We start from the raw sequence: 60,948 nt of genomic DNA, 5'->3' as shown, positions 1-60,948 counted from the left end.
GGCAAAATTAATTGATGGATTAAAAATTAGCAAATTTCGGCCTCTGCTGCATCGATTTTGATCATTCTTTTAATAGGTTTTGTTTCTCAAAATCCCCCAACTTAATGGAAATACAATATACATTTCTAGAGTACATATCTTATCTGAATGTAATCGTTGTAGGGTGATTGTCTGACAATGGATGTACATATTTACTCATCTTATCTCATAATTCACCACTAAATCAGCAGCTGCAGGCTTTTTGTCTGACTGAGGGACGCGCTGCTCTGGATGCTTTGTTTACGTCCAGCACACAGACGGTTAACGGAGACTGACAAGCCAAGGACAGTTGCGCATGCGCAGTGGGCGCCGACAGAGGAAAGAGCCGGGGAGTAGTCAAACAGTCCTCGACCAGAGAGACGGAGCGAGGAGAGCGAGAACAGACCGACCACACGGCTCCAGCTGGGGTTTCTCCCCCTCAAACCAACTATGCTCGTCTCGCCGCTGTCGCTTCATCTCTGGTGTCCGCTTCCCGGTCGCTGAATGGCGCTGGTTACCGTGCAGCGATCACCGACCCCCAGCACCAGCTCCAGCCCCTGCGTGTCGGTAAGAGTCGCCTTTATTCAGCCCTCTTCCGTGACCGCTGCCATTCACTACCAAACTCAGACGTCTCTGCCATCGGAGGGTTTTTTTTTTTTTTTTTTTTTTTTTTTAAGGCTCCATTTCCGCTGTCTTTCGTCGGCTGCTGACTGTCATAAAGTGCCTTGCCTTTGTACTTCTGCGCATGCGTGAACTATAGCCGCTCATCGTTTCCAGAGACATTATCAGTGTTGTTACTGCTAAGCTCACCTGCTCGGAGATGTTTTGTTACCGCAGTTTGACGAGGCAGTGCCTTTTAGCAAGGCAAAATGCACAGCTTCCCCTTGTGTTATTATATTTTATTGTACTGTACTGTTGACATGGTTCCTGTATGCACACTTCCGCCAGCTCAAAGGTCTCTGATCTTGCTACGAGAAAACCCAGACTTTCATCGACAGGATGGTGGGATTTGTTATGTTTTGCTGTACAATATAACAGCAAATAATACTGCTTTAGTTTAGATATCTAAAAAGAAATATGTCATGCACTTCCGCTCCTAATTAGCGCCTTGTGACCCGCATAAGTGCGGGTATTTACCCTTGAATTGTTGTTGTGTGTTGTCTGTCTCAGTCTGTCTCTTCCCCAGACTATCTATCAGTCTTTTTCTGCCAGTCTGCCTCGCTCTTCCTGTCTCTTTCTCTGTTGTCTGTCTGTCTGTCTGTCTGTCTGTGTGTGTGTGTGTGTGTGTGTGTGTGTGTGTGTGTGTGTGTGTGTGTGTGTGTGTGTGTGCAGGTGTTGTTGTCTTGTTTCTACAGAAGCAGGGAATCCCGTCAGACAATCAGGAAGTAACACTCTCTCAGTTTACCATTCAAGCCGTGTTCTCTGTCTGTTTCACACAACTTCACATACTTCCTGTGTTTGTTGTTGACTGCGTGTCTTTGGCCATCCTTGTTTTTGTCAGAGACATTATGTGATAAATGATATGAATTATTTCCCAAAGCTGGTTAATTGGGCAGTGTTACTGTTTGTAACCTCTATATGGGTATATTACCAATAAGATATAGACCAGAAGAGTGGCCGATATTGATACAATTCAGTATTAAGGTCTATGTATACCTATCATTTTAAATTGGGACATTGATATGGATGTATTTGTAATGAAATAAACGGACTGTGGTGTTTGTTTTTGAATTAAATACATGACAAATGAAGTTCAAAAATCATATAAAAAAATCTAATTTTGTCGTAAACCAGTCTTGCTAATTGATTTGCAAGTTGGCCCAGAGATAGCTTCCATGGAATAAGTGAAAACTTTATAGCAACATATTTAATTGCTGACAACTTTATCTTGCGTCACAGCAGGCATTAGCATATTATTGCCCGACCCTACAGTAAAATCAGAACTTTGTCGTCCGTTTCCTTGTGAGTTGGACCCAGTAGAAGATTACAGTTTCTGTGTGAAAATGAGTTACTTTCTACACCTCCACGATGTCCCAAATCACAAACTGTAGTCAAGTAATTCTTTTAGCCAAGAATTTCAGTCACAAAGAATCCTGTGACCTTGAAAGGGAACCCATCCTAGACACATTTTACGTTATTTGTTCTGTCATCCAAAGCGACTCAAAATATAAACAAGAATAGATGAAACAAGGATATTAAGGATTGTCAAGAAATAAGTATAAAGGATTAGAGAATCTTAAGTTACTCTGTTTTCACTATAGTTTCTCCTTTGACTCGTCATGTATGTTAGAGATGTGATGGTGAGCCAGGAAGTCTCTCATCACGACAGGAGCTGTAAAAGTAGAGGAAGAAGATATGCATATGTGTAATTTAGCAAGGTGAGCCAGTCTGGGGTGGTGAAGGATGTGAAGCATTTTCTTCTGGAAATATGCTTTCAAGTTGCAACCCGCACACACATACAGTGATAACGCATTGCACAGACATGTCTGGTTTCCTGTGTTTGCTGTTATGTGGTGTGTTTGTGTGTGTGTGTAAAGTCTCTCTGACATGCAAGCTAGTTGTTTTTCTTCCACCATCTTTACTTGAACCATATGTTAAACCTGTCCAGCCTCACTGGTGTGTGTCTGCCTTATAATAAGGTTGTTTGCAGTAAAAACACACAGTGTACAACACAGTTTGCCTTGAAGGGAGAAGCCTATACTAGTTTTAACCTTGTGACTCTCGATGCTGTAACTTGTGACTTCCAGTGCAGCACTGACGTGTCTCCTCTCCTTCAGATCCCTGCCCAGCCTGCGCATTCAGGCTACACATTTCCATAAGCTTTGTGGAAAAGCCTCTCACATTTTCATACATGTAAAATCTCAGTGTGTTTTACCATCTAAACAAAGTTTGTTGATCTAGGACACAACCGCTTAAACCCTTTCCAGTCTAGTAAACTTAAATAAAAACTCCACTAAAATGTATTTTACAGTAGACACAAGAGATACCCCTTACTTATTCTCAGTGTTGCCTCACATAATGATGTACAATCAAGATTCTGAATGAAGAAACCTTTTGGTCACATCGACTCCAGAGTCACATACTTTACATGAGGTGTTCAACGATCCACAAGATCTGTTTTAAGTATCTCTTGTGTGTTTGCGTAAGAGAGCCCACAATGGAAACCTGCTTTGAATAATGTGGCCGAGAGTGGTTCTGCAACAGAGTCACAAGATCCGGTTGTAAAATCTGGTAGACCCTTTCCTACTTTGCTTCAACAATGACTAGGCCAAAAATTAGCCATTCTATACCATGTCACATTCATACTGGAAGTTAAATACACCAGCAGCCCTGCAAGTTCATCCTTTTGTCTGGGCTCATCAACCTGTAATCCACTTCTTTATTTTATGAAGCTGGTAATGGTTTTATAATATTGTTAGGTTAGTAAAGCCTAAAGTGTAAACAAGATAAGAACCAGGCCCTGCAAGATAAGTGCCAGGTGTTAATCTGCCACTAATCCTTCTCATTTAGCAAAGCTTCATATTCCACAATGTGATTTGAATTTGTCTTTATTATTCTCTCTTCCTCATCTCCCTGTTTGTTTTTGTATGTGAATGTGTTATTCTCTGACCGGCCACACCTTAAAAACAGACTGAGGTCATTTTCCTGGAGAGTGCACAAATTGAGTTGAAGCTGAACTCTTCTTTCCCTCCTGTTCCTCTGCACTGTTTCTCTTTGCTCAGATAGTGTACTGAATACTGTGTTGGATGCTACTTGCACTTTTAATGTGTTTGTGTCTGTATGTGTGCTGGCTAGTAAACACAAACGACTTGATTTTTTTTTCCTTACAGTAGGATTGTATTAATTTCCCCATTTTGTCTCACTTGTTTTGTTCAAGTGGAAGCTTATTTAATGTTGCTAAAACATTTACTATATATATCTTTTTAAATAATGTCTCTTATTTGAAGGTCGGCTTTGCCACAATAGTGATAGCTTTACTGTTTCAGCACTTTTTCTAAATGTGAGTCCTTTACAGAGCATTATAAAATAAATTGAATTTGGTAAGACCAACATTATGCTTATACTAACAGTTATTATTCTCAATCTATATCAACATATTAATACTTTTTTAATAATAGCTGCACATAGTATCAGCTATTTCCTGCTATAGCTAAAAGAGTTCTGAGAGGAATTATTTCACATTGCTGATGAGAGCTTGTGTGTAATCTTTTTAAAAAAAACATTGTGATAAATAGTGGCTACACAATGAAGTGATCTTTATTTATTATAAAAATAAATTAAAAGGAAAAATTCTCAATAACATAGAAAAAGACTGTTGAAAGTTTATAATTATGTAATTATTATAATTAATGAATATACAAATAATAATGTGTTGATTTAATGTGTCTCTATCACCAAGCTCAGTTGTTTAAAGTCCAATATTGTACTAAACTTATGCATTATTAAGAGTCATTTTCTTGTTTTATCTCTTTAGGAGTCCGGTAGTGGGGAGGATGACCGTCGCTCTCAGCCGAGGAGGTAAGATTTGTCCCCTATTTGACCTCAGTGCAATTTTTTTTTCCCAGTTTCCACTCAAAAAGGATGTGCAGTGAGATTTTTTATATAAAACAGTGAAATTGTATTGCCAGGTCATGTGGTTAATAAGACAAGGAGCCTCTTCTGAGGTGACTGAACAGAGGGCCTGTTATGTTTCTGCCCCTGACCTTGATATGGTCCTATCTAACGAAAGGCAAAGAAAATAGACTTTACGTGAAGAAGCACTCGATGATGAATCACTAAATGTGTCTGACCCCGCAGAACTTCCTTCCCCTACTGATACAGTGAGCTGCTGTGCTTTTGTGGTCTTACAATCGGCTTCTGTCCTTTGTTGCCTCTGGCATTGAACTGGAGTTGGAATCTGGTTTATCCTGTTTCACTCGACCACATTTGCAACTTGTTTTTTTTTAGTCCACCAGCAATCAACAATTTCCTTTGTGCCTACTGTGTTTATTTGTTCTAGACTCACATGATATCCGCGAACTTAAGTTTCAGTAACACTCTTACTTACAGCTTTGTTTTATTTGGCCCTTTTAATAACAGATGAATTCTTGAAATCCTCTCATGTTTGAGATAATTAACTTCGGTTTGCTAGCTGTCCAATAGAGGGCAGTAGGCTCCATGAGAGTCAGGTCTGTGTATGTGGGTCAAGAGATCCAGGGGCAGATTGGTAGCCCCTCCCAAAGTCAGAGCGCCTCTGTGTCTGTCTGGTCATTGGAGCTCAGTGCCATCCAACTGAAAAGGGCTTTCTGTATTTGTGCAGCTGGGAGTGAAATCTATATTCACACAGTGAGGCTGTGTGTGAGTTTGCACAGAGATAAGTATGGGATCAGATGATATTTTCATTTACTGTATTTTGTAAACTAATATTGTTTAAATGTCTTGTTCAAAATTCTAAGACTATTCGACCATTGATGCTCCCCTTTCATACAGACATACACATTTGGCTAAATGTATTGATTTCAATCATAAACAGGGGTACTTTACGGTATATGCATCGCCATGACCTTGTTACTTCTATGGACATGATTAAATGTTTCAAAAGAGCACATACCAATATATGAGTGTCAAGTTCCTAGGAGCTGGGCCTTGTCTTTGCTTCAGAATAGCTGTGTATATTATAACAGGCTGCAGAGGCCAGGAGATATAGTATTCAGTTGAGGGAGTATTGTTAGACGCTACGATTGGTTCATCTACATTAATGTGCTGCAAGTCATTTGTATCGCTCTGGTTAGTGACTCTCTGCTTCTCTAGTGTGAAACTTGATTTCGGGATTACCTACTAGGTAACTGAATACTATGCTACTTTTGCTGTGGTTCCAACCAACAATGCACAGAAAGTAATGGATTTCAGTTTTGTTCCTCAAGATATTTAAGCTAATTTAATCAGTTTTACAGTTTGTCAAGAGCCATTACCATCACGTAATATGGGAGCATCACAAGAGAAGAGCATTGGTGTCGTGTCAAATATAATAATTACATATAACCAACATAGGAACACAGGATTTAAGTAGTTAAGTATTATACTTGTTTTAATGAAGTCCAAGCTGTATCTGTAGTGTATTCACATCCTGATAGTCTGAGGTGCTTGCAAAGAGACAAAAAAGGATTAAATATAAGTGAGCCTGCCCTCTGAAATACTGAATTAATGTTCCCATATGATGACGTCCTTGCTTGTCGTGCCTTGGAAGCCAGCAACTGCTGCAGAGCTCATCTTTGACACAGGCAGTAACATTCATTCAGACTGTAATACGACTTTAATAAGGCTTTAGTGATGCAGCGTGTTTGTCTGCACAAGCAAGGCTGCAGTGCTGCTGATTAAAGTCAGTGACATCAGTAGAATAGTGTCATCAGCTGAAGCAGCAACGTCATTGGTTGAACTACGTAGGGGAAATCAGGGAGAGAAAGAGGAAATGACTATGACGCAGTTTATGTCTTGTCTTTTATAATCCACTTGTGATGTGGTAATCACTAAGGTAACTGCTTGTCTGTTTGTTTACATGGAGACATAAGAGTAACAGAGGAGTGTTCGGTGTCTGTCTGCATGTACGTAACAACCACACAAGCCTTCACTGCTTCACTGTCATTGAACAGTGTGAATTTCAGCTGTCAAGTAAAAGAACTGTAAGTTGGACCTTGGGAGATGGGTCCAACACCTCAAACATAAGCATGTAGGTTGTTAAGAGTCCATGGATGGGATTGGAGAACAGGACTATGAACCAGGACTGTTCCTTGCTAGACTTTTATAACAGTTGTAACAGATATTTCCTTAATTGATAAATCCAACTAAAGAAAGAGGATCGGGAGATGGAAGGGATTAGTGGGGGTCCATGTCCAAAGAAAGTCAGTCAGAAGAGGAGACTTATGACATGAAAAGGAAAGCTAAACTCAGAGAGTTGAACAGGAAGCGTCGGTGTTGATTGTGTAACTGTCAGATTAAGCAGCATATATCAGTCATTGATGAGTATCTCCTGAGATTAAGTCTGATCGGGTATCTTTCATCGTGTTTATGCCTCCACTGAACTCTTGACCTTCTGCTGCATATTCCTTGTCTCCTTTAATGCTTGACTGTGTTGCTACAACATTTAGAATACATACTTTGATATGTTAAACCACTGAGAGGAGGTCAACGTCTGTAACATCATGGAGCAAATCAACCTACCTCATCTCGCTACTGAATCACAGCACCTGGCTGATTGATCAAGCAGGGTCAAGGGCCGCAGATTATTGTACAAAAGACACACACAGCTCAGACGCACTTATGCAGTATCACACAGGCCACCTATGGACCTAACAGAAAAATACCACCGCAGTTGTTGTTTATCCAGTTCTATGAGTGGTCAGTCAGGTGGTAGCAACACATTTTCCCCCAATTTGTAATCTATCTCATGAATTTAAGGGATCAACAAGCAGCGTTACCAAGTCTAAGGTCAAGTTTCTCCTCAGTTCACAGGACCCCTGATGACTCTTTTTTGATTTCTCAATCCTTTTTCCGTTGATGTTGTTGTTGTTGTTGCTGGAAGCAACAGCACATTTAGGTGTCAGGTGTCTCCTACTCTGGTGAGAATGTTCCGTAAAGGCTACAGACCTACAGAGTTGTGTAACCTAGTAGGTTACACAACTTCTAGGCAGGAAACCTAAGTGTTATCAGTGTGTAGCCCACACTCTCCAGAGGATGCCCCTCTGTTTATGGGGAGTCATTAATGCTTTATCATGAGAAGTGTTGTCATGGAAGCTAAATTACTTGGTTACTTTTGCTTGTTGTTCAAAGCACTTTTTTGTGCTTTGACAGACTTCTCTGTTTTTAAAGGTGCTATATAAATAAAGTTGTTATTATTATTATTATTATTATTATTATTATTATTATTATTATTATTATTATAAGTTATTAATACAGAGGCTGCCGTAGCCAAGAGAAGATAGTAAATTGTCAGTAATTGACAAAAATGACACTAGTCTGTACCAAGAAGACCCTCTGAACTAGTTAAGAGTGTAGGGAAGGGAAGGCCTGCTAAATATGAGGAAAATCTGCTACGTGCAATGATATTGTTCAATATTCCAATAACGATATGAATTGCGAGAAATAAACAAATATTGAAGAGTGCTTATCAGCTTTACATTTCCTTTGATGATCACGAAATCCCCTGTTCAATCCTGGTCAGAGTCAATTCAATGCTAATTATCTCAATTCAACTCAATGTGGCTTTATTGGCATGGAAGTTTCAGAAAAAACAATGTTGCCAAAGCGTCAAAATAAAAAAACTACACAATAATATTAATATGAATCTCTCTTGACTTGTCATTTGAAAAAAACATCTGATCTACTCATGCAGTGAGCATGTCCTGCTGCATGGTATGTGGTAATATGTTCTACATTAGGAACAGCTGGGACTGAAGGTGCAAAGAAACCTTCATGAATTGCAGTAAAACCTTGATCCTATTATCTATTGTATCTTAATACATTTAGTCACATTAATAAATTCAATGATTGCCAGTAAAATAATTCATTTCTATTCGTTTTCAAAAGAATCAATTTACTTTTTTATATCTTGCTCAAGAGTTGTTTATGTTAGGAGTCATGTTTTCTTTGTCATTGTTACCCCAGTGTTCACTGTGGCACTAATAATCCCTGATACAGGCATCGGCAGACTGCTGTTTTTCACCGATTGGATCTCGTGAGTCTCCTCCCCTCTCGCGACAGTGTTTTTTTTTACCGCAGCCTGCTGCAGACCACTGACACAGCATCACACTGAGCAGATGAAGAGACACCTGCGCTGCTACCACATGTGCTAGACGTGTCAATGTTGTTGTTTTTTTTTTTTTTTTTTTTACCGTTTGACGGATTTTCCCCCTAAATCCTGAATGTCCACTTAAAGCAAAATATCAAAGTGAGACTTCACCAGAGCTTCTGCGTTTTCACAATTAAGTGCGGAGTGGCGTCCTCCTCCACACCACAGCAGCGACTATCCATCACTACAGTCCGCTTCTGTGCGACCCTGCCCCCGCCCCCCCGCCACCAGAGCACCGATGCCTCCGGGTGTTGTGACCGCGCCACGGAGCTCATCGGGCTGCTGCTGCTTCTGCGCGAGCTGCGGGGTGAAGATGAGACCTTATTTCACCGAGAACTCCGTGATCTCTCGGGGGGAAATTTATCAGCTGTAAGTTAACACTGTGCCCACAGCCGCAGCCTCTCTGTGGACTAATAATTGGCTATGAGTTGCAGTTTTGAGGCTATTGCTTTCTCATTAGTCAGATGCTTAATGAAGCCAGCTGGAGTCTGATTTAGTGAATGGTTTGACATTATCTTCTGACTTGAGACTTACTTATACTGCCCCCTTTTATATTCCATCTTGGAACACACTCTATGGGCACAGGTCATATTCTCATTTACCCAGCTTTCCAATATTTGAAAACAGTGATCTAGCATGACAAAGACGTGGTTTTTCCCATGATGACTTAAACGGAAGGATGTGACGGCACATAAACAGCACAATCAGGGCTGCAGGAAGAGGTTTTACTTCCCTTTGCTCCATGTGAATGTCTGCCACATGCCATACTCGCATCTGCTCAGATGTATGCTCTTCCACCTACATTTTTTTTTTTCTGATGAGACTAAAATGCATCTTGAGGGGGCACAGCAGGAAAGGCTCACTGTGTACCTGCTACAGATTGTTAATGCATCAGAGGATGTGATTGATCTGCCAGCCAAGTGTCTTTACAGAACAAACAGGAATAAACCTAGATCAACCAAGTCAAGCAATAGTTTTGTGGTTAAAAAAAACATTTGTCTAGTACTGCTGTGTGTTGATTTATACTTTGCGAAAGAGTGCAAACTCAACCGTCAGCCTCTGTCCTGAAAGGACCTAGGATGGAACACAACTCAGTGTTTGTTGCTGTTTATCCCTCTGTTGTCCTGAGGAGGGTGTAGAGGCTTTTTGCGCTTGAATGAAAAGTATCACTGGGAGACAATTATTATATGATAATCATTAATGAAATTCATGCCATGTGCCACAGATCCATTTTTTCTTTTTCTTTTTTACTTAAATGTGAGTAATATGTGGGCTGTGACTGTGTTCAGAAAAAATTGTATCAAATATGAACATGTCACAAATCTTTAACTAAATTTACTTACTCTGAAATCAAAGTGGATACTTTCAAAGCTGATGTTTAGAAGTCATGGATTGCCTAACTATAACTTTTGTAATTACTGCTGTCCCTTTCCCCTTTGTCTAAACAGCAGAAGGTGACAGAATAGGACTTCCTGTTTCTTATAGTCCTTCCTTAGTCTATGCCTATATTTACCGCTAGCCCTTAGTATGGAGCGACAAGTATGGACAGGATAACTGCTGTTAGTGGTGCATTCAATCCATTGTTTCATAACACAATGGTGTCATTTTAATGCCAAGTATAGAAAACTCTTTGTCAAACATCGGATGTATTGTTGCATGCTATGATTTTGGCTGTGATTTAAAAAAAAAAAAAAAAAAAAAAAAAAAAAAAAAAAAGCCAGAGCAACATTAATATCATTGGACTGCATTGTTATTTTTAGCCCCTAAGTTTAACTTAGCTGGGAATGCCAATTTCATGCCAGGTAGTTGTTTAGTTTTGTGCCATAAAGTACTTAAGTCTTAGCCCCAGCCAGTTAAGTTGTAATTGCCTATAAAGCACAAAGATAACAACTGCAGGTATGTCTGCTCGTTCATCTGAAAAAAGTAATTGGATAGTTGGATGGGTGACCGGTCTGTCTGTTTTCTTCCACTGTGACTCAGTGTCTTTGTGTGTTGTGCCTTCTGTCATTTTATGAACATGTCCATTTCAGTTAAGCCGTACGTTATTGGAACCAGCTGCAGTTTGAAGTGTCACAGTGAAGTGTTTTGAAAGGCTCACAAAGGCACTTTATCTCTCCCATTATTGTCTCGTGTATATATTGTTTGTAGGGGTTGTCATGTGTGTTCTCTAAGAAAACAAAAGATGAATTCACTAATATTGAAACTCATTCAACCTTTAGACAAAAAAATCCCTTACTCAATATTCAGCGGATGTTTTCATGATGAAGAACATAAACTTCTGCTTCATTAATTTGGGGAATACAGAGACATCATCCCCAACAACACCAGCAACCCTGTTTGCTTTACATGTCTCCACTGTAGCATTATAGGACAATACATACAATTAGTTGAATCTATCAATTGTCAGTAAATGGTGACAAATTCCCATCTGTGTGTTTTATATTGGAGGATTGTCTGAGCAATGGCCCCAAACCGAAAGACTTTGAGTTTACTATGATGTAAGATGGAGAAAGGCAGAAAATCCTCACATTTGAGAAGATGTTGCAGGGGAATATTTGCCTTTTTTTACATGGAAAAACTATTTAAAAGATTTGTCGTTTATATTTGCTGATTATATTTGTTTTGATGATCTAATTTATTTATCCACTAATTGTTTCAGCTCTACAAACTAAACATTTGCACACAAACTCCTCTCTTCTTAAGTTGGAGCCAATAGTGTTTGATTGTTGGGTAAACTTAACTGTGAAAAAAAATAAAAAAAATAAGGCTCTCTCCATGAGGAATCTTATTACTATTTATCATTTATCACTGATTTTGTTTTTTTCTCTCCATCCGTCCAGCCTCAGTGAAAGTTTCCTGACAGTTAAAGGGGCTGCTCTCTTCTTACCTCGAGGAAATGGCTCCTCTCCTTCGTCTGCCTCTCGCTTCTCACAGCTGCGAAGCAAACATGCAGGTAAGGCAGAAATGTCTTCCTCAAGAACAATCAATGTTCAACTATTGATAGTGCTGCTGGTTAAAACGAAAAGCTATAATTTATGCATAGCTGCAGATTTTGACTCTGATCAAAGATGTGTTTTATCACTCGTATCTTACCAGGAGACATCCAGCAGCATCTACAAACCATGTTCACTCTCCTCAGACCAGAGGACAACATCAAACTGGTGGGTAAACACTACAGCGCAGACACACAATGCAGTCTTAAGGTTGCCAACCAGCTGCCAAGACATCAACTGTGTTTTTCCTGCTCCAGGCGGTTCGTTTGGAGAGTGTTCACACTCAGATCACCCGCTACATGGTGGTGGTCTCAACCAATGGCCGCCAAGACACGGAGGAGAGCGTGGTGCTCGGAATGGATTTCAGTCCTGTAGATAGGTGAGACAGAAACATACACACATGTATATGTACCTGCTTGTATTATTTAGTGCATAAAATTTTAACATTGAGTTTTTTTTCTCCTCCCAGCTCATGTTCTGTAGGGATGGTTTTGCCCTTATGGAGCGACACATTGATACATCTTGACGGAGATGGGTAAGAAAATATCCAGCATGTTTCAATCACAGAGCAATCGCACACTAAACACCAGGATGCTGAGATGTCTGACTGTGTCTTTTTTTTATTTTTTATAACTGTGTTCCCTCTCTTCTTGCTCCCAGGGGTTTCAGTGTGTCAACTGATAACAAAGTGCATGTATTCAAGCCGGTTTCTGTGCAGGCCATGTGGTGAGTTGTTTACAAGCGTGCATCTTAGTATCTAAAGCGTGTCCCTGGGATTTACTTGATCTGTCGAACTCTCCCCTTCATCTCCTGTCACTCAATCTAATTTTTCACTCACAATTACTTACTCGCAGGTCGGCCCTCCAGTCACTCCATAAAGCATGCGAGGTGGCTCGTTGTCACAACTACTTTCCAGGCAGCTTGTTCCTCACCTGGGTTAGCTACTATCAAAGCAGAGTCTGCTCCGACCAGGCACGCATCAACGAGTGGAACGCCATGCAGGACGTGCAGTCGCACCGTGCCGATTCGCCCGTGCTCTTCTCTAATGCGTAAGTATCAAGATCATGTGAAATGTGTTTTTCACTTTTTTATTTTCTCCCTTGAATTTAAATATTTTTCTAGACAATATGACAATAATTATTTCTTGTTTCTGCAGACCTACAGAGAGGGAGCTGACAGAGCGTCGGATCAAAACCAGTTTGAGGGAGGTTATGATGCAAAAAGACCTTGAGAATGTCACCTGCAAAGAAGTGAGTCAGTGCTTCAGATGTTGGATTTGAAAATGCTACAAACGAATGCACCCATCCCTGAAAATTTAGTCCCTCTCAAAAAATGATTTTTTTTGAAAAAGGGAAATGTTTCACCAGTATTTAACTTTTGTTTTCAGATTTTAACGTTTTTTTGTCTGAATGTTTTTCGTAGATCCGAACAGCGCTGGAAATGCACATGACATGCAACCTGCGAGAGTTCAAAGAGTTCATTGACAATGAGATGATTATCATTCTGGGCCAGATGGACAGTCCTACTGAGATCTTTGATCACGTCTTCTTGGTAGGTTATATCAAAACACTTCTAGAGTAACAATGCTGCTTTTGGCAACAGTGTTAATTACATTGAAGTCCACAGGATGAAAAACTCCAAGAACAGCTAGATTACAAAGCAATTGATAAGAAGACTTAAAAGTCAAAAGTATGAACATTGGTTTTATGTCAGGATTAGTCCATGTGTGGGGAACCTGGCAAAATACGAGATTCTTTTGTGTAGTTCAAATTTTGAGGAACTTGAGGTTTGTGTTTGGTTTGGAGTGCACATTGGATGTCTGGCAAGCTTTGCAACAGAATTCAAGCTAAATCAGTGGAAGGCTCTGAACTAGTCTGAATATTGCTTTTGTTTCCTAAAGGGATCTGAGTGGAATGCATCCAATTTGGAGGAGCTGCAGAAGAGCGGGTAAGGGGGGGGCAAAAACAACAACACAAGCTGTACTGAAGTCAATAAAGACAACGTATTATATAATAAGACCTTAGCAATCATTTTGTTAGAATTAAATTAAATGTTTTGTGTCGATATTCAGACTGTATATACACTCATCTGTCTCACCTTCTTCTGATCTGTCCTCTCATTCATGTCTCATTCTCACTCAGGGTTCAGTACATCCTGAATGTAACAAGGGAGATTGATAACTTCTTCCCCGGTGTGTTTGAGTACCACAACATCCGTGTTTACGATGAGGAGGCCACGGACCTGCTTGCTTATTGGAATGAAACCTACAAGTTTATAACTAGAGCCAGGTGAGTTTCTGAAGTTTGCATGTTCTCTTTTTCTTCTCTCATCTTGTCAGAGCAGTGTCTTTTTCACGTCAGTCGCTCTTTCAGGAGTTTGCTCCTTTCAAAAAACTGCCTTACAAAACTGTTGACAATGATAGACTGATATGTCTGCTTGATTCTTCAAATCTACTCCAGGAAAGCCGGAGCAAAGTGCCTGGTGCACTGTAAAATGGGCATTAGTCGCTCTGCAGCCACAGTGATTGCATACGCCATGAAGGAGCACGGCTGGGATCTGAAAAAAGCCTTTGATTACGTCAAGGAGCGTCGAGCTGTGACCAAACCTAACCCGTCTTTCATGAGACAGCTGGAGGAGTATCAGGGCATACTGCTGGCAAGGTACCCACATAAACACCCACAAGTATATATTAAATGTGAATTTGAGTGTGTAGCAAATGCATGTACTGCATGATTTCCTAAGGCTACTGAAATATAACCATCCACCAGGATGAGACTGGGGTCGGAAGATCAAGCTGTTAACACAACATTGACAAATTGTCACAAGTGACATAACAAATGTAAATGGATGTAATATCCGTTAACATTCGAGCTCTGGTCTGTTCTCCATTGATTGAAGAAAAATATATATCTTTACGGAAGCTATTGAATGAACCACTGTGCTCATCAGCTAGTCGTTAACTTTGTCTGTCTGCCTTTCCATACCGGCAGGTAGCGTTCACTTGTTTTTTTTCACTGAAATTAGCTGTAAACACGGTTGATCAAAGCTTAGTTTGCAGGCTCAAAAACCAAAGCAATTAGTGACCTCTTTCACATTGAACATAGTCATTTTACCCATTGTTAATAAAAAATATTGATTAGTGCACCCTTTTTAAAGTGCATTTCATATCAACATAATATTTATTTGTGACATATTTAGCACTATTATTCAACCTTATTAAATGACATAAACAGTATTTATTTGCACGTTTATATGTTTGCATCAAGAGGATAGTATTGATGTGAAAACATTTTTGTTGTGCCATGTTTCTTCCCACCCTCCTACAGCAAGCAGAGGCACAACAAACTGTGGCGTTCTCACTCTGATAGCGACCTGTCTGACCACCATGAGCCACTGTCTAAATCTTACGCCCAACCGCACAGCCTGGGTCGCTCCGACCCCCATAACCAGGCCAGCAGCGCGCCTGGTCCCTCTGTGAAAGAACTGCTGGATTCACTGGGAACTTCAGCCATCACTGGCAAAGCAACGCACTCCACCAGCCAGCCTGATACTGGCATCCATTCCAATCAGTACAGCTCGTCATCCTTTCAGGGGGTGGCGGCCCTGTCAGGCGATACTGAAGCTCGAAGCCTTGAAGCCCCTTCTCATTCTGCTGAAGTCCAAATCAGCCAGTTGGACTCCCCTTGTCCCGAGTCCACAGCTGGCTCTGTGTCTCTGTTATCTCCTCCACTCTCCAACGGCTTATGTGACTCTGAGGAGCAGCCTTCATCGCCTCCTCTCTCCCAGCCGAGGGCCGCCACTGTGCTGCCTGAACCTCAAAACACAGCCGCGGTGACCCCATCCTTTCAGCTCCCCCTCTCCCCTGCTCCATCCCCAACTCCAGACTGCGTGGATGAGGTTATCAAACCCCTGGTGGTGTCCTGCTCTCTGCCTGTGATGAAACCAATGCTAGTGCTGTTGCCTGAGCCAATGACAACACAAAGCACACAACAGGCTGGACCCCAGTGTTTGTCTGCACCGGTGCCTGTCAAAAACACAGACTTTGACCAACACATGTGTGGCTTGTCTTTGGACGGTTTAACAGCACATTCTCCTTCCACTAGTGATTTTATCAGCCACCCCAGTGCCATTCCACATGACAACGTGTTGTTGTTCGGCCACAGCCCTGATCACATAAACTTTTTCAGTGCCAGAGAAAAGTTCAAGGGAATGAGTCAAGATGGTAAAACTCACTGTGCTGCAGTGCAGCAGTCACCCCAGCTGAAGACTTGTGGCAAGGAACAACAGCCGCTGCCTCAGGAGGTCCCCATTAGTGAGGGGAAGGTGGAGGAGAAAAGACAAGTAAGGCTACTACACATTGCAAAACTTTACATAACTACTGCACAGTTATTTTCATTGCAAACACCAACATTATTTTCTAAACTTTGGGTCAGATAGATATTTATCAGAGTATCTCTCATGCTCTTTTTATGTTATGTCTCATTTTGGATTATTAAATGCGTGGATGTTTTGGTTCTTTTTTCATGGCTACACTTGTTTAAGATGCACATTGTAATAAAGATTATTCAAATAATTCTCAGATAAAATTAGATTTTTTTTTGCCACATTTGGTAGTGAATTGAGCAAGTCAATTTGGTCTCAAATTAGTATGTTGTTTGCTTGCTTGTGTTTTCTTTAGTTCAAGGCGCCATCTAGTGGTGTAACATCAGAATCCATTTTACTTGAATGTTTTTTTTTAAATAACTCTATGGGTACAAGTTTTGTTTGGCCTTGAAACCCAATTATGTTTTATATTATCTCTCTTGTCTTTGTAGGAAATGATCATCCCTGTGCAGGTCACAGGACTGAAGGCTGCAGTGCACACAGAGCCACAGGGCCCCCAGGACCAGGAAGTGAGGAAGTCGATGCAGGAAATAGATGATGGAGATGTTTTATCACAGAAGGAAGCTGAGAATGTTAAAGAGGAAGTGAGAAACAAAGAAGAAGAAGAGGAGGCGGCTCCTGGTCGTCTGTGCAGCGATTGGACGAGGGGGTCTGTGCGGCGTGTCACGCGACAGCTGGAGCAAAGAATGAAACAAGAGCATGAGACTCCGTCACCTTCCTCATCTCCTCCGTCCCTCTCCCGCAGCATGTCCTGCCCTCAGCGGCGTCCACACAGCGTCCATGCTGTGACAATGTCGAATCCACACAACACATCGGTTGGACTGCAAGTGTCAGAAGTTAGCACCGTGCAGGACGAGCATGCGGACGACGGTGATAAGTTTGGACCAGTTAAAAGAGAGGGTGGAGATGTAGCTGATGTGGGTGCACTAGGAAATAATGACAAAAGCACAAAAGGACACAAATTCCAACCTGCTGATATTAGATTGCTCTCTACCTCTTCTCCTTTCCAACGCTCTGCCCATTCTCCTTTTGCCTCTGTGAACTTCCTGTGTTTGGAGGGCGTGACAGATTTGGAGTCAGGCACCGACTGGGACTGCCCCACAGAGGGACCTCACAGTGACATTATCATGAGGGAGACGTGGGAGACTTTGTGCGAGCTGGGTGCCTTCCTGCAGCAGGTGAGCATGGACAGCGCCTGCAAGTCAAGATGTGTGGGCCAGGTTTTTGGCCTCGGTCTTGGAACCACTCAGAATCGAGGTAGCGGTATCCAGAAGAGGGTCAGAGAGGTGGAAGCGAGGATTCGCCAGGCTGGACTGACCCCGCCATCCCTGATGAAGCGCTCGGCCTCCCTGGCCAAGCTGGGCTGTCTGGAGCTGCTCGCCAATGACCTGAGTGAGTGGGAGCTCAGCCGCTCTTCTGTAGCTCCATCGTCAGCAGAACCTCTGATCCACACAGCTAGCGATGAGTCCAAGAAGCAACGGGTCCACAACTCTCCTTCCTCAGCCGGCCAGCAGCCAGAAGTCCTCGGGACTGGGGTGAGGAGGCTTTCTGAAGCTGGAGAAACCTCACCAGGAGCCTCTCCACCGTCCAGTCCGCAAACAGGAGAATTCCCTAACTCTGACCAAGACTCTCTGCATGTGTCTGGGCTGACACTTATGGCAACAAGGCAGCAATATGGAAGGACTCACCCCCTGCGGCGGCTTAGGAAAAAAACTGCTAGTACCCTTTACCACACCATGTAACCCTCACCGTGTGTGTGTGTGTGTTGTGTGTGTGTGTGTGTGTATGTGTGTGTGTGAGAGAGAAAGAGGGATAGTGCACACCTGTGAGAATTGTAAATCAAGTGCATAATGTTGGATTCATTCAGCAAAACAAACCAATGCCTCTTGCCTTAAAGAATATGTTAAGATGTTTCTGTACATGTTTTCCTCACTGTGAAATCCAAGATATGAGATACTTTTCTCAGTGCAGGAACAGTGACATGGCTATGAAGGTTTTCAATTGAAACTAAACCTATGAATCAAACTGGAAGAAGCGCTGTGTAGTTGGAACCCTTCCAGAAGAAGTCCTACAGAAAGCAGCAAAAACAATCTTCAAAGGTTAATAATAACTTTGTTTCTAATGTTAAAATGCCTGAGCCTGCACATATTCATTCTCTACATCATCGCTGTTTTTTCCATAGTGAACTTGATATTTACTTGATCGCTGTTTGTTTATTGAAAAGTTCGACATGATGTTAGGTGGAATGTAGCATCTGTTTTCCTCTTCTTTTGCGTCCATGTCTCTTCTTCAATATTTGCCAGTTGTGCTGGGTAGCTGCCAAGAAAATCAAACGGCAGGTACAATCTCACAGGTAAATGTATCAACTCAACATTCAGACTTCTCAAACCTGCAGACATTATACTGACAAATAATTCCAATCAAAGTTACTTTTGTTGCCTGGAGACTGACTTAAACATGGGTTATTCTAACAGCAGATCATCTTCATTCAGGTTTTTTTTTTAAAAACACAATGCAAAGAGAAGAGGCCTGATGTGGGTTGTTAATGTTTGTTTTGACTTCTCGATACCTCAGTAAGTGTGAACCAAATCTGACCTGCATAAACGTCTGGATTCCTGGAATGTTTCAGTCGGAAACTTCACTTGATGACTTAAGTAAACAGTTTGTCTCTCTCATGTCCTCTCACAGTTCATATGCCACTCAAACTAGACATTTTATGTATGTATTGCTGTGTGGGAGAAAGGTTAGGGGATTGGGAGTTCAAGGCACAGTGTATATTTGTGAGGTTTCTGCTATGTTCTCTTCGGGATGTAAAGGTCTATATTGTGATTGTTAACATTTTAGGAACCGTACATGTTTTTATATCTGGATTTTGTCAGTGTGTGACTGTGTAGCACAACATTACTATGTGGGTGTGAACTTTTCTTTTTAAAAATTTTAATAATCGTTATCTATTTTGTACAAATTTTAGGAGTGTGCCTGTCACTGGCAAGTGAAGCTTCTCTGCAGTCTATCAGAAATGTCTGTACAGGGAGGCCTGTCATACATGCACTTTACTCCCTTTTACTTTTAATGTGGCTTTTTTAATGTATGGTTGCTACTTTTGGGGAGCATGCTTGGGTAGTAGCAGCTGTTGGGTATGCGTGTGTATTGTCAGAAACCTGATTTTATTTGTGTTTTATTTTAAACTATCAGTGTAAATATTCTTTTATATAATGTGCTTCAACTGTGACCATTAAACAATGGAAATTATTGAGTCTGTTTTGCTGTGAGACTGTGTACAGTGATGCTAAGGTCATGGCAAGATATGTTTTTAACAATCTTGCTAAGTTTTTGGCATTTAGCCATTATTTTGACCATCGTTATGTCGAAAAATAGCAAAAAATGTCCATAGTTTCCTGTTAACACCACAAGGTCACATCTTCAACTTGCTTCTTTTGTTCGACTTACCAATCAAAACCCAAAGATATTTAGTTAACTATGATATTAAATTAAAAAAGCAGAAAATCCTTACTATATATGGATGGAACCAATGCTATCCTGCATACCAATGACCGAGAATGTGTTAACATTTCCTGTTTTCTTCTTTGGTTAATTTATTTTTCCAACACGTCGGGATGGGTTTTTATTTTATGAGGTGAGTATTCTCTCTGTTACTTTAAACAAATGTAAGTTTTCCCTTTGGTGAGGTTAAAGGTGTCACTGTTACTCTTGATCATCCTCAGAACACATTGTCAGTCTTTGATAGAAAGTAGTTTAATGGAAAACTATTTACTTTAATACACTGTTGTGGAAAATAGCACGTGAAGCCTGTAGGTACGTTTTTAATATATTCAAATGTTTAACCTGATATCTAGTCATAGTGAAGAAAGTTATTCAGTCTGTCACATTTAATATCAACCAAAAGTATGCTTTTTAGCTATAATAAGTAGCTGCAATAGTGTGAGTAAAATGGAAAAGAAACGGTTCAAGGTTATTTCAGTTTGGAAACTCAGAGCTGATGTATACTGCAGGGTTTGATAATTGACATGTCTACTGTACATGTACAATATTTTGCAAACAGTGCAGAATAACTGCTGTTTTCCTTTTCACTTTAATCTAAACATTGTCATAACACACCAGTGGAAATGCCTTAAACCATAAATAGAGAAATATATATATTTCAGTAGTTCAGTCAGCTCAGTGATGTGGTTTGTGACTTGCTGTGAATATGTATCTTCACTCACTTCTGACAAATATAATATGACAGAAACAACCACTGCTACATTTTTCACTTTGATATTCTGTGTTCTTGTTAGTCAAAATTATTGTGGTTCACTACTTGTTTATAGCATAGATGTCCTGTCGTATAAAACCCAGTGAGTACAGTAATCCTGTTGCAAGGTAATTCCTCTGATTTTCTGTTCATATTTCTCTTTTTGCAGTGAAGAGTTTGACCTCTTTCTTGATTCACAGCAACAAGGGAGCACATCATGACCCCAGTTCTGCCTTCAGGTATCCAAGTATGTTTAATGTGTAGTATGCAAGACTCCCTATCGCTAACTACAAAACCAGCCTTTGGACCACCAACTAGGACAACAACTGCAAAGTGAGAGTTTGTCCCCTGTGAATACATGGTGGCTACTCTCTGATACTTTCTGTATATTTTGTGAGGCAAACGTCAGATGTGAATAAAGGGTTGTGGTTGCATTTGTTCATTTTGGATTACGGCATTATAATGCTGAGCTGAGTTGGCACAGAGAACTGTGTTAAGAGTTTTATAATATTTAAAATGTACAACCCACTGTTTGAAATAAGAATCACAAACTTGGATATTTTAACTGTCTTTTTTCTTTTCTTTTAATAACTCATGTTCATTGACATTTCCATCCTGCCCTATTCAAACCATTACGCTTCTGGAGGTGCTTCTTCTGCAGGTCAACTTCAGCTGTGTATTTTTTTTTTTCTTGACCATAAAAGAAACCTTGGTTGCAGAAGTCAACATGGAGCACTTGTTGTCAGCAAGGAGAGATCAGGTCATATGTGTGTCTTTTATTTAGGTCTTATTACACTCGCTTGTTAATTGTCCCACAGATCCACCATAGTTGTGACTCTGCCCCCCCCTGGGGACGCGCTGGCCCCCTGTAACCGGCGCGCGTCACGTTCCCCTGTACTGAGAGAGCCGGTTCCAAAATAGATGGCACCCACCCATCCTCCCACACCCTCTCCCTTCTCTGCCCCGGTACTCTCCCCCTCTCTTTCCCTGCCGAGGAGCGTCACGCAGTTGTCCAGTGCGTCTCCTCAGCAACTCTAGTAAACCGGATCACAGGGAATATTATTCAAAGGAATAAGAAGCAGCAGAAGGCGGAGGAGTAGATCCAACAACAGAAATACTGAAAGTTGTCCAGGGAAGAGGGGTCTCCCCATAACCTCAGGTGAGCTGTCCTGTGGACTGTCTTTCCTAATATGTGTGTGTGTGTGTGTGTGTGTGTGTGTGTGTGTGTGTGTGTGTGTGTGTGTGTGTGTGTGTGTGTGTGTGTGTGTGTGTGTGTGTGTGTGTGTGTGTGTGTGTGTGTGTGTGTGTGTGTGTGTGTGTGTGTGTCGGTGCTGCGGTGTGTGGGGTAAGAGGTACGTCAGCTTCAGTACTGCACTGCTGGAGAGGAGTGAGTGCGTCCCCACCTTTGGATATCTAAAAAAAAAAAAAAAAAGAAATCTTCGTCGTGCATGGCGTCTGTGGGCTACTTTAAGGAGCACGTTGTAGCCTGCAGCCCACACACACACACACACACACACACACACACACACACACACACACACACACACACACTTTCTCTCCCTGGCCCCCCTGACGGCCCATGTCCCCCCTGTTTATGTGTGTTTGTATAAGCTGTGTTTTAGTTTACGGTCCTGTTCATTAACGATAAAGCGCCAAAGGGTGCACTGCCTTCTTTCTGGGACTATTTAGGACCAGGCTGGCTGGTGGGAGGAGCGACTGGCCCGGGTGGGACAGCGCAGTTTGTCATGGCTATATTAGGAAAGTGGCAGTGTCATTCTTTCGCTCTGTGTCGACTCTCCAGAGCCGTGCCATGCGCAACAGAGGAGGGCTATCTCATTAACCTGAGGCAGAATTAAAGGAGCATGTAGGAGTTTTTTTAAGTTTTTTTTACCCTGTGCAATTTAAAGAGGAACACCGTCGAATTTAATAATCCCAATATGTTATTTGTGTATTTGTGAATATGAGCTACTCTTTCTCAAAACCAGAAAAGAAGCTCAGACATGTATCATCAAGTAGGCTATCAACTCTGGAGCTGCTGCATTGTTAATGAATGGGAGACTGATTTTGTGGACCCACAGAATGTTTGTTTGCTTTTTTAAATACCCAAATTAGCTTTATTCTGTTGTGCTCCAGTCTGAAACAGAAAAGGAGCCTATATACTTGAACAACCCATTGCTTTCAGTGTCATCTAAAACATATTTCCCAATTCATAGTCTATGGAGCAGCTCCATCGTAATTTTTGCTTTTGGCACACTGGTTTATGGATTTGGAATAGTGCTGTTCATATTTACTTCTTTTTTTTTTAGTATTGTAGACCAAAGGAATAAGATGTATGAATTTTTGAAATTTTCCTTTAAATTAGGCTTATTATAAATCACATCACATATTCCAAAATCAAACAAAGTTTTAGATCGTTGAATGATTAGATTCGTACCATTTCAAAAAGACAGCCTGCTGGTTACAGACAATATTAGTGGTATGAAAAGTCAACCTTGAGAGAGTGTAAGCTCTCTTGAGATAGTAATCAATTCTTATGACCTTTAAGATATATTTATTATATTGTTCTGTTAGATTTTTGACTTTTCCAAACCCTCTATTTAAAGCAGACCACAATAAAGGCATTTTCACTTTCAAATGAGATGATAACGTTTACTACTAATTTACTTTTTTGTCAAGTTTTTGTAACAAACTATGAAAATTAAGAGAAGTGTGTTTTTGTCGCGGAGCATCTCATCTTGACAGCTATGTTTAGAAAAAAAGATAAAATGAAAACCATTGTTACAAGTCCCATGACACAGTATATGTAACATATTCAGCCCGCCCTGAAAAGCCTCACCGCTGGCCTGACTGAAGTGGTCGCTGGAATGTAAATCTTTTGATAAGCGAGAGCTTCCAGGAAAGAAACGAGAGCCTCTGTCTTCTCATCAGGGGGGTGGTCAGGTATTCCACAGTCTTTAGACAAAATGTTGTATTCTAGTGTGACAGTCAAATATCATCACTGATGACAGCAGGGTTTGGGTCACTTTATGTTTACTTTTTCAGAGGCCTGAACCAAAAATGGACTTCATATGGTTTCCATTTTGATTGTTTATAGACAGAGTATTTGATTTGATAATTTGAGTTATGATCATCCATTAAAAAGAGGAAGAACTCTGCTGCATTTATCAGACGCCAATTACCAGATTTTGGTTTTTAGTTTTGGCCTTATGTAAGCTAGTGCAGTCTGGGAGTGTATGTTAGATAAGTGATACACTAAATATTCTCATAAGGATTGTAGCACATGGGTGTGATTGAATGTAACTGATGTGCTGTGTATTGTTGTTATATCAGTCATATATTGGTTCACTCCCTGCTTTTTATAGATTCTCCGTGTCCTCTTAGTGTTTGTCTTTGATGTTCAGCCATCACATAGTGTTTGGTGGGACAATCAACTATTAATATCTGCACTGATGGCAGGCACTGTTATAGAATATCTCCTGAGTTTTGGAGGATTACAGGCCGTCTGGCCGGGTGCCTGGGACAGCCGCAGAACAGCAAGTTGTCAGTAAACAAACACATAACAGAGTTCATCATTCAGAGAAAAACAGAAGGTTATTTAAAGTCACTGAAACCTTGGCTTCCATAAAGTATGTATTTTCAACATAAAATGTTCAAGACTAAAGAAACCAACATCAGTGAACACTCAAAATCTTGGCTAATAATGAACTGTGTGGGTGGGATTTGATCAGATTTTATTGACAGTGACGACCCAACAACTGTCTTCAGATTCTCATTCATCAAATGTTGCTAGATACTGATTGGGAGCAAATATAGAAAAAATGGTGTTCATTTGGACCCCAATACTTATAGTAAGATTGATGAAAGTGATTGAGAAAATAAGATTTTCTTTACAATGTATTGATGGACATAGAGTATGATTGGACAACAGGCCTGTATTACTCAGTTGGTTTAACAGCACTTGTGCAGTGAATATAAGAAGTAGAAAACGAAAGAAGAGCTTCAGTCATCGCTAGCATCACATATATTGTATCTGTTTTATGTGACTATCAATCTGAATAAAATACATATAAAAGGTTAACTGCCCTGTCAATTTTCAAAATAAAAGGATTGAAAGTACCACAAAGTTCCAAGTCATGATCTTCACCCTTGAAAACAATTTACGTAACAACAGCGGAAGGCTGCTAGAAACAACACATTGAGATTTACTGTTCGGCAAAAAAGCAGTTACAGCACTTTTCAACGGCCTGCCTCAATGACAGGGACAGGCTAAATACTGTAGAATGAGATTTAAAGCATGAAAAGTACAGATTACAAAGGGTGTAATATTGTGAAATCAAGCTCTACCATAGGCTTTAGTCAGTTCTGTGTTCACGGACAGCATTTGTTTGGTTGATATCTGAACAAACTCTTTTCCTGAAAGTCTTGTTCCAATATGAGACGCAGGGCTAAAAGTTTTGGTGAATGTTAATAAACTTTTTTACCACCTTTTTACATTTCCTTTTGAATGTCTTTGTTTCTGACCCTCTTCTGACATCTCTTTATCTCTTCTTTCCACCATTTTCTCACTCCCTCATCCCTCTTCGCTCATACTCTCTCATGTCTTGTTTCTTCATCTTTATATCCTCCTGCCTTCCTCCTCTTGCCTCAGCCATGAGTCGCAGCATTGTGCGGCAGAGTAAGTTTCGCCACGTGTTTGGCCAGACAGTCAAGGCGGAGCAGGGTTACGATGACATTCGTGTTTCCAAGGTGACGTGGGACAGCTCCTTCTGCGCCGTCAACCCAAAGTTCCTGGCAGTCATCGTTGAATCCAGCGGAGGAGGAGCTTTCCTGGTACTGCCCCTCTCTAAGGTCAGTAAGGTCAAAGGGGAAACAATGGTTGGTGGCCAGTTGGGAACACAACAGAGTGTCTGAGTTCAGTTTTAAGGTGACCCTAACTTCCACTGAAGATGAGACGAAATGCTGATTATCCAAAAACTGCCCCAAAAAAGTATTAAATCTGCACATCAAATAAGGTTTCTACATGCTTCAATTGGTAGTGCATGTGCTCATTGTGCTTAATATGTAAATCAGCCTTACCGTTACCTATATTTTTATAAACCTTTTTTGGGGGGTTACTTAATGTGCTACAACAAGTTATATTAAAAAATATTATTTTTCCTATTAGAGAAAAACATCATAGAATAAAAAAACCCAAATGAAATTATTTTGCTGCAGTGTGCATGTGGTTAAGATTGTAAATGAAACAGTGACAGTAATATGTTGGATTTTAGGGAAGATTACACCACTAAAATATCTCAGCTAATAATGGATGAATAACATTTTAATTTGTACAGATATCCATCCCTCTAGGACTATCACTCAGTCAAAACTGCATTTCATTCCAAAATAACCAAAAACTAGAAAACTAATGACATTCTTAGTTGTACTTTGTGTTCAGTGCTAATTGGCAAATGTTAACATTCTAACAAGCTAACCTAATATAGTGAACATGAAAAAATGATGCCTGCTAAACATTAGCATGTTAGCATTGCCATTGCGAGAATGTTTGTGCACTGATGTTAGCATTTAGCTCAAGCATCAAAGTAAAGCCTCAGAAGCCACTAACATGTCTGTATGTAAAGATATATTGTCTGAAGACTCTTATTGGTTCACTGCTGGCTCAGGGCAACAGATGAAGATCACCAAGGACATATAATCCTCTCGTTCTATAATTTCAGGCTACAAGCTGTTCCTACCTGTTTGGATGGGATTTGTGTGAGGTTCTTGGTTGTGAATGCTGCTAACAAATGTTTTTTTAAATTCACTGTTTATTATGTGTTCAACTTCCAGGGTCCTTCATCTCTGATGCTATCAGCATGGGTTTTGTGTGTCATACATGAGTTAGGTAAAGTAACGAGCGAGAAGAGAGGTAGAACTTGACAGCGAAAGAAGAAGAAAAGAAAGAGAAATAAAGATAATTTGCTTGTTTGTTTTACCTTAAGTGACAGTCTGTAACCTTTTGTATCTCAGTGTTTATGAGCTGACTTTATTGCTGAGCTCATCAAGGTCAGCCAAGGAAATGCCATGTTGAGTACTGAAACCAGTTTGGCATCTTTAGTTTAAGATCTTTGTACCAAAATAAGGTTTCTACTTTAAGAAATATGGTATATGTTATCCACCTTATAAATAGGTAACACTAAGGTTGAGCTTATCATATACGCACATTAGACAGACCTTAAGAATAATCATATATCTGTGACATTTTACGTTATATTTTTTTCCAAACTACAAACACCTTCCACTCATGTCTGAATATTGGCCAGGCATGGCATCAGATTCCTTGACTAAGCTTTAGTCCTGTTAAGAGCTATGACAGGATGGATGTTGCATGACATAATCAGCAGGCTGTAATGGGGAAGGTGAAGAAGCTCTGAACTGAGGTCTAATAATTCCTGTGATCCCAGATATTTAAAATACACAGAAAAGCCTATATCTCAGTCTTCTGTGTTATAAATGTAATTCTAAAGTTGGCAAAAAGACAGAAGACAAGCTGCTTTTCAAAAATGACCAGTGCCACTTCATGGTTATCAGCATTGCAATGGTTATTTTTCTATAATAGTTTTTTCTAGCTTGATCTTTGTATGATTTCTTCTAATAGTAAAATATATAATATTTGCTTTAGCTGTCATGTTGGGGAAGCCTTGGGAAGGACATCATTATTGTTGACACAGAAATACATCGCAAGAAAAAGCCACAGATCAGACATTTAAAAAATGTGATACTTGGACATTAGAAAGACAAAACTAACAATATGTCAATATTTTAATGTGGAGGGAGACAATATTTCAATCCATTATCTTGTTAGAAATGCCACTCCAGTGATCCAAAGGGAAATAGCCTGCTGGTACTACATAACATTTTATGGTGATCTAAAAATCCATATTTCACTGCTGTAGTTGAGTCAATAAACCTTCAGTTAAAGTTATTAGTTAAGTTATTATGTATTCAAAAAATGATTAATTTTCACAGTCTGTTCAGCTCATGGTGTTAGTCAACAAATCCCTATTGACACCACTATAATCAGCCAAGTCTGCAGCAATTTAGTTGCCCTGTGAGATTCCTCCACTCACTCGACAGGTCTCATTTGAGCCGGGCTGCTAACACCAACTGCCAATCACAGTCCAGCATTACGAGAACTGAGAAGTTAATCAACTACTAGCCATGACTAGCTTAGTCATTTTTGAAATATTAGTACAGTATTTGGGGCTTGAAAATAATGTTTATGTTTTAAATGTCTTGAGTCCACATGAGAAGTATGGTAGAGTTATAATTGGACTATAAAGAGGGGAATGGACATTTTTTTTACTTTTTGAGATAGATAATTTAGAAATGTCATAAATGTAACAAGGTCATCACTGCTGGGATTCATCAGTATGTCAGCAGTGATAATTAGTTAGAAAGAGCTTTTTGGAGGCACAGGGAAATGGATGTGATTATATACTGAAGTCATGGTGAACAGACATGCTATTAATAAACACCAACGTGCTCTCCGTCCTCCATCTCCCCCCTCTGAGTCCCCAACAGGCCACAAGAAAAAACTCCCCTTTCAACGCCTCGTCGCTCAGCTATAAATACACCTCTCTTGGGGTGTGTGTTGTATGTGTGCGGAGGGAGTGATATCTCAAAAGTTGATACATGTGTTCACACAATCGAAACAGGGCAACATGGAATGAAAAATTTAGTTTACATCATATTAATATCATGGTTTTGTCTGTTTTCTGGAAGTCCACCACAATACTGCAAGTTTTTAAAAGGTTTTAGTTGCATGTTGAATGTTTTGATGCCATTTTTTAGCCGTCTTGACTAATACAGGACACCATTACAGTTTAGTACCTACTTATGTGGCCCCTGCATTGTTATGTAGTCTCTTTTAAAGAGGAACCCTGTGTCAAAATGTGATTTCTAACACTTATTGTATAGTGAGCTAGAAGTGGGGGGTCCAACAGTAATTTAACTCTATAACTTGCTAACAACAGAATTTCAGTTACTCTATTTCAGTGTTTGACTATTATAATGTATGTAGTTTGGACCAATAATATCACAGCAAGGTCAATTTTTGGGGCATATCACATGACCTTTATGAGCAGTGTTAGTTTGCCCAGTTGTTGGGGCATTGTAGCTTCTCAAATTTCTTTTTTTCTGAGAACTTTAGGGACTTTTCCTCCATTGAAAGTTCATTCTTGCATTGGAATTAGTAGTTTTCATCACAAGAAGTCCTTAAAATATTCGAAAAATAAATGGAAATTCAAACCTCTTCAATTTAATGACAACTTGGCAAACTTCATCAGCTTAAGAAGACGTGTGATATGATCAAAAGCCAAGGAACAAACTTCTAAATTAAACTTGAAAACTGAGATTGCTTTTTACTAAAGGCATGAATAAACTTTCAATCTGAACTAGTTTGGATCTGTTTCACATTGAAATAAAGTCACTGTAACTTTAGATGATTAAATAACCTTTTTGCTTGCAGCTTGGTTTTAACCCACATTTCTAGACATTTCTTGACCTGCAAATCACCAAATCAACTCCTACTCAAGTTTTTCACTTTGTTATGAGAAATGTATGAATATTAATGGTAGGATATTGTACATACACAGTCCCAACTCAGTCCTGTGTGTCTCTGCTGTTGTGTGTTGCAGTCAGGTCGTGTGGATAAGAACTACCCACTTGTGATTGGGCACTCTGGACCTGTCCTCGATATCGACTGGTGCCCTCATGACGACAACATCCTGGCCAGCTGCTCGGAGGACTGTACTGCGATGGTAACAACACTCTTGTGTGTGGGTGTTTGTTAGAATGTGTGTGTGTGTGTGTGTGTGTGTGAAAAAAGTTCTGAGTGGCAGAGAGAAGTTGCAAATGTATGTGGAGGAGTTTGTTGTTCGATGACTCAGATAACAGCATTAGAGGTCAGCCCAGGCTGAGTTTGTCACATCAGGCGGGCTGTTAAAAGAGCAAAGTGAGTCAGTCAAGGCATCATTGTGTCTACCTGTCTGACTGTCCACCCACCTGCTTAGTCTCATTTTTTGGCACGGTGGGATGTTTTTCAATACTTTCCTATGCCTACATGAAGTGTTTTGATAATCATTCAGTTTCCTTTTATCAGATCAGAAAATGTTGGAGAAAGCAGGGTATGTAGACACAGGAGGACATGGAGAAACATTTGAATATCAACAATAGACTGTGGTGATTATGTTTTGCTCTACCTGCTGTCAATAACCTCACACATAGGAAACGACCTGTTAAAATCATGTCACTGACGCCTTGTCACCAACTATGTTGTGGCATCCAAGTCTTCTTTTGTTTAACTTGGACAGCTTTTAATTAGTTTAAGTTAGTTCTGACAGTAGGAGAGCACAGCAACAAATTCTAAGACATACACACATTGCAGAATAGGTGAGAGGGATTGTAGACAGACCTTTTAGCTCCATCCTAAACATACAACGTTTTTAACTGAAGACAGAGAACAGAGGCTCTGGTAGTTCTTTCAAACCTGCTGTGATACACTGAATCTGTGGCCCTGAAGCTCATTACTGAGTGCAGTCAGCAGGGGGTAATGTGAGACCTGTACTACAGGAGATAAATAGAGATCGATACAATGTTATAACTTTGTATTATTATTTATTCAAATAACTTTGACCCTGAATTACATTTTAACCGATTGTAAAATTTCATAATGGCATCTAGGAGGTTATAAAGGGGGTTATAATCCCCCTTTATTTCCCAATTTTTATGCAATCTCTCACATCCTGCCATTATCAACACAATTTCATTCCATATTGTTTAGTGTGTTTGACAGTTATATAATTGCAGAAATTGTCATGACAGTGATGAGTTACAACATAAAATCAAACTGTTCAAAAACAGGAAAGGAGAACCAGGTTTAGCTCCACTGACACAAAAAAAGATACAAGAGTCACATACTATGACAACTCCAAGGAAAGTTGTTTTTGTGATCCAGATTAGGGTTGCAACCAATAATAACCACAATAATAATTTTCTGGATTAATCAATCAGTTGTTTGGTCTATAAAATGTCCGAAAATGAACCATCACAGTTTATGTAGTCTCAAGATGACATCTTCAAATGTCTCGTTTTGCCGGATTAAAGGTACAAAACACAAAGATATTCAGTTTCCAATGATCTAAAACAGAAAATCCTCACATTGGAGGAGCGGTAGCATTTTTTTTTGCATTTGGCATTTTTTTATTTAAAAATAACTTGTTATGATAGGTTCTGATTCATTTTTCTGTCGACAGACTAATCAATGAATTGATTACATCAATGTTTCAGCTTTAATATAGATACCTTTCCTTCTTCTCTTGTAATAGTAGCACAAATAAATTAGTACTTGATGGAAAATATAACTTAAATATGTTACATTTTATGATAACATTTTAGCTTCTCATCAGTTACTCTAATACTCAATATTAAAATCAAATGTCCCAGTAAAGGTATCAATACACTATACATATTGAAATCTTACATTTTTTCAGCTCAGTAGACAGATGAAGTGTTCATGTTGGTTTAAAGAATTGATATGCTCCTTAAGTCGCATTACATTACATTACTGTGTGTGTGTGCACTCAAATGTGCAGTATGTTAGCATGTGTCAACTATAAAAAAGAAAAAAAATTGTATTATGACAACATGTCTTTTGACTCAGCATGTATCTGTACATCAGCACAGTTGTCACTGAGGACAGATTTGCCCACACTTGTTCACAATGACATCGCAGGAATCTTTGTGCAATCGCAGGATTGAATCGCTGCTTCTCCTATGGCAACAGCTGCTGGGACGCTGTGTGTGTGTGTGTGTGTGTGTGTGTGTGTGTGTGTGTGTGTGTGTGTGTGTGTGTGTGTGTGTGTGTGTGTGTGTGTGTGTGTGTGTGTGTGTGTGTGTGTGTGTGTGTGTGTGTGTGTGTGTGTGAGTTCCAGCTGTCCAGTCTTGGCGGTGTTGCCGCTGTGGAGTAGAAAAGTTCTTTTCATTCATTCTCTTTAGTTCACAAAGATGGCTCATTGTGTCATCTGAAAAGGCTCATTAGAGAGTGTGTTTGAGTGTGTGTGTGAGAGCATATATGGATTGACCAATCACCTACTGAGTGGTGTAATTTAAAAGGACACATTTTAAAAAATCAGAAATTATACAGAAATTACAAATGGTATCTTTTTTAAAGGGGGATTCTGGTATGTCTTAATCCCAATATCTTTACATTAACCCTTTTCAGACAATACACAGGTAAAAACAAAAAAAATAAACATGGCATTGTATTTGTGAATGTAAAGTTAAAAAGTACTTGTGACCAGGAGGATTAAATGGGTTGAATGGATTAAACATTAAAATACCAATGTACTATAATTTACATACATGGATTACTGGATAAAAAAACACTTCTTGGGTAACATCAGACACAGAATCCATCTGATTTTCCTTCATCCCTCTTCTCCAGGTGTGGCAGATCCCAGATCACTCACTGACCCGCCCCCTCTCCGACCCCGTTGTGGTCCTGGAGGGACACTCCAAACGTGTCGGTATTGTCACCTGGCACCCCACCGCACGCAACATACTACTCACTGCGGGTAGGACAGACACACACAAACACAAACAAACTTGTTTCCCTGAAAGTTTTATAAACTATAACTTTATATAAACAGTGAGGACTGTAAGTACATTCAAATGTCCATCCTTTGCTCACCCCAGGCAGTGATAATCTGATTATAATCTGGAACGTGGGGACAGGCGAGCCCCTCATCTCCATGGACGACCACCCTGACCTCATCTACAGCATCAGCTGGAACCGAAACGGCAGCTTGTTTTGCACCACCTGTAAGGACCGACGTCTGCGTGTCTGCGACCCCCGCAAGAGGGAGGTGGTTGCGGTGAGTGAGTAGAAAATACTAATAAATACATGTCTCACAGTATAATTCATCCCAATACAATAGCACCACGATCCGAGCTTAACATTTTAGGAGTATATTATTTGTACACCTGCTGAACACTGATACTTGAAAGGACCCTTTCAAGTAATAGTATAAATATACAGTACCAGTCAAAAGTTTGGACACACCTTCTCATTCAACTACTTTGAAGAATTTAAAATATAAAACATATTCTGGTTTGTTGAGCATTTGTTTGTTTACCACATAATTCCATATGTGTTCCTTCATAGTTTGGATGTCTTCAATATTAATCTACAATGTAGAAAAAAATAAAATAAAAAATAAAGAAAAACCATTGAATGATAAGGTGTGTCCAAACTTTTGACTGGTACTGTATATTTGTATATTTGTCCATTAAATATACAGCTTTAGCCAGCAGCCTGTTAGCTCAGCACAAAGACTGGAAACGGGGAAACAGCTCGTCTAGCTCTGTCAAACTGTAACAGAATCAGCGTACCAGCAACTTTTAAAGCTCAGCGGTTAACATGTTATACCTCCTTTCGTTTTATCTGGACGGTGTAAAATTTGCCGTTTTTTAGTGGTTTTGACTGTTTCCTGGCTAGAAGAAGTAACTTCCTTCAGTTTTTGTAGAAATGTAATGAAAAGCAATAACATGTCTTAATATCTGGGCGATGGTAGGGCGATTTTGATAACTTAAGACAGAGCCAGGCACGGTTTTAACCTGTTTCCAGTCTTTATGCTAAGCTAAGCTAGATAGCTGCGTACCTTCACGTTGACAACACATACAAGAGAACTGATCAGTACTAATTCAACTGACTCAACCAAATAAGCGTATTTCCACAAATGTTGAACTATTCCTTGAATACATAAAACACAGCGTTAATATTATAGATCATTCAATTATCAATTAAACGGTTATGTACAGGTTTGCTGATCTAAAGCCAATGACATTGGAGTACGCACATACAGTCCAACACCTAGAAGGTTTGGAAGGATTAACAAGTGATTAACTCTTGTCTGTCCCTCGTTCATTTGACAGGAACGTCTGGCTCCACATGAGGGTATCCGGCCAATGAGAGCCATCTTCACCAGAGATGGAAACATTTTCACTACAGGATTCACCAGGATGAGCCAGAGAGAGCTCGGACTCTGGGACCCGGTAACAAACAATTCAATTTCATGTGCTGTTCATGCACATCAAAAGGTGTAGAAATATACATGCACTTACATGCAAATAGTAGGCTTTCTTCACTGTTTTTACTCTCCACAGACAAATTTTGAGGAGCCCATTGCACTGTTGGAATTGGACACAAGTAACGGTGTGTTGTTACCATATTATGACGCAGACGCAAACATGGTCTACCTCTGTGGAAAGGTACAGAGACATTGGTTTATTGGCTCAAATCATGTTGGTAAATGTTCTGTGTAATATATACAGAAATGTGTGCATAGCCATTTTATTTCCAGCCTTAATAATGATACGTTTTTGAAATGTTGTGTTTTCTGTGTTTGTCTGTAGGGGGACAGCAGTATCCGTTACTTTGAGATCACAGAAGAGCCGCCATATGTCCACTACCTCAGCACCTTCAGCAGTAAGGAGCCCCAGAGAGGGATGGGCTTCATGCCCAAGAGAGGTGTGGACGTCAGCAAATGTGAAATTGCTAGGTAAGACACTTATCGGCATTGTTTCATGAGATTGTATTTCTTTGATGCGATGTAAAGGCTGCAGATGTTGCATGAGAGTGGTGACGCTCAAAGTGCTGACCATTTGCCCTCTTAACAACCATTTGTCGTTATTGTTTTTGTGTTTTAGGCATTCCATTGTTTTACTGGATTTGACAATATATTACCATCGAGAGTATAGGTTAAAGAAATTTACAAATATCTTAAAGTTATTGCAATGTCCATCACTGAAGATATGGATCATTAATTGCCTATTGGACACAAGCCTAGTCTACATATTTGACACTGCAGTTATATCCAGTTTCACTATTTTCAGTTATTCTCTCATCATCACTGAACTGTGACCCCTGATCTCAGAGTTTATGAGATCATTTCAGACTTACAAATGCAAAGTATAAACTGATACACTCACGAGTAACAAAAGCACAACTGATAGGTCTCTTTTCTCTCTGTTCTTTCTCATCTCTTACCGTCCTCTTAGGTTATTCAAGCTCCTTGACAAGAAGTGTGAACCCATTACAATGACAGTGCCCAGAAAAGTAAGGTCCTTCTCTTCAAGCTTTTTTACTTTGACAGTGATGGAGGATTAATGAATACATTTACACAAATCATGTACTTTTGTACAATTTTGAGATACTTTTGTTTTATTTCCATCTTATGCTTCTTAATATTCTTCCACTGCATTTCCTAGGGACATTTTGTACTGCAACAGTGTTTTCCAAACTTACAGCTACTAGTTAGCTTCCAGTCAATATTTTCATACAAAACATGCAATTTATGATGAATTGCTAAAGATTAAACTCCCAAAAAGTATGTTTAGCAATTCAAATTAGCCACACCATAACCAGCTACAACAATAAAGTACTGCTTGTTTCATGCTTTGATATCATTTTTTGTTGTTTCAAATAATTTCTGTTATTTTACTTAAAGACTTTTTTACTTTTTTTTTTTACTTTTACACAGTGGAGCAATTCTATAGTGTGGTATTTCTACTTTTACTAAAGCAAAGGATCTGAATACTTCCCACAAATATGCTCTCTGAGTCTTATTTACGTTCCCCTGCTTTATTATTTTTCCTCCTCTGCTGTGTTTTAATCTTCTCTTCCACCCATCTTCCAAGACAGACAGACAGACAGAAATAAATAAATCATTTTTATTAACCCTGCAAAAACAACCACTGTACAGTACATCCCAAAACAAAAACAAAAAACCCACATCTCTCTCTCTTTATTCATTTCGCCAACTCCCTTCCACAGTCGGATCTCTTCCAAGATGACCTATACCCTGACACAGCGGGGCCCGACCCCGCTATGGAGGCTGAAGAGTGGCTTGATGGCCGCGATGAAGATCCAATTCTGGTGTCCATGAGGGGGGGCTATGTGCCGCCCAAGAGCCGAGAGCTTAAAGTGGCAAAGAAGAACATGCTGGACTCTAGACCCACAACCCGCCGAAGCGTGTCTACTTTGGACACTAACAGTCTGCCGGTAAGTTATGGCATGCATTGTACTACCTTCAGGTACCTTCAGTTACCTACTACTACATTTTCAATTAAAGAAAAGACTCACTTTAGCTTTGCACCCTGTAATCTGAATGCACCGTTACTCCTGAAAATCGGTCTCTCTGTTTAACACATTTCTGTTTATTTCTTCTCTATTTTTACCTGTCCTCAACTTTCTTTCTCCGGAAGCTCCCTTCTTTGTTTTGGTTTATTTCTCGTAGTTGTTCACTGTCCTTGACCTATTTTTCATCTTTTTTTCTTTATCTTTAATTTCCCCCTCCCTGTCACTGTCTTTTTTTCCTCTCTTCTTCTCTGTTTTCCTTTTTTCCTTCATTCCACCCTCTTCCCCTTCCAGCCTGAGCTGCTTGAGAGGCTGTTGGAGGAAATTCATAATCTGAAGGCCACAGTTTTGTCTCAGGAGAAGCGAATCTGTGATTTGGAGAATAAGCTTTCCCAGTACACCAATGGCACTGACTGACGTGTATGAAACACACCTTCTGAAGAACTGGTCTAAATTTCACAATATTTATGACTATTAAAGAGAAAAAATTCCCTTGTCTTGACAAAGAACCACTCACCTAAGAAACGAACAGTGTTGCATCAAACCATTTTTTTTAGAATATGAACGTGGACAATCTAAGTGTAAATTGACAGTCGAACAAATTTGAACAAATTCTATCAGTACTAATACAATACTGTCAGAGAAGAATAGTCATACAAAAAGTAGCAAAACTCAAATGACAGAAAAATACTTTTCTGTATGAAATTGTAGGAGTCTCTTTTGGTAAGTTCATCTACAATCTTCTAAGACGCACACACCACCATTAAAGACTCGAGCAAGCACACACACTCAGCACATGTATTTGCCTTGCCCTCAGTATTAGACAACCACTGACCAGTTCATTAAATCTCTATGAAAACTTTTCAAAATGTAAATAGTAATAAAAGGAAACAGGAGAAAAAATGTTGGACTTGTAGTAACATGTGAAAAGCATAATGTTTTATGTTCTGTAAAGGATTATACATTAGCCACATAATGACAACAATAAAAAAAAACAATGTTTTTTAAAAATGTCTGCCTCTTCTGTCTTTTCGTGCTGCACACGTACAAAAATACCCCCCGCCATCGGGTTCCGGTCAGGTTGCAACTCTAACATACAGTGGGTTTATCAGAGCTTTTCTGCCGTTTTATTGCTGATGCCATAGACCTGCAGTTGGACGCTCTGGTGAGAAGAGGAGAGCTCAACGCGCGGCAGAAGCCACTCCTCCTTCGGCCATGTGAAGAGCTTCTCCTCGCCACTCAACCAGTCCCTGCTAGGACCCAACACTGACACCATGCTGCTGGGCCCACTGGAGTGAAGGAAGGCAAGGAAGAAAACAGAACCAGGACTACGTAGGGTACACTGTCAGACCCTGCTGTAGTAAAAGTAGAGTTTTAAATATACCAAATATAAAATGGCTGATATTTTTCAACTACCACTAAACTATGACTTCTTTATGACTTTGTTATACATACATACAATTACGTTTTTTTCGACAAACTATACTGGGGCCTGTCCAAGTATTATACTTTTACTTTTTTCGACATACTATACTAGGGCTGTTTAATTACTTTTTTAAATTTACTATATACCATGACTTTTCACGATTTTTTAAAAACCTTCTAAACTATGGTCACTTTTGTGACGTGATGATTTTTGATAAATGTTTTGACAAAGTATACTATGGCTTTTTAAAAGGTTTTTTTCAACATACTTTACTATGACTTTTTGATGACTTCTTTTAAATAAACCATGCTATGGCTTTTCATTGACGCTTTCCGACATGCTATGCTGTTAAGGTTTTTTTCAACACAATATATCATTACTTTTTTATGACTTTTTCAGGACTTTTTTTGATGTTCCATATTATGATTTTTTTTTTGCATATTATAGTATAGATCTTTTATGACTTTTTTGAACATTCTATACAATGACCCTTTATGGCGTTTTTTACTCCTTTTTCTACATTCTAAGGTTATGTTAACATGCTATATTAAGAATTCTTAATGACTTTTTTTACATTTCAGTCCATGACATTTTTTTCAACATGCTGTACTCTGCTTTTTAAATACTTTTTTTTAACATGCTATACTATGTCTATATAGACATGCTACATACTATGACCATTTTGTGACTTTTTTCGGCAAGCTATGCTGTTTTTTTGACTTTTTTCAACATGCTATACTGTTTTGGTTTTGTTTGTCATGTTTTTCTTTGCATTTTGACAACAAAAAAATGTATTACTCTTTTCAACACACCATACTATGACTTCATCCATCCATCGTCTTCTGCTTATTTGGGGCCGGGTCGCAGGGTCAGCAAGCTAAGGAGGGTCCTCTAGACGTCCTTCTCCCCAGCAACACTTTCCAGCTCCTCCTGGGGAACCCCGAGGCGTTCCCAGGCCAGACGAGATATGTAATCCCTCCAGCGTGTTCTGGGTCGACTTTTGACATACTCTGACCTTTTATGACTTTTTTTGATAAAATAGCATGTCAAAAAAAGTCAGTGGAGCATGTAAAAAAAACTAATTGAAAGAAGGCTTATAAAGGCATGAAGCAGTGTTATACTAAAGATGTAAATCTTTATTAATGCAAACATATTACCTTCATGATTAAAACCAGCTCAACAGAGACAACCTTTTTTATTACATACTACACTTTTTTATTCATTTTTATGACATATAATACTATTTCTTTTTTAAAACATACTATACTACTTTATAACAAACAAATCAATTACTTTTTATGACTTTATGACTTACAGTACATTGACTCTTTTATCATTTTTTAAGACATCCTATACTATGCCATTTCCATGGCATACTTTACTATGGCTTTTTTACATTTTCATGGCATACTATCCCATTTCTTTTCATGCTTATTCATGATATTGTTTTCTTACATATCGACTTATGATTTTATTATGACAGAAATGTACTTTCTGCCTGGAATGGTCTGGTCTGGTCTTGGTAAGTTGCCTCTACTCCATAAATTACATAGTAAAAAAGAACACATCACCATGAAAGATATACATCAAGCAAAGCCAACACACACTTAATCAGATGATCACTGACCAGTTTATTAAGTCTCTCTGAAAACCTTGGAAAATTTAAATAGCAATAAAAGGGAAAACAGGAAAAACGTGTTGAATTTGTGGTAAAATTTGAAAAGCAGATTTTTTTTTGTTTTCTGTACGTATAAGGATTATTCATTAGACACATTATAACGAAAGAATAAAAAACTGTGTTTTGTCATTATTCCGGTCTCTTCTGTCTGTTTGCCATGCTCACACACAAAAAAAACAGTTGTGTTCTAAAAAACTGTGTTAGAGCAGTGAGACTGAAGCACAAAGTAAAAGCACAGTAAAACCTACAGTAAGCTATAACAACTAAAAGTTGTGAGTTTTGCCGTTACAGGTAACCGTTTTCAAAGTACACACAGTCAGTTGATTCAATGTATAAAGAATATACAGTAATGCAGCTTTAACTATTTACAACTTTGACATGGAGTCAATGGATGACTAGTTCTGTCAGTATATAGAGTCCTAATACCAGTATACTTGGGAAAAGATGAATGACTTTTGTGGAAGAAGATAAAGCGGCTTGTGAACCTTCCCGATAGTTGTACAAACAGGTGCCGACATTACCCACTCGATCCACAACCAGCAGCTCCATATCAGGTGAACAGCAAGAAGAACTGTAGGAAATCAGTGTTATGTTCTCATTTCCAGCGGCCAAGCTGGTGTTCATGGTCCCGTTGCCCCGTCTGAGGTTTACACGCTCAACACCCGTCCCTTCAGCCCCATCAGACACCTTAACAGAGAGCTTCCACATCGATGAGCTGCAGTTATCTGAACAGTTGGACTGTAGGCTGAGCAGCTCACACACGGGCTGAGTAAAATCGGTCACCTATGAGGAGAAGAAAAAGTATATATATAGTCCCTATAATCAGTAACAAATTATTTTTTTCTTTTTTAAGGAGACTGACAAGGAAGTTACAAATCTGTAAAATAAAGAATTGTACTTGTAAATGGGATTCTTTAGAGCGAGGATTACCGTGTTAACAATGGAGAAACGCAGCACAACATAGTTTGTATCTTCACCCTCGGGAGCCACAACCTCAATAGTCAGGGTGACGTCAGCACCAGATGGGGTGTTAAGAGGTGCTGAGAGGGTCACTGTACCATTAGCACTATTCCCGGTTTCCAGGAATAAATTGGTTGGAGATGTTGAGTCAAAACCTCGGTTGTTGGTGGATCGGATGGTGAAGTTTCCCCCTACTCCACTGGTTATCACAGAGAAGGGCACAGAGAATGGTGTTCCTGGTACCATGATGCTACTGGAATCAGCCTAAATACAGAGGGTGTCAGACAAGGGCCAGTGTTTGTGGCAGGGATTTAGGTGAACTTAAAAAAATGATGTCGCTGCATCTATTCAATTCAATTCAGTTTATTTTGTATAGCCCAGAATCACAAATTACAAATTTGCCTCAGAGGGCTTTACAATCTGTACACATGCGACATCCTCTGTCCTTCCCTCACATCGGCACAGGAAAAACTCCCCTAAAAAACCCCTTTAACAGGGAGAAAAAAGGAAGAACGACAGAGGACGGATCCTTCTCCCAGGATGGACAGAATGCAATAGATGTCATGTGTACAGAATGAACAGCATAACAGAGATACAACACATTCAATGTATATGACATAAATTATTCATATAATGAGACTACTTATAATAACAGCAGCAATTATTATAGTAGAATTATAATTATGAAAATAGGGATAGTAATGTGATTAATAATAATAATCGAAGTAGCAGTGGGTGTCAGTCGGATGATTCATGGAAACCTGCAGAGCGAGAAAGCAAAAAGGGCTTCAGGGTGGAAGTAAAGCTAAAATGCTTAATGGTACAGGTAATAGTAATAGTAATGTGACTAGTAATAATAATGGTGGTAGCAGTCGGTGTCAGCAGGGCCGTAGCAGGATGCACGACCACGGTCCAGGTACAGCCACGATTTATAGAAGCCTGTGAAGCGAGAAAGCACAAAGACTCCAGGGTAGAAGCAAGTCAATAAGCGTAATAGTACAGGCAATAATAATAGTAATGTGACTAATAATGATAGTGGTAGTAGTAGTGGGTGTCAGCAGGGCCTCAGCAGGTGGCACGATGACAGTCCAAATATAACCCCGATTCCTGGGAACCTGCGAGGCGAGAAAGCACAAGAACTCCGGGGAAGAAGCAAAATCAGTCATGTGCATAAATAGGAGATTAATACATAAAGAGGGAGTGAGAGAAGAGGAGAGAGGAGCTCAGTGTATCCTAGGTAGTCCCCCGGCTGTCTAGGCATATAGCAGCATATCTAGGGGCTGGGCCAAGGCGAACCTGAGCCAGCACTAACTATAAGCGCTATCAAAAAGGAAGGTCTTAAGCCTGCTCTTAAAAGTGGTGAGTGTGTCTGCCCCCGGACTGAAACTGGAACCTGGTTCCACAGAAGAGGAGCCTGATAACTGAAGGCTCTGGCTCCCATCCTACTTTTATATACTCTAGGAACCACAAGTAACCCTGCATTGATTGAGCGCAGCTTTCTAGTTGGGTAATATGGAACTATAAGTTCCTTAAGATAAGACGGTGCCTGGCCAGTTAGAGCTTTGTAGGTAAGTAAAAGAATTTTAAATTCTATTCTTGATTTATCAGGGAGCCAGTGCAGAGAAGCTAATACTGGAGTAATATGATCTCTTTTCTTAGTTTTTGTTAGAACACGTGCTGCAGCATTCTGGATCAACTGTAAAGATCTAAGAGACCTATTAGAGCAGCCTGATAATAAGGAGTTACAGTAATCTAGTCTAGAGGTAACAAATGCATGAACTAGTTTTTCTGCATCGCTTTGAGACAGGATTTGCCTGATTTTCGCAATGTTACGTAAATGAAAAAAGGCTGTCCTTGAGATCTGTTTTATATAAGAGTTAAAAGACAGATCCTGATCAAAGATAACTCCAAGGTTCTTAACGGTAGTGCTGGATGCTAGAGCAATGCCATCTAGAGAAACTATATCATTAGATAATTGATTTCGAAGGTGATCTGGGCCTAGTAGGATAACTTCTGTTTTTTCGGAGTTTAACATTAAGAAGTTACAGGTCATCCAGGTTTTTATGTCCGTAAGACATGCTTGAAGTTTAGAGAACTGGTTAGTTTCGTCTGGCTTAATTGATAGATATAACTGGGTATCATCTGCATAACAATGAAAGTTTACTGAGTGTTTTCTGATAATATTCCCCAAGGGAAGCATATATAAGGTAAATAAAATAGGTCCAAGAACAGACCCCTGTGGAACTCCGTGACTGACCCTGGTTTTCATCGAGCTTTCATTGTTTACATATACAAACTGAGATCGGTCTGATAAATACGACTTAAACCAGCTAGGTGCGGTTCCTTTAATGCCTATTAGATGCTCCAATCTCTGTAATAGGATTTGGTGATCAATGGTATCAAATGCAGCACTAAGGTCTAGCAATACAAGTACAGAGACAAGTCCTTTGTCTGAAACTATTTGAAGGTCATTGGTAATTTTCACCAGTGCCGTCTCTGTGCTATGATTCACTCTAAATCCTGACTGAAAATCCTCAAATAAACTATTGGTATGCATAAAGTCACAGAGCTGATTTGCTACTGCTTTCTCAAGGATCTTAGAGAGGAACGGAAGGTTAGATATAGGTCTATAGTTAGCCAACACCTCTGGATCAAGAGTAGGTTTCTTAAGAAGAGGTTTAATTACAGCTAGTTTGAAGGCCTGTGGTACATGGCCCGTTAGTAAAGACAGATTGATAATTTCTAATAAAGAATTGCTAATTAAAGGTAAAACTTCATTAAGCAGCCTAGTCGGAATCGGGTCTAAGAGACAGGTGGAAGGTTTAGACTTAGAAATAGTTAAAGTCAATTGTTGAAGGTCGATGGGAGAAAAGCCATCTAAATATATTTCAGGTTCTACAGCTGTGGATCGATCGGTACTGGTTGAGGGCAGTAGATTATACATTTTTTCTCTAATAGTTAGAATCTTATCATTAAAGAAGTTCATGAAGTCACTACTACTGAGGTTTATAGGAATACACGGCTCAACAGAGCTGTGACTCTCTGTCAGCCTGGCTACAGTGCTGAAGAGAACCCTGGGGTTGTTCTTATTTTTCTCTATTAATGCTGAATAATAGGCTGCTCTAGCATTACGGAGTGCCTTCTTATATATTTTAAGACTCGCCAGACTAACCGCCATATCCTTTCAAGTTTTCGCGATATTTGCTTTAAATCGTGGGTTTGAGGATTATACCATGGAGCAAACCTCCTTTCTTTTATTACCTTCTTTTTTAGAGGAGCTATAGAGTCTAGTGTCATTCGCAGTGAGCATGCAGCACTATCAACAAGATGGTCAATCCTCTCATATTTAATGTGTATTCCTGTGACACAGTGCTGGTCTCAGATGAGTACTCACAGTTATAGTCAGATTAGAGGCCCTGAAGTTGGTGGGTGACTGCCTTTGGAAGACTATTGATGAAGTTATGGTGGCAACACTGTCATCCTGCCCCTTCACCCGCACCACAAACTCCACCGACGGTATCATGTCAACATGAACTAGGAAGTTTCCACTCCCCTGTGGCTCCACCACTCCTTTAATCTCCCCCGACCCTGACGATTCAACCAGAGTGACCTCTGTCACAGTGGCAGAGTCACTTCCCGTCAAAGACACTAACAAGCTTCCGTTGACACCTTTAAAGAAAGATATAATTCATCATGTTTGACTTGATCATTTTATGTTACATCAGCATATCATCAAATTCACATCTTAACAGTTTTCTTTACCAGCTCTGGGACGTGTGTCAAGAGAATCATATCCTGTGAAAGGGATCTGTGATACCTCCACAAAGTCAAACAGGAAGTCAATAGGACTCTTACCTGCAAATACAAATTTTATGACAAAAAAAAAATCAAAAAGGAAAGAATATACAGAGTTCATTCAGTGTTTATTTCAGCAAAGCAGAAACAGGCTACTGGAGTATTCTATGTGTTTTCAAAATCAAATGAGTTACTACTACTGTATGGGCCAAATATCCTGCAATTCATAAATGTGGGAGCTGATTTTCAAAAATGCCATTTATCTTAAAATAACAAGGGGTTCAAATATCAGCAGCTTAGAGTATGTTCAGGAAAACCCGAAACTCATACTCTAGCTGTCAAAAAAAAGAATGAAGGAAGACTAAGGGCATTTCTCATTCCTCGTTTTCTCACTCCTAGCTCCTGTAGCTTGTGATCCTAAAATTGATAGTGTTTAGCACTTATAATCTTAGTTCAGCTAATAGTTGTGGAACAGCACTAGAATATAAATTAAGCCTAAAATGATGGGAATGATGTTAGTTTAGAAGAGAATTGTAGATTTTTAAATTGTTATAATTCTGATGAAAAGTTAAGGGGAAACACACGGGTACTACACACGGGGAAAGCACTTTCTGAGATCCAAACCAGAACAATGATATTTTGGACACAGAGTGAGGAATGTTCTCGTTGAAGTGACAATTCTCAAGATTTCAGTCCTGGTTGATTTAGAATTCTTGTGTTTACAGTTTAGCAGCCTAGAGTCTGTTTGTTGATACACAACTTCACAATTTCAGAATTGAGTGCATAGTTCAAAAACTGTAATACTTTTTTTCAAGAAATTTGCCACAGACACCCATTTTGTTAATACTGGAAATATCTAAATATTACAATATTTCCATCGGTGCGCCAGAGGATCAATCACCATTGTGTACCTTCGGTAATTAATAGTGACTCAACGGACATTTATTAAAATGAAAATCTTTTAGCTAGCAACTCTTAGGTAAGTGATAAAAAAAACATGGCTCTAACATCCATTTTGTGATCACATTTAATCAATCATGGTGGTCTTACCTATGACCTTAAGAGTGTAGGGATTAGTTGACACCATTTTTATTTCCCACAGTCCAGCTTGGCTTTTTAGTAGCAGAGTCTTGAAGTTTCCCACTGACTGGGATGCAGTTATCAACGATCCTGTTGTGTCAGTGCTTTGCTGAGATTCCCCTTCAAGAATTACAATTAATAAAATAATTAATTATGTGACAGACTGATCAAGCTTCAAACAAGCTTCAAACATTTGTCACAAGTAAGATTTTTTTTTACGGCACACTATACTATGATTTCTTTAATGAGATTTTATGTGAGATTTTATATGTTTACACTTTTATGATATTTAATGACTTACTATATTAATAATACAATTTTGAGTGACATTTTTATTGCATATTATAATTTTTATGATATACTATGTAATGACTCTTTTTATGACATGTTTAAGACATTTCACGGCATACAATAATATATTTTTTTTATGACATACTGTCGAATGATGTGTGCTTTTAAATTTTGTACGACATTTAATGACATACAATGGCATCTTTATCACATATTTACTATACTGTAACTTTTTTTATGAAATAATACACACAATGCCTTAATTTTAGTGTTAATAAAGAGTGAAGACTTAATTTCGAAATGCGGTATTACCTGTGGGGCTGATAAGAGTGACATTGACAGAGCGCGCAGTGATGTAAACTCTAAGGTTTGTTACTGTTTCATCAACTATAAAAGAAAAAGTATCTGTCTTTCCTGGGCTCCTGGATGCCTGTAGAAGGGTTACCTAGGGGAGTAAGATCAAACTGATGACACAGCTGAAATCTTTGAACTGATAAAACTAAGTACTAGTGAGACCTATGTGATATTACCAGAGAGGAGCTGGTGGACTCTGTTATGATGCTGGTGGCCACGGGGAGCTCACTCTTTGTGACTTCAATAACCAGACCTCCTGACGCCTGAGCCAGGTCTCTGTACAGCTGGGCATCTGATGCTGCTATCCTGGGAGATATCTGGTTGTCATCATTCCGTTCCCTACGATTGAGCACCGTTGAGCCAGAAATCATGAAATTCACCTGGAAGGCAAGAGGAACAATCAACCAAATAAGAATTACCTTGAGTAACCACTGATGTGAGTAAAAAAGTACCTCCAAATTTTTTATCCAAAGAAGGTACAATACTATCATCGGTCCCCAACACATTCTCTTTGCCAACTAGTAATATACAGACACTTGGTCAGTGACCCTAAGCTCCAAACTATGGCACTATAGGTACCCTCCTAGTGTCAGCTTTGTACGTGTCTGTGATGTGTATGTGTTTGTGAGCAACAAACGACACACTTGACTAACGTGACAAATGCTCACATTTAATATAGTTTCGCACAGGACTCGAACACCGGTTTCCTGGACAAAAGTCTTGTTTGTTTGATCCATACACTTCCCCTGCTGCTTGCCCTGTATGGACTATTTTGCTTTTTATACTATGTCACTTCGTTGACCATCTAATAATGATGCGGGTGTGTTTACAATGGAGTTGAAAGCACAGTGCTTTGGTATCAGTAGCCCGAGGGGCACGAAACTACTGTCGTTGTTTGCAGAGTTGCAGATTCTTAATTAAATTAACAAAATTACAAAGTTTTAGGGCTGCAACTAATTGTCCGCCTATAATTTTTTCCAGACAGGTATTCTGTTTTAGAAAATACTGAATGTGCATCTGATGAGTTTTCGGTAGATCAACTAATGTATTATTGGAATTGTTACAACTTTACAATGTTTTGTCAGGTTTAAAAGAATCAGACTGACTCAGATGTGTGTCATCGAATTGTCTGAGTGACTACAGCCAATTTGATAGATGCACATCGCTGAGCCTGTCTCAGGATAACACTCCCCAAAGCAGCATTGTGTGCTGGACAAAGAGAATTATCAATAACAAAACATAACTAATGTAAAAAATAAATTGAAAATTGTAAAACATAAGTCAAAAAAACTCTCACAATATCACAACATTGATGTGAACAAATTCTAGACTGACCATATGTTTTTTCACACTTAGATACTCACCACTGTTTGTGTCCGCTCTATCAGTGCGGCCACTGTGCTTTTCAGTTGTTTGTCTTTAGCAGGAGCATCCGTGAAGAGGAAGACCTCAGAATTTGAAGGAGCACTGGTTAAAGCCAGCTATACGAGGAAGAGAGCGTGGAGTGACAAGGACAGTTTTAGTTAAAGCTGTTACCACATCATGAAGCTTCTGGGGGCAGATTTTGAAGTAGTAACAACCAAACATCACAGCACCTGAAGCCCTGAAAGACTCAGTTCCTCCTCATCCCCCCCTCCGGCTGCTAATAATGAATTAATGTAAGTCTTGAAGACTTGTGGGTCTGTAGTCTTTTTCAATGGCCCAAAATCTGTGTTTCAGTTGGAGACAGGAGAAAGAAAACACCTCGATGATGATGCACAACAACAACAACAATAACATTTATAGCATCCTCAAGATTGTACCTGGATCGTTGAATGGTACAAGAATGTAAACTGAGGGCTCATTTTCTGTTCCCACTTCACTGTTGATTATGGAGGAAGTGACTGTCCTCACTGCTTCAATGTCATCGCTCATGCTTTTTGTGGTGTCAATCACAAAACAAAGAGCTTTACTGGATCCTTTGGAGACTCCCAACATCCTGAGGGATGAAGCGAGATGGAACAAATGGATGAAATATATACTTTATACCTCCTGACAATACATAATTGACAAATGCAGAATGGATTTCTTACTGGAGGAATGGTCTGTCACCAGCAGCCTCTCGAATGTCCTCCAGTAGCTCACTAGTTGCAGCTATCGCCAAATTTGCTGCATCAGTGTGGAGGTGTCCGTGGCTGGCTGTGAAATAGTCTTTGTTGATCCCACCTTTAGGTTCAATGAAGCTTGTTTGATCAACTGCTCCTCCGTGACTGCATTTTCCTTTAAAACAAATAGCATGAGAGGGAGATAAGTTTTCTTTTTTAGTAATTTTTCTGAGGAGTATTCTAGTGGTTAAATGTTTGCTTTTATTTCTATAGACCTCTTTTTAACTTCAGATATTGTGCAGTAATTAGGGAAAGTTTAACCTGAATCATCTCGTGTTTTGATAACATAAGCTTAAGTAAGTCAAGAAATTGGCCCCAAACAGCCAATTGATGATTATCCTGACTCGGAAAGGAAGAGGGGACACACATATATATATTGCACAGATTTCTTTATCATCACCACAAGTTATCACTGTTCTGCATCTTAATAAGTAGTCATGGTGAGTCAAGTCAGTCTTCAGCTAAAATCCAATAAGTTTGCAGGTGATCTAAAATTGACTTGAGCAGTGGAAAAATTTGTTAGAAATTTAAAGTTGGAATCTGATTTTCCACACAAGGTGACCCTACACAAAATGTCACTATGAGTTGATGTGAAACATTATTTGAATAAGCTTGCTTTACAAAACTGACTAAATGTGCAGCTGTGTACATGCTGATAAAATGGGTTCTAAAAGTTCGGCATTTTAGGCCACTTAACAACAATGTTGTTAACAAGACATACTGTATTGTACAGTGCACTTGAAACATTATTCAAGCTTTACTGAGACAAAATGCAAAATGTGTTTTAGGTTAAGTAACATGTATCTGAAATGTTGTCAAAAGGAGTCATGACATGTCAAGACAATATATTGTATCCAAATATTTTATAGTTAATCTCAATAATGTATCTGCTTGTTCATGTGAACCATCTTGTAAGATGGTTTGATTTAAACTTATTGACTGACAACGAGTTCTAAATCTGAAAGTATAATACTGTGGCATTAGTTAAATGTCAGGAATCACTTACCCTTTGGTTTGGTTGAGGCGAAAGGCACTATACCAAAATATCCAGAGGTCAGTACCTTCTCCTCTATGATGTCCTCCAAGATGTTGTTCCTGCAGTCGTCTCCATCACAGTTGCGACATGTTGCCCTGCTTTTATCTGAGTAAAGAAATATTTGAATTATGTTTTCTTCAGTGAAAATGTTTTCTCTACAGCCACACCCAAACTGCATTCCGCTGCGGTGTTGCAGTGTTGTTATCTGTTTGTCAACACACAGACAAACATCACATCATAGCCTAACATCCCTGACATGACACAATCTTTTTACCTGCTATGTTACCAATGCTGGTGTCTGATCTGATCAGATTAGAGTTTGGCAGTTTGTTTCCTAGTTCCACCCAGTTACTATGACTGTAGAAGTCCTAAAAGTTAAAAAAAGAAGACAGGTATCAAAAATTCCTCGATTTTACTTGAATATTTTAAAACAGTTACAGCTTTAGTATTGCTTTTAAAAGAAATTAACCTGTAAGGGATGTAGAACCTCTCCCACTTTCTGCCTCGCTGCCTCAAAGTTTTCCTGTTTGTTGCTTGCTTTCACAGCCTGTATTCCCTCAGTGATGATTTTCCTTCCTTGAACAAACATTTCTTCATCAAAGTGGAAGCTTGCATTAAGGGCATGACGAATGTCTACCCGTATATTCCTCAGTGTGATAAATGTAATGGCTTGGCGGAAACTCTTGGACGACTCTGGTGCGCCGCAGGCCACAGCAACAGCATCTGCGGTGAAAGGCTGTGCCTAAACACACAAAGTAAAGTCATACTAGCATTGCTAAAAGACTATAACATTTCTGGTAAAACAACTTAATTGAAAGGAATTCTTACAGGAAAAGTGAAGTCTATCCCCTCAGCTTGGGCCAAAGCACGGCACACCTGCAAGGTAGAATTTAAAATCGCTTTTTCCGTGATTTCCAGGTGATTCAGAGACTCTCCTGGCAATATCCCAAAGCCCTGAGCTCCAGAGTGCAGGAGCAGGAGACACAACGCAGCAAACCCTGAAGACATCACTCCTCAACCTGTTGAATAGTCTGCTGGAGATAGAAACACATTTCGCTCTATTTTTCACCTAGTAGACTGAATATTAATATATTGTTCCTTTATTTTATTCTTTATTTAGTCTCAACCAAAGGTGCTCTCGACAATTACTAGAGTCAACTATATTCATAAAGGTGTGTAAAATATCATAACTGCTAGAGACAAAGGAGTGTAGAGGTTTTTCTGTTTTCTTTTTTGTTTGTAACCGAGAGAGTTGGGATTAAATAGATGATGTGTACACCACACTACACTAGACCAACACCAGCTAAAAAAAAATACTTTATGTAACAACTTTACTTGTGATCACACACACCGTTTTACATATAGTTTTAGCGGTCAAACTTCTATCCAAAGCTCACAATAATATAATTTCTTGGGAGTATCCTGTTTAATTCACCATCAAATTTTAAATGAAAAAAAAAAGCACTTTAAAACAGGTTTAAAACTCAATGACACTTTCTTTGGAAATTGAAAATCAATGCATGTTTAGACCAGAAACATTCATTGTAGAGAATAGTTACTGCATAAGAGCATATGGTCTGCACAATGTAATAGAAATCGAATGTCTATCTTTACATTACTGATAACTATGAGCTAAAAGAGTACTGTACCTTAGGTCTTGATCCTGTCCGGCACACTTTAGCATTATTTGTCTCAGCACCTGCTTTTAAGCACTCCACAGCTAGGGCAGGGTCATGCAGGACTTGTTCTACTTGTTCCCCTAGGTATGGTTTCATATCTGTCTGTTTGATAAGAGAGGCACTGTCAAACTGATGCCATGAAAGTACCAAAGATCTTTCACTCTTATTTTTATTTTTAATTATTTATTTTATGACATAAGTTCTTATATTGCTTTTCAGAATTTTTGGCTGCAGGCAGATACTGTACGGATGTAAATGGAGCGGTTCCCCTCATGTTTTTGTTGAAAACAGTAAAGCGCAGAGTCTGTGTTATCTGTTATGATCCGAGTAAGAACACAGTTCCTGAAAGTGACTTTCCTCTAGAACCACAGGTACTCAGAGCATCTGATATACTGTATGTGCTAAATACAGTAGAAACATGATTGATAAGCTCCCTTGTGGGGAGAACAGAGAACAATAATTTCTCTCTTCAGTTACTCAGCTATCTTAAAATTCAACTTGCTCGATTGTGAGTTTTCAGCACCAACATTTCAGTATATTACCCATGAATACCACAAAGCAGCATGTTGAGCTGGGCTCGGGTGGGTCCTGCATTTGACCACTTCTCAGTACCATATCCCACCTCTTACAGCACTACTTCCAACAATTTACAAAGTAATAGTTAATGTTGATGCCAACTTGGTTTTGTATTGTTTTATTAACTGTAGAGGAATTTATCAGTGACATTATTTTAAAGGGGCACTCGATTGAATTTGTAGCGAGTTTGGAGAGGCCTGGCATAAGATAAGATAAGATAAAATAAGATAATCCTTTATTAGTCCCGCAGCGGGGAAATTTGCAGGCTTACAACAGCGTAGGGTAAAGTGCACACAAGAGACATAGTAAAAGAAAGACAAGATAAAAATAATTTTTTTATTAAAAAAACAAGTATTATAAATAAGCAATAAAAAACAGTAGAAAATCAACAATAACTGAAATATTATATTTACAGACAGAAAAAACTATTAAAGCTATAATTGCACAGTGTAATGTATTGCACGTTGTCATGTGTCATGTGGTCTGCTGGGAGCAGAGTTGGTTGTGCAACCTGACAGCAGCTGGAAGGAAGGACCTGCGGTACCTCTCCTTCACACACCGGGGGTGAAGCAGCCGGTGGCTGAAGGAGCTGCACAGAGCTGCCAGAGTGTCCTGCATGGGGTGGGAGGTGTTGTTCATCAGGGATGATAGCTTTGCCATCATCCTCCTGTCTCCCACCACCTCCACCGTATCGAGTGGACACCCCAGCACACTACAGTTTATTCAGCCTCTAGGCATAACTAACAACCCCCCCTTTTCTCCCTCATCACCTCCTCAAGGGAGTTCCCAATACCCGTTCACAGAGACCCCCACATCCTCAGACAGTGAAAATACACCTTCAGCCGTAAAGGCATCAATTCTGACAGCCACAGCCCTGAGAGGAAGATCTTCACTATCTTATATGATATTGCCTGTTTATTTGAAATCAATTAATTCCTGATTTGTATTCTTGTTTAATTATTAATCTTGTCATCCATTCATTTAATCCCTTTAGAAATAAATTACTCATTTATCGCTAAGTCATTGTTTATCATATTGATTCAAAGTGGGAACTATGAGGTCACTGAAATCAGGACTTTCCTCTTTTTAAACACTGGATGACATCAGCAGTGATGTCATGGGGTTAAACCAAGTAGGGGGGAATAGATGATGTAAATGTATGTATTTAGCTTAGATATTATCTCTTATGCATGGTTGCAAGTGTATAACTATATATATGGTGAATTATCTAAGTGATTTCTATTCAAAGGTTTGTAGTAAGATAATCATTGTTGCTTACCTGTTTTAGGAGGTAATGCGTTTCACCTGCAGTCATGGTACGAACCAGATCCTGCTAATAGGAGGCTCTATTTAAGCAGAGGCCTTTGGCACTTACGGGGCAGAAGGGACATCAGTGTGTAGCTGTGCGCACGTGATGTTAGGTTAAGTTGAATTACATTTAATTTAATTTAGTTAACCTTTGTTATAAGTTGAGTTTTATTTGGTTAAGACAAGTTAACTGTTTCTTTGTTTTATTTATATATATATATATTTTGGTTACATGTGTATCAGGGTCACTTTTTTGTAAATAAACACCTTTTGTTTCCCGTGTCTGCCTCCTACCACTTCACTAGCCACTCCGGTCAGGCTTCCTCACAGAATGTTTTGTGTGGCTGTAGAGAGAACTTTCAAAAGTAAAAAAAACAACCCAGATGCAATCATAAGCTTAGTTTGGGCTTGAGATTTGAAATGTTTAACAGAAAGCCATTTTTGCAAAATGTATGTGTGTGGTTTGAAATAAAAGAGCATTTAGGAGGCAAGTGGTCAGGGTCTAATGAAAGACTATTTTGAGTTGCATTGTGGGAAATGCAGGATACAACATTTTTGGTGCTTGGAGCTAAAGACTAAAAGTCATGTCTCTGCTGCTCAGATTTTAATTATTCTTTTAATGTCTCCCACGAGTCACCCAACTTCATGGAAGTGCAATGGAGTACCCTTTTAAATCTGACATAATAGTTCAACATTTTAGATAAGAAAAGTAATACCACTGTCATGTATGTCTTTTAGATACAAGTCATTAGCTGTCAGCTGGTTAGCACAATAGGAGGTTATGTGCTGGACTATTGCTTGGCTGGGAGCAGTATTTTCCTGTTTTCCCAGCAACTGCTACAAACCAAAAGATATGTACAAAATAGATGTGATATATAAATATTTCATTAGTGAGCATCAGCTGGTCGGAAGATTTTGTTACCATTTGACAGCGCAAGGCTAGCTGTGCCCCCGTTTCCATTCTTTATGCTTAGCTAAGCCAAGCTAAACTAAGCTTAGATATGAGAGTTATCAATATTCCCATGTAGCTCTTCTCCAGAAGCTTTAAAGAGCTTAATAAGTGACGTAAAACAGACCTCGTCTAAGTGTGAAAGCAGCCCATGCTCAAACCAATTTATTGAATGGTATTGATTGCTTACCAATTATGTGGATATCTAATAAAGATATTACCCACTGATGATGTAATATAATCTGATACTTCAACATCATATATCTTCCTTTAACTGTTGTCATACACCTTTCTCCCAAAAGGACCACAGTGGTCAACATAAGCCCTTTTTCTTTGCTTTATTGTATCATCATTTATGTTTTCTAAGGGTTTAAATGATCAAATAGATGAAACCATTCAATCAAAATGACCAGTCCACCATGTAATATAAGATAAGACAATCCTTTATTAGTCCCGCAGCGGGGAAATTTGCAGATAAACAGTAGTACTCAAAATATGAATGAATGAATATCACCCAGTTGTACATAAACAGGTTATTAGGTTCATAAAGCTGAATTTGTTTTTATTGCTGACCAAATATAAACCAAATATTAGAAACACCTCTCAGTGTAACGCAATATAATTCAACAACACAACTAACGAAAGCCCCAAAATTACTATTAAGTTGAATTATGCCTCATTCAAATGGCCTAAAAGTGAGCTGAATATTATAACTTTTAACATACAAAAAGATACCGTGGTATAGTGATGGTAATGGATGTTGCATTTGGTTTTACCAAGCTACTGTCCATTGATGGTACAAGTAATATGTCATAGTTCTGGCCAGTGCTTAAACAAAAACATGTAATATTCCATATTTCTAGCTTCTTAGTTGCATATCTTTATGTTTTGAGTGTTGGTTGTACAAAACGGGCACAATGTTGTTCCAGACTGCATTAGTTTTACCTACGTGTACCTAATAAACTGGCAACTTAGAGTATATAGTATGTAAATGATTTTCCAAAGCCAAAAGAAGATTACACAACGCAACTCTTCGTCACACTAACATGTAGGATGTCAGGTGATCATATCTAAAATGGTAAATTGAGCCCTAGGATTGTGATGCTAAAGCAAAGAAAAAAAGACTGAACAGCCCTGGTAGAGAAAGAAGCAACAGCTGCTGTTGATGTAGGACTGATGGTGGTTGCATTTTGTGAGCTGATGGTGGCCGTTTTACGGACGCTGTAGGAACAGGAGGCTACATTACCCACCCGATCCACAACCACCAGCTCAACATCAGGCGAACAGCAAGACGAACTGTAGGACACCAGCGTCGCGTTCGCGCTGCCAGCCGCCACGCTGGTGTTCATGGTCCCGTTGCCCTGTCTGAGGCTGACACGGTCGACGCCCGTCCCTTCGGCCCCATCAGTCACCTGAACAGAGAGCTCCCACATCGCTACGCTGCAGATGTCAGAGCAGTTGGACTGCAGGCTGAGCAGCTCACACACCGGCCCAGTGAAATCGGTCACCTATGAGTAGAAAACGTTGATAATTACAGCCGGTTTAAATCAGTCCTTCAACCATTAACACAATGATCTATTCCACACATCTATATTATCTTTCAGCTCATCCAGGCCGGAGTGTGGGGGCGGAATGCTTACAAGGGCATGCTTATAAGGGCCTGCCTAACATTCCTCTCCCAGCAACATTTTCAAAATCTTCCTCGGGAACCCTGAAGCATTCCCAGCTGTTGTTCTCGGTCTGCCCCCGGGCCTCTTATCAGTTGGACGTGCCTGGAAGTCCTCTGATGTCCGGATGAACTCCTCACCCTATCTTTAAGGCCCAGCCACCATATGAAGAAAGCTCATTTCGGCCGCTTTTTTCTGCAAATCAAATTCTTTCGGCCACTACCCAAAGCTCATGGTCCAGGCAATATGTGAGGCTCAGAATGTAGATGGCCTTCCTGCTCGGCTCCCTCCCAACTCTCTGGTACAATGCCTGCATAACTGCTGTACTGCACCAGCCATCTCACGCTTCCTTTTACCCTCACTCATGAACAAGGAGGCACTTGAACACTCGCTAGGCGAACAATGATGAAAGGATTAAATAAGCTAGAATGATCATTCACTGCCTTTAACATATATTGAAATGTGATTTGTGATGAGTTACCGTTTCAAGGACAGTGAAGCGCAGCACAACATAGTTGATGTCTGCACTCCCTGGAGCCTCGACCTCAATGGTCAGGGTGACGTCAGTACCAGACGGGGTGGTAGAGGGTGCTGTGAGGTTCACTGTACCATTAGCGCTGCCTCCAGTTCCCAGAAATAAACTGGGCGGGAAATTTGAATTAAAACCTTGGTCATTGGTAGCTTGGATGTTGAAGTTTCCACCTGCACCGCTTGTCATCACAGAAAAGGGAACTGAGAGGGGTATTCCTGGAACCAAGATGCTATTTGAATCAGGCTAAAAAGGGGGGAAATAGTCAGTATCAGTTATATATAAACAGACTATGGCAGTACAACTTAATTACTTGAAAGTTATATGATTTTCAGATAAATGCATTTTCCTCACAGAAGTAACAGTCACAGTAGATGCTTTGGTGGTGGTGGGGGACTGCCTTTGTAAGATCCCTGGGGAACGATTTCTGTTCTGCCCTTTCACAAGCACCACAAACTCCTCTGCTGGTATCCTGTCAAACTTAGCTAGGAAGTCTCCTTCGCCCAGAGCCTCCACACTGCCATTAACCTCTCTTAACCCCGACGATTCAACCAGAATGACTTCGGTCACCGTGGTGGAGTCACTCCCGGTTATTGTCACCATCAGGCTTCCATTAACACCTGAAAAATAAAAATAAAAAAGACAGTCCACTGAAATATACTGAAGTGAAGCAAATTACTTTGGCAAATCACACAATTCTGTCTCCTTTACCAGCTCTGGGACGATTGTCTACAACATCTAAACCTCCTAACGGGCCCTGCGATACCTCCAAAAAGTCAAACAGGAAGTCAATGGGACTATCACCTACAAATAAAAAGAAAAAATTACAAAAGAAAATCCACCACATGCAGAACATATCCTTTGCATTTTGTGATTTCAAGGAACCAGCCGTTCAAGGTAATGGATAATTGTGTCATTATGTTATTCAACCATATAATCATGGTGTACTCACCGATGACCTTCAGAATGTAGGGATTTGTTGACACCATTTTAATTTCCCAAAGTCCAGGTTGCGTTTTTAGCTGCAGAGTCTTGAAGTTTCCCACTGACTGGGATGCTGTGATCAATGATCCTGTGGTGTCATCGTTTTCCTGAGACACACCTTAAAGCAAAGCCATGGCAAGAAATTAAGAAAAGTGGGTAAAAGCAACAAACCTTTTCACAAACATTTACTTTAAAAGTTTCTTAGGTCATTTTTTTAAAGTAGTAGCGTGCATCGTTGTCTACTGCAATGTCACACCTTACATTACCACCAGATGGGGCCAAAGTCAAGAATTTCAACATAAGGAGGCTTTAAAATACACTTTCTATGCCAATAGACAAAATCAACGTACTTTTCTGCTTTAAAATGATTGCGCTTTTCACTGAACTGTATATTATTGCCTTTTAACTGCCACGATTATGCAAATAACAACTTCAAAATATTTTATCTGCAAAATGATTCACCTGATGGACTGATGAGAGTAAAGGTGACTAAGTTCCCAGTGATGTAAACTGTGAGATTTTTTACTGACTCATCAATCGTGAAGGTAAAGTTTTCAGCCTTTCCTGGACTCCTGGCTGCCTGCAGGAGGGTCACCTAGGAGGTTGAATGAAACTGGTGACACAACTGGATTTTTTGGGAAACTAGAAAAGTCATTGGTAATGGCCAGTGAGAGTATTAATACCAGAGAGGAGCTGGATGACTCTGTTATGATGCTTGTGGCCACAGGGAGCTCACTCTTTGTGACTTCAATAGCAAGACCTCCTGACACCTGAGCCAGGTCTCTGTACAGCTGGGCATCTGATGACACCATCCGACTGCCTAGTTGTTGTGGTTGTTGGCTATTACCACTTTGTCTTCGACGACGCAATCCCAGTGAGTTAGTTATCATGAAGTTCACCTAAAAAAAAATGGAAAAGGTCAGAAACTTTTAGGCATAAAGCCCTCTCTGGCTTTAAATTTTAAGGTAATGAAATCAAAAAGGTCTTAAATAGCTGTTTATGTATGTAAAAATATATATACTTAGTACTTTATATATCTTTATTATTGCCATACGTAGAGTAAATTGTGCATGTTTTATATGATGTCATTCAAAAATCCTTGTTATTAACATCTACCAATAACGTTGAGCACATGTTCAGCTCATTGCACAACTATTTATCTAAAAGGTGATCAAGATAAATACAAAAAAAATAAATGTGAAAATGATTACTTTTTTATCGAAGCAGGCCAATCTTGTAATTATGCCCTTAAAGTTAGATGTTTATGTCAAAACTATGACAAATATGAATAAGTTTATTTTACTGTAAAAGTTTTTTAAAGTTATATTATTGTATTTAATGTTTATGTATTAATGTTCATGTACATGCATGCATACAACACATTTCCATGAACAAAAATGGCCTCTAATATCATGATTAAATAACCAATCATCTAGCATCATCAGGTCAAAGTTTTTATTTTTTATTTTAATATTCACTTCGGACAAATACCTGGAAAAATGTATGTCATTACCATCAGCCTCGGCTGTACTTTGAGTTGAATGCCAATTAGCAAATGTTAGCATGCAAACAAGCTAAACTACAATGTTGAACATGGTGAACATTAACTACACTCTTCAACATGTTAACACTGTCATTGTAAGAATGGTAACATAATGACCAGTCACTCACTGTGTCTATACACTCTTAGGCTTGTTATTATAGCACAGGCAAGTTTTTTTTATTTATTTTTCTATTACTTTGCATTAGAATTTCTACACCATATGCTTTTGTTTTTCTTTTAAACTAAAAGTAGATACTCACCACTGACTTGGTCCGCTCTATGAGTGCGATCACTGTGCTTTTCAGGTATTGATCTTTAGCACTTGCGTCAGTGAAGAGGAAAATCTCAGAATTAGGTGGAGCACCAGTTAAAGCCAGCTGTGTGAGCAAGGGAGGACATCAGTAATGCAGACGATGAACTCTTAATTTGTTCTTACTATAAAGTTTTGCTGTGACAAATAAGGGAGTAGTCAAAAAGACATCACAGCACCTGAAGCCCTGAAAGACTCAACTCTGGAAAATCTCCTCCACCGTTTGCTGATAGTGAATTAATAGCATTCCTGAAAACTTCTGGGTCAGTAGTCTTTGTCAACGGCCCAAATCCTGGGGTCCAGGTAAAAAAAGAGAAAGAAATTATTTTAATCTTCATCTTGTGCTTATGTTTGTTGAGTGCTTTATTATGTACATATACTAATGTTCTTATTTTATTGCCGACATATGATTTGAACAATCATAATATTCCAGTATTAACTAGTCCCTGAACACAAATCTGTTGGTATATTTCATTGAGTTAGTTACAGTTCAGCAGGCAAGCAGATGAATAGCAAATTTCTAAATTTTATCTAAATTTGCATATACCGTTTTTTACACTGTAAAAACAAACAGGATTGTAACGTCTAGTCTGAGACATTAAGATCTACCTGGATCGTTGAAAGGTACAAGAATGTAAACTGAGGGCTCATCTTCTGTTCCCACTTTACTGTTGATTATAGAGGAAGTGACTTCCCTCACTGCTGCAATGTCATCGCTCATGCTTCCTGTCGTGTCGATCACGAAACAAAGAGCGTTCCCTTTGAAGATTCCCATCATTCTGAGGAATGAAGGTAAGAAATTAAAAAAAACTTTGCAATCCACCTCCTTATAGAAAAGAAATGAAACATGCAGAAGAGGTTTCATACTGGAGGAATGGTCTGTCACCAGCAGCCCCTCGAATGTCCTCCAGTAGCTCACTGGTTGCAGCAATCGCCAAATTTGCTGCTTTCATGTGGAGGTGTCCATGGCTGGAAGTCAAAGTGTCTTTATTGATCCCACCTGTTGGTTCTATATTTTTTGTTCTATCAAATTTATCTCCATGGCTGCATTTTCCTGTTCAGCATTGGAAACAAAACGACAAAAAATTTTTTTATACAGCTTTAAATATTCCTCTTTTTAAGAAAATATTTGGGAAAAGACTATCTTCTCTGTGAATGGGTGCTTTTAGCCACACTAGTAGGAACAATGATTGTCTGTTGGACAATTTGGCACGGACAAAATGTCCAGACAGTTTGTAATTATATTTTGTACAGACAATCAGAGCACATGAATTCTAATCACATCACCAATAGCCAAAAAATGTAGATCTGTGTCCCAAATTCAAACCAATTCTAGCAGGTTTTGAGTTAGTAGTGGGTTCACGCAGGATAGCAACAAAACAGGCAGTATGCACACTGTGTGTATGCCATTGATAAACACTATTCTCCAACAAAGCACAACGGAAACAAAGGGGATGGGCTGCTCACAACTGCAAGAAATGTAAACAAATTTTGGATGTGTGAGGCAACATCTCTAGAAAGAGCTCAGAAAAAAACCAACCTGTTTAATAATGCGATTTCTGCTAAATTTAATTTTCATGGTATTTTAAAGTCACATGATGATACGGATTTTAGCTTTAAATTATTACACTTGCAACACTGACAAACGTGAATCTCTCAATTTTTTAAATCCCTTTTTTTTTTTTTACTGTTAATTAATTCAATATAATTCTAAACGTATGCAGGTAGGTACGTCATTTACCTGGTGGTTTGGACGCTAATAAAGGCACAAAATTAAAATATCCCGAGGTAAGTATCTTTTCCCGGAGGATATCTTCCAAAATGTTGTTTGTGCAGTCGTTTCCAATACAGTTGCGGCAGGTTGCTCTGCTTTCAGCTGTGGGAAAGAATATTTTGACAGTGTTTTCTTTTTGTAAAATAATCTTCCCATTATTATCTATCCTCGATTTCTTGATCTATTTACCTGCGATGTTACCAATGATGGCGTTTTCTCTGATCAGATTGGAGTTTGGCAAATTGTTTTCCATTTCCACCCAGTTACTATGACTGTAGAAGTCCTATTATTTAAAAAGGAAGAAAAGTGAAATATTTGCAACATAGATGCATCACTCTTACATATCTTAATGCCAAGGTCATTTTTTTTACAGAACTATTCACTTTAACAATGTCGCTTTTAATAGGCTTTTGTAAAATGAACTGCAGTGCATACAATTTAAAATAAATGTATAAACGGCCCCAAATTAGACTGTCTGCTGCTTGCTGTAGCCTACTTGAGTTTTAGTTTTGAAAATTTAACATTTGTGTAAAACTCTTTGAGAAAAAGAAACAGTAGAAAATAGGCTACCTTAAACTTAAAGAAATGTTTTTACCTGTAAAGGGTGTAAGATTTCTCCCAGTTTTTCTCTCGCTGCCTCAAAGTTCTTTAGCTTGTTACTGGCCTTAAGAACCGATAGTCCTTCTGTGATGATTTTTCTTCCCTCTGAAAATTTCTCATCGTCAAAGTGATAGTGTGGGTCATAGAAATGACGATAATCTACTCGCTTATTCTTATTTCGGATTAAATTTATGGTTTGGCGGAAGCTCCTGGATGATTTTGACGCTTCACAGGCAACAGCAACAGACACCGCAGTCAAACGCTGTGGACACATGATATTAATAATACATTATATGTATTAAATAATAAAGACATTGGTCATTTAAATTAAAACATGGTTGAATGTTATCCTCACCGGAAAAGTGAAGTCTTTGCCCCCCGCCAGGGCCAGAGCGCGGCACACCTGCGCAGTGGTATTTAAGATGGCTCTCTCAGTGATCGCTTGATGACTCAGAGAGTCTCCTCTATCGAGGCCAAATCCAAAAGCTCCAGTCTGCAGGAGAAGCAGGCACAACGCAGCCAGACAAGACATGGCTACACAACCTGTCAAAGAGGGGGGGGTAATTTTATTGTTTTGAATACCTATGTTTGAATACCTATGTTGAATACACTTC

At 39.3% G+C, this 60,948-nt stretch overlaps 4 protein-coding genes across 5 annotated transcripts; 2 read left to right on the top strand and 2 right to left on the bottom strand.

The window, feature by feature from the left end:
- The first annotated feature begins 258 nt into the window (after positions 1-258).
- ssh2b (slingshot protein phosphatase 2b) lies at positions 259-19,470 on the top strand. 2 transcript variants are annotated; one of them, XM_054625238.1, is made up of 15 exons: positions 259-585; positions 4,493-4,536; positions 11,683-11,795; positions 11,939-12,003; positions 12,093-12,214; positions 12,305-12,370; positions 12,496-12,561; positions 12,690-12,884; positions 12,992-13,085; positions 13,258-13,386; positions 13,736-13,782; positions 13,977-14,123; positions 14,295-14,495; positions 15,162-16,176; positions 16,650-19,470. In XM_054625238.1, the coding sequence occupies exons 1-15, from the start codon at positions 523-525 to the stop codon at positions 17,958-17,960; spliced, it is 3,678 nt and encodes a 1,225-aa protein (XP_054481213.1). In that variant the 5' UTR covers positions 259-522; the 3' UTR covers positions 17,961-19,470. The 2 variants fall into 2 exon arrangements, with proteins under 2 accessions (XP_054481213.1, XP_054481212.1); XM_054625237.1 differs by lacking the exons at positions 259-585; positions 4,493-4,536 and adding an exon at positions 9,067-9,211.
- A 2,096-nt stretch (positions 19,471-21,566) lies between these two features.
- On the top strand, positions 21,567-36,473 carry coro6 (coronin 6). Its single transcript, XM_054625239.1, has 11 exons — positions 21,567-21,632; positions 25,122-25,321; positions 29,152-29,274; positions 31,959-32,088; positions 32,210-32,388; positions 33,449-33,568; positions 33,680-33,784; positions 33,929-34,074; positions 34,574-34,631; positions 35,349-35,576; positions 35,946-36,473. The coding sequence occupies exons 2-11, from the start codon at positions 25,124-25,126 to the stop codon at positions 36,066-36,068; spliced, it is 1,410 nt and encodes a 469-aa protein (XP_054481214.1). The 5' UTR covers positions 21,567-21,632; positions 25,122-25,123; the 3' UTR covers positions 36,069-36,473.
- A 2,666-nt stretch (positions 36,474-39,139) lies between these two features.
- LOC129113896 (von Willebrand factor A domain-containing protein 7-like) lies at positions 39,140-49,423 on the bottom strand. The gene is made up of 15 exons (XM_054626379.1): positions 49,244-49,423; positions 48,885-49,151; positions 48,690-48,783; positions 48,386-48,520; positions 47,308-47,494; positions 47,038-47,213; positions 46,831-46,943; positions 46,600-46,716; positions 45,412-45,615; positions 45,194-45,326; positions 44,561-44,710; positions 43,478-43,570; positions 43,110-43,384; positions 39,686-39,979; positions 39,140-39,538 (listed from the first exon to the last, which is right to left on the bottom strand). Exons 1-15 carry the CDS (start codon positions 49,421-49,423, stop codon positions 39,140-39,142), a joined length of 2,817 nt encoding a protein of 938 aa, XP_054482354.1.
- Positions 49,424-53,997: 4,574 nt separating this feature from the next.
- On the bottom strand, positions 53,998-60,866 carry LOC129113895 (von Willebrand factor A domain-containing protein 7-like). The gene is made up of 16 exons (XM_054626378.1): positions 60,690-60,866; positions 60,330-60,596; positions 59,924-60,017; positions 59,702-59,836; positions 58,828-59,014; positions 58,570-58,739; positions 58,140-58,252; positions 57,911-58,027; positions 56,958-57,006; positions 56,791-56,927; positions 56,570-56,702; positions 56,076-56,225; positions 55,835-55,927; positions 55,478-55,743; positions 55,076-55,369; positions 53,998-54,435 (listed from the first exon to the last, which is right to left on the bottom strand). Exons 1-16 carry the CDS (start codon positions 60,864-60,866, stop codon positions 53,998-54,000), a joined length of 2,820 nt encoding a protein of 939 aa, XP_054482353.1.
- Between the last annotated feature and the right edge of the window lie 82 nt (positions 60,867-60,948).

The sequence above is a fragment of the Anoplopoma fimbria genome, chromosome 24 (genome assembly GCF_027596085.1).
Source record: "Anoplopoma fimbria isolate UVic2021 breed Golden Eagle Sablefish chromosome 24, Afim_UVic_2022, whole genome shotgun sequence".
NCBI classification, from domain to species: Eukaryota; Metazoa; Chordata; class Actinopteri; order Perciformes; family Anoplopomatidae; genus Anoplopoma; species Anoplopoma fimbria.
The sequence above is the reverse complement of the archived record's forward strand: the minus strand, read 5'-3'. Positions and strand labels throughout refer to the sequence as shown.

Coding starts and splice junctions, on each gene's coding strand:
- ssh2b (XM_054625237.1), top strand. CDS start 9,081: ATGCCTCCGGGTGTTGTGACCGCGCCACGGAGCTCATCGGGCTGCTGC. Junction 9,212..11,682: donor CGGGGGGAAATTTATCAGCT/GTAAGTTAACAC, acceptor CCATCCGTCCAG/CCTCAGTGAAAGTTTCCTGA. Junction 12,004..12,092: donor CAGAGGACAACATCAAACTG/GTGGGTAAACAC, acceptor TTCCTGCTCCAG/GCGGTTCGTTTGGAGAGTGT.
- coro6 (XM_054625239.1), top strand. CDS start 25,124: ATGAGTCGCAGCATTGTGCGGCAGAGTAAGTTTCGCCACGTGTTTGGC. Junction 25,322..29,151: donor TGGTACTGCCCCTCTCTAAG/GTCAGTAAGGTC, acceptor TGTGTGTTGCAG/TCAGGTCGTGTGGATAAGAA. Junction 34,632..35,348: donor CAATGACAGTGCCCAGAAAA/GTAAGGTCCTTC, acceptor TCCCTTCCACAG/TCGGATCTCTTCCAAGATGA.
- LOC129113896 (XM_054626379.1), bottom strand. CDS start 49,423: ATGTCTTCAGGGTTTGCTGCGTTGTGTCTCCTGCTCCTGCACTCTGGA. Junction 49,152..49,243: donor GGATAGACTTCACTTTTCCT/GTAAGAATTCCT, acceptor GTTTAGGCACAG/CCTTTCACCGCAGATGCTGT. Junction 43,571..44,560: donor CTACACTCTTAAGGTCATAG/GTAAGACCACCA, acceptor TTGTATTTGCAG/GTAAGAGTCCTATTGACTTC.
- LOC129113895 (XM_054626378.1), bottom strand. CDS start 60,866: ATGTCTTGTCTGGCTGCGTTGTGCCTGCTTCTCCTGCAGACTGGAGCT. Junction 59,837..59,923: donor CATCATTGGTAACATCGCAG/GTAAATAGATCA, acceptor TCTTTCCCACAG/CTGAAAGCAGAGCAACCTGC. Junction 58,028..58,139: donor TGAGTCTTTCAGGGCTTCAG/GTGCTGTGATGT, acceptor TTGCTCACACAG/CTGGCTTTAACTGGTGCTCC.